Genomic DNA, 70,289 nt, shown 5'->3' with positions numbered 1-70,289 from the left:
CCACACCCTATCCCATTCTAACACAAAGTCCCCTTTCCCTCCTCTTAAAACTGACATCTGCCAAAAGCAATCTACAGATTCAATGCAATGCCCAACAAAATCCCAGCAAAATTCTTCAAAGACCTAGAAAGAACGGTACTCAACTTCATATGGAAAAGCAAAAAGCCCAGGATAGCCAAAACAATCCTGTACAATAAAAGAACTTCTGAAGGCATCACAATCCCTGACTTCAAACTCTATTACAGAGCTACAGTACTGAAAACAGCCTGGTATTGACATAAGAAAAAACAGGAGGACCAATGGAACCAAATAGAAGATCTGATATCAATCCACACATCTTCGAACACCTGATCTTTGATAAAGAAGCAAAAAATATCAAATGGAAAACAGAAAGCATATTTAACAAGTGGTGCTGGCATAACTGGATATCAACATGTAGAAGAATGAAAATAGACCCATATCTATCACCATGCACAAAACTCAAGTCCAAATGGATCAAAGACCTCAACATAAAGCCAGCCACACTGAACCTTACAGAAGAGAAAGTGGGAAGCACACTTGAATGCATTGGCACAGGGAGTCACTTCCTAAATATAACCCCATCAGCACAGAAACTGAGAGAAACAATTAATAAATGGGACCTCCTGAAACTGAAAAGCTTCTGTAAAGCAAAGGACACGGTCAACAAGACAAAATGACAGCCTACAGAATAGGAAAAGATCTTCACTAACCCCACATCAGACAGAGGTCTGATCTCCAAAATATACAAAGAATGCAAGAAATTGGTCATCAAAAGATCACATAATCCAATAAAAAAAAAGGAGTACAGACCTAAACAGAGAACTCCCAACAGAAGAATCTAAAATGGCTGAAAGACACTTAAGGAAATGTTCAACATCCTTAGTCATCAGAGAAATACAAATCAAAACAACTCTGAGATTCCATCTGACACCTGTAAGGATGGCCAAGATCAAAAACACTGATGACAAGTTATGCTGGAGAGGTTGTGGGGAAAAGGGAACACTTCTGCATTGCTGGTGGGAATGCAAGCTGGTACAACCTCTTTGGATGTCAGTGTGGCGATTTCTCAGCAAATTAGGAAACAACCTTCCTCAAGACTCAGTAATACCACTTTTGGGTATATATCCAAAGGATGCTCAATCGTGCCACAAGGACATGTGCGCAACTATGTTTGTCATAGCCAGAACCTAGAAACAACCTAAATGCCCCTCAATCAAAGCATGGATAAGAAAAATGTGGTACATTTACGCAATGGAGTACTACACAGCAGAAAAAAATAACGACAGCTTGAATTTTGCAGGAAAATGGATGGAGCTAGAAAACATTATTTTGAGTGAGGTACCCAGACACAGAAAGACAATTATCATATTACTAACTCATAAGTGGTTTTTAAACATAAAGCAAAGAAAACCAGCCTACAAACCACAATCCCAGAGAACTTAGACAACAATGTGGACACTAAGAGAAACTTACATAGATCTAATCTACATGGGAAGTAGAAAGTAGAAAAAGACAAAATCTCCGGAGTAAATTGGGAGCATGGAGATCTTGGGGGAGGGTTGAAGGGGGGAGAGGAGAGGCAGGGAGGGGAGCAGAGAAAAATGTAGAGCTCAATAAATATAAATTTAAAAATAAAATAAAAAACCAAAACAAAACAGAACAAAAAACCCTGACATCTGCACAGCCATTTGCTGCTCTTTTCTGCCTGAGTCAGAAAGCAGGCGTTTTAACTTCTCTTTCCCACTTAAGAAAAGAGCTCTCTGTGGAAACAGGTGTTTGGGTGTGGTTTGTGCCTTCTCTGGAGTCCGGAAGGAAGCCCCCATTATTTGGGGGTCTCCTTCAGTATGCACTTGTTGGATGGATGGTTGAGGAAGACGCCTGGAATGCAGCTGTGAGGCAGCCCTAGAGCCTAGAGTGTAGCGTCCACTCAGGACTGGCGGATCTGAGTACAGAGAAGTCCACAGTAGGTTTGTGCCTCCTAGGAAGGGAATGTGGGCCTTCAGGGGGATTTTTCCAGTGATGCGGTTGTGGGGTACCATGTACAATGGTGCTAGGGAAAGCCCTCCAGTGTGGTCTGATGGATTTCCCTCAGCCCCAGATCCCAGCCTTGTGACGTTGACGATGAAGTGGTTTCATCTGCCTCCAGTAGGACTCTGACTCACAGTAAACAAAACCGTCCGGAGACTGAGTCATACATCAACATGACGATTTGTTTTTCTGAAGTGGACGTCCACTTGGCTGAACTTAGCTCTGTCCGCAGCAGTGTGCTTCTCAAACAGGAACCCACTGCGTGTCTCAGCCCTTCTAGAAAGCGATGGGCAAAATTTCCTTCTGAGCCCACTTCCCATGGGGATTATCAGGGTAATGCTGCCACTGAGCCTAAAGAAAAGCTGTGTTGGCCAGGTGGTGGTGGCGCACGCCTTTAATCCCAGCACTTGGGAGGCAGAGGCAAGCGGATCTCTGTGAGTTCAAGACCAGCCTGGTCTACAAAACCACAGAGAAACCCTGTCTTGAAAAAAACCAAAAAAAAAAAAAAAAAAAAAAAAAAAAAGAAAAGAAAGAAAGAAAGAAAGAAAAAAAGGAAAGAAAAGCTGTGTTTAACGAGCGATTTAATGAGTAGCATAAAGTTCAGGCTACAGCCGCCTCACGCTTAAATTGGGCTTACGGGGTTTCCCTGCACATAGCCAGCTGCAACCTAACTTGATGTTCAGATTGTGGCCTATCCCAAATCAGGTGGCCTGCTCTCAGCCAATCGCAAGCAGTCACCTGTCACCAGAGTGTCAGTTCCTTTCCTTGGACTGTATATATAGCCTGCCAACCTGGTGAAGCAGGACATCCAGAAATCGGTGCCTTTGGACTCACTATTAAGTGGTTACAGAGTCACAAAGCCGGTTAGAATCTGTACACGTAGCTTCTTGCCTGGAGTCATCAGGAAGATAAAGTGAATTGTTATGGGGTTTGGGGATTTGGCTCAGAGGTAGAGCTCTCACCCAGTAAGTGTAAGGCCCTGGGTTCAGTCCTCAGCTCAGGGGAAAAAAAAGAATATGAAGGTGTATCTCAGATCTGCGCACACATGAGTAAGTTCATTGTTGTTTTTGTTTTTTGAGACAGGATCTCACTGTATAGCTCTAACTGCCCTGGAACTCACTATGCACACCCAGCTGGCTTCAAATTCACAGAGACCCGCCTGCCTCTGCCTCCCAAGTGCTGGGATTAAAGGCGTGCACCACCACCACCTGACCATGTATAACTTCTTAAATGTGTACAGAAAAAAAAAGATGACTGAGGAGCTTGTTACAAAATCCAGAAGACAGTAAAAGAACTAATTAGTCTCCTGCTCTGTACTCCTGCCCCAGCCCCCAGCTCCTCACCCCTGCCCCAGCCCCCAGCTCCTCACCCCTGCCCCAGCATCCAGCTCCTCACCCCTTCCCCAGCTCCCAGCTCTTCACCCTGCCCCAGCCCCCAGCTCTTCACCCTGCCCCAGCCCCCAGCTTCTCACCCTCCCCAGCCCCCAGCTCCTCACCCTGCCCCAGCCCCCAGCTCCTCACCCCTGCCCCAGCCCCCACCTCCTCACCCCTGCCCCAGATACTCTTAGAAGTACCGCAATCAATGGTCCTTTATGTATGACCCCCACAAAAAGCCACTCGCCTTTTTCTATCTTTGTTTTGCACATTTTTATCTATCCTTTGTGCCAATTTCATACATTCATATAATACATTTGATAATATTCACATGCACACACACATTATCCTCTCTCCCCTCCACAAGTTCCTCTTGACTCGCCTTTCTTCCCAATGAGTCCCCTCCTACTCCATGTTCCCCCCCCCCCAAGTGAGATTAATGGGTCAGGAGTTACTTCCTGAAACACAGAGGAATTAACCAATGGCTACACTACTGAAGAAAACTTTCTCTCTCTCTCTCTCTCTCTCTCTCTCTCTCTCTCTCTCTCTCACACACACACACACACACACACACACACACACACACCAGCAGTTATTGGGGACAGAGCGCCTCCATCATGCTGTAATGCTGATTGGCCAAATCCTGCGCAGCTATTGAGAGAAGAATCATCATGTCAAGTCCAGAAGACAGCATCCCACAGCCTTCCTCCATGCTTTGGTTCTTTCATTCTGCCCCTTATTTTTCTTTCTTGTCTCCCAAGTGCAATATTGACAGGCCCGGACCACCACACCCAGAAGGCAATTTCCCCCCGGGTCCTGGGCTTTGAACTCAGGGCCTCACATATATATGGCTAGTGTGCTACTACTGACCTACAGTCTATGCCCCAGACCTTGTATATAATAAACGAAACTCCTGGTTTAAAGAAGACTATGCGAGAACAAACATGGACCCTATAAATACTTTGGTTTCCCTAAACCCCAAAGTTGACACCCACCTCACAGTAGTCAGTGATCCTTGCTGCTCCTTTCAAATGTGACTGTCACGGCTCATTCCAGAGAGAATAGTCTGCCCAGGAGACCAAGTTACAAATGAGAACATGCTGGATTAGCCAGGCAGTGGGCAGAGGCGGTGGCAAGTTCCTAGGGGATATTTCTATCATCCCAGAATCATGGAATGAATTGCCTCTGTCCCTGCAGGGAGATTCCTCCCACCCAGCCGCCCCTCCATCCCTCCAGCCTCACTGCAGGGGCCTCCACTGGGTGCCAAACAGAATTCAAGGAGTAACAAGGCTCACTCTTTTACTGTGTCATTTACTAGAGCTATGGATCTAGGCAAGTCTAAGAGGGACAAGAGAAGTCAGCCAAGTCACCTCTTACCACCATGATTATTTCACAGATCCAGAGACAAATGTGACTTTCCCAAGGTCACACAGCAAGAGTATGGCTGAGCCGGGGTGAAAGGCAGGCTCAGAGAGAGAACCCTCTCATAATGTGGGCACCCATATACAAAAGAACAGAATAGCAAGCTGTGGCTGTGGAGTGGATCTTTCTGGGCTCAGAGCCATGAAGGGGAACCCATCTGGTAATGGGATTCAGGAAGAGTCCATGGTCTTGGGAGCACTCAAGGGTTTAGGCTCCGGTTAGAGGACTCAGAGGTATCAGGAGGGACCTTCAGATAAGGAGCCATCATCAGCCATGGCTGACCCACAGCCAGAGAGTTAGTGGGGTAAATCCCAGTCTCTCCTCTCTCCAGCCGGAGTTTCCTGTTGGCTAGACAAGCTGTGGATTTGAAAGAGGAGGCTGTCCATGGGTATGAGTTCCTCCCTCCCGCCCTGAAACAGTAAGGACGGCAAGGATAGAGGTGAAGGACAAACCAGTGATTCTCATGATCACTGGTCCTTCTCTGCCATCAGTTAGTATCTGGTCTCCCTTCCTGACCCTTAGCCCAGTCAGATTTCTGACCATGAACCTCTGCTACAATGTGACAGGTTCTTCCACCACGTGACTCCAAAGTCCCTTCTGCCCTTAGCCTGCAGATGGGACCCAATGCCTTGAGCCCTCATCACCACCTTTCCCTGACTATCTAGGGGTAGAACCCCAGGCTAGCCCCTCACACAGGAGAGACTTAGGCAGAAGTGAGGAAACACAGGCTTTTCCTCCCGAAATATGCTGCTGTGTGGCCTTTGGCTGGACCCTGTTCACTCAGGGCTTCTCTGGCTCAGGTGCATCTGGGAGGCACTGGCCCCATCCAGCTAAGCTGCTGGGGCCTGGCCACACAGCAGGCAGCAAAAGCCAAGGCTGGCTCAGTGTCACAGGCCTATCTTTAGAAACCAAGCATTGGGTAGTCAGAGGGAGAGGTAGCATGTTCTCAGCCAACTTGGAACAGAGATGGCCCAGCCCAGCCAGGTCCCCTCTAGACTTAGACCCCAGATCCTCAGTCTTGCAGCATCCACGGGTGAAGAAGCCAGTATGTCATCACACCGTATGCAGGAGGTCAAGAGCCAGAGCCTTAGCTGAGTCAGCTGTGTTCCCCATCACATCCGGTCCAGGGAAACTGCTCACCCCCTAGGCAGAACCTTTCCCAGCGTGCGATCTCCTGCTTAACGCTGCCCTGCCTCTAAAACCCAGTTTCCCCTGGTGTAGCGGTGCGTGAACGTAATCCCAGCTCTCCGGAAGCAGAAGTAAGATAAGCAGGAGTGCAAAGCCAGTCTGGACTGTTCACCAAGTTCAAAAGAGCCTGGACTAGCTTAAGTCCCTGTGCCAAAAACGTCTATCCTGTAGCTCAGTTGGTAGTGTTTGCCTACCGTGCATGAAGTCCTGGCTTCAGTCCCTAGCACCACACAGACTGGGCATGGCAGAGCATGCCTGTCATCCTGGCATTTAGGAGGTAAAAGCAGGACTACCAAAAGTTCAAGGTCATCCTCAGCTATTTTGCACGTTTAAGGCTGGTCTAGGCCACATGATGTAGGGGAAGCCCCAGCCAATCACCTTGCTTGTAGGGCGGGGTCCCCCGAGGATATTTTTTACTAATAAATATTGTTGGTGTGCTCCCCTGCCTTCCCTTCTGCTTTCCTGTTCTCCGCTGGAACCTCGGGTTCTGTAAATCTTCTCTTAATTAAAGCTGAATATTTTATTATAATTTCTGTCTGCCTTCATTTACGCCGCTACAACATGAGACCCTGTCTCAAAAACAAACAGCTGAAATAATAAAATAAACATTTTTTAAAGATACTAAATCTTAGCCGAGTGGTGGTGGTGCATGCCTTTAATCCCAGCACTCAAGAGGCAGAGGCAGGCAGATCTCTGTGAGTTCGAGGCCAGCCTGGTCTACAGATTGAGTTACCGGACAGCCAAAGAAAAACCCTGTCTTGGCAGGGAAAAAATAGTTGAAGGGAGAGGGCACCCTGGCATGGTGACAGCTCGTTCCTCTGATTCCAACACTCAAGAGGATGAGGCAGAAGGATTGGGAGTTTGAGGTCTGCCTGGATTACATAGAAAAAAGAGGAAGAGGAGGGAATTTCTCCCTCACAGTCCCTCCCTTTCCTACGCATCACTTTTGGTGGCCTCTCTCTGGGTTCTTGCAGTTCACAGGAAATAGTCTGGAAACCCTGGTCTATTAGGTCCCTAAGTATCCCGACAGTCCCTCCATGCTCTGAGTTTTGTGGCTGTTGGCTCTGTGTTGAGGATTGAAGCTGGGGTCTCCTACCTGTTAACCACATGAATATGTAAAATCGTTAAATGTTATCTTAAATATTCATGTGCCCGTCACCTAGGTTGAATCTGGTTTCATCAAGATTCTCACACTCCACTCCACGTCTTCCTGTATCACTCAGTACAAATCCAGGACATCATGACATTTCATCTGTAAATATCTGAGTTTGTATCTCCAAAATATAGGCCCTCACTTATATTTTACTTATTTATTTTGCTTTTTCAAGACAAGGTTTCTCTGTGTAACACAGCCCTAACTGTCCTGAAACTAGCTCTTGTAGACTAGGCTGGTCTCAAACTCACAGAGAACCACCTGCCTCTGCCTCCCAAGTGCTGGAATTAAAGGTGTGCACCACCACTACCTGACTCCCTTTATTTTTTAAGATTTAGTTCCTCAGTTTGTGTGTGTGTGTGTGTGTGTGTGTGTGTGTAAGAGCAAGCATACGCTCCTGCAGAGGCCAGAAGATGGCATCAGAATCCCTGGAGTTGAAATTACAGGCAGCTATGAGCTGTCCAATGTAGGTACTGGGGATGGAACTGGAGCCCCCAGTACTAGAGGTGACTGCTCAGAGACATGAATGTGACCCCTCTGCGATTTCCTTGCAGAATAGGACATCTAGGTTTGGACCCAAGTTTCTTAGCGTAGCAAGTCTGTCATGCATGGTGCCACTTCGCTGGCTGGGCCAGATGGCCTGTGTGTGTTTCCAGCCAAATAGCTCTTTGTTTTGGGGTGCACCACTTTGTACTTTGTAGGATATCCCTACAAAATCCCTAGACCCCTAGATACCAGCAACAACACCCCCAAACATGGCAATCAAAAAATGTCCTTACACATTGTTAAAGGCTCTCCTTGGACTGGACACAAAAGGATCCCTGGTCTACAGCTTCTGCCTTAGGCTTCTAGAGGAAGGTAATTTCTCTGTAGAGATAAGTGGGCATGCGTTCTTCCTTTCAAAAAATTCCCTTCTACTTCCAGAATTTTCTCAAGGTACCTTTCCATTTATACAAACCTTTTTTTGCTTTCACGTATCTTCAAAAAGTCTTCTTACAAAAGAACAAAATAAATAGAAACAAGAAAACATCACACACCAAAATTAGCCAGAACCCAGATCTATGTAACTCAATGAATGCCTATAAGATTTATTTGCACGCTTTTAATAATTAAGTTATAAAATTTTAATAATAAAAAGAACAAACCAATAAACTTCAATGGCTTTCTTGGCCCCAGCTAATAAATGCAAAAATATGGTAATTGTGCTACAGATAAGTGTACATGGTGCCCTTGATTGATGCAACCTCAGACTTGGAGAAAGACAAAGAGGAGCCACAAGAATATTCTCTTTGGCCTGTGTCATTGCTAAGTCCCATCCTACAGTCTGTCTCATCCCAAGGTGTCACTTTCCTGGAACTGAAGCCACCTCTAAATCACAGTACATCTCCCTAGAGGACCAGGCCCAAGCCATCTCTCTATGGTACATAGAAACATCCAGAGTGGGAGTCAAGGATATGAGGTTGCTTGTGTCTAGCCAGTCGTGTGGCCATGGGCAAGGTGTGGTGTGGCTTCCCATCTGTAAAAGGCTGCTAAGATCTCCATCACAGAGCCGTTGCAGAGATGAAATGAGAAGATGTTTGTGCAAGAGCTGAGCCTTGGAAGCTGCCCCACAAATCCTGCTGTTAGTGCCTGCAGTTCTAAGGGAGTGAATGAACGACGCTACCCTTTCTCCAGCCTTCCTCCTGCGGCCAGCCTCTGAGCCCATGTTTGGTCTCTAAGGAAATCTTCCCTCTCTTGCCACCGTCACCTGCCCACACTCTTCCCTCAACTGTATCCTCTGAAAAAGGCACTAAGATTAAAGCCAAATGGTCCTTCTCTACTTAGTGTGGCACCAGAACCCCACCCCAAAGCTAAGGGAAGTGCAGGATACATCCCTAGAAGGATAATGTCAGTGATTCCATTTATAATATTTTAATAATAAAAATGGAAGCTGGGCTGAAGCATGGCTTAGCTGGTAGAAGAGTTGCTGGAAGCCCTGGGGTTCATCTGAAGCATAAACCAGGCATTGGGGCATGTGCCTATAATCCTAGAATTTAGGAGGTAAAAGGAGGAGGATTAGAAGTTCAAGTCGTTCTTGGCTATTTGGTGAGTTCAAAAAGAAAAAGAGAAAGTGAAATGACTCAGCAGATAAACATGCACTTTCCATACAAATCTTGACCCGAGGTCCGTCCCTGGAATCCATGTAAAAGCCAGACACAATGGTGCAAAAATCCTACACCAAGATGGGAAATAGAGAAGGGAGAGTCACCTAGAAGCTCAAGGGTCGGTTAGCCAGGAGTAGGAAGCACAGCAGAAATTCAAGAGACCCTGCCTCAAAAACAAGGTAGAAGGCTGTTGACATGGCTCAGCAGGTAAAGACTCTTTGCTTTTCAAGCCTGAGCCTATGGCCTGAATTAAATTTCTGTAAATCCATATAAAGGCAACTAAGCTGAAACAACTCCACAAACTGTCCTCTGATCTCGACATGCGTGCCATAGCATGTGTGTTTACATTTACATCACACACAATTAATAATAATAATAATTTTAAATAATTATTTTAATGTTTAAGTGTGGAAGTTGAGAACTGACTTCTGAAAGTTGTCCTCTGATTTCCACACACATGCTGGGGCACGAGTTATGGACACACACACACACACACACAGAGTAATGATAAATAATCTTTTTAAAAGAGTTTAAATAACTGGGTGGTGGTGGCACACACCTTTAATCCCAGCACTCAGGAGGCAGAAGCAGGCGGATCTCTGAGTTTGAGGCCAGCCTGGTCTATAAAGTGAGTTCCACAAGTTGGGGCTATACAAAGAGATTTTTTTCTTGGAAAGGGGGCGAGGCTTAAATGGCACAGGCACTGCACAGGAAGCTCTTTACACACCTTATTTGTTGAGAGCAGAAGCTACTAAACCCATAACTTCTTCCCTCCAGATCCCGCAAAAGCCTTGCCTCCTTGATGGCACCTTCTCTGTTGGCACACACAGGATTAATATTCTTGCCTCTGTGGCCACAGTGCCTGGTCTATTGTTGACCTAATTTCACTAGCTTTTAATTCTTTATCAAAGTGTCTGCATCCCATTCCACGCTGTGAACACCTTGAGGGCTAGGACCCTGGCACATTAATCATTATTAGCGTTGGCATCCCACAGTGACTGGCATGCAGTTGTTGCTCGTTAAATGTTTGTTGAGTAAGTCGTGGCTCTAACACTGTCTCTCCCAGTGATCCTGGGATTCTGAAGACTGCTCTCTCTGCAAAGCCTTTCTCCTGGCTCCATCCTTTGGACTGGGGCTGTGGGCATGTATGATTGACAGACCGATGGGAGTCTGCCAATTGTGTTTCCAGTATGTGACAAGGCAAATGGAAAACAGAATAAGTGTCCAGATGCACCAAAGCCGTCCACTAGAGTCATGAAGGCCTACTGGATCTTCTAGGTTTTGAACTGTGCCTTTATTTTGTGTGCCTCCATTAAAAAAAAATATTTTTTTCATTTCCTAGTTATTTCTTACCACTGAATTTGCAATAGTGTCAACTGTGATCAATCAGAAATGTGAAAATAGCTAAGTTTGATGGAGCATGCCTATAATTCCAGCACTTGAGAGACTGAGGCAAGAAGATTGCCAGGAGTTAGAGGCCAGCCTGGGCTACTAAGACCCTGCTGCAATAAATAAATAAGCCTGGTTCTTAGTAACACTTGATCTGAGAGGTCCCATTGTCCAACACCCTCCTCCCCCTTCTCCCCCCATACGGCCACTGTCCCTACATCTCTCCGATAGCTGGAAGGTCAATGGAATGTCTTTTATTTCTGTTTGGGTGGTTTATGCTGCTCCTTTCTTTGGAAGTGGTGCTGAGTGAAAGCTGATTCCTGCTTGGACCTAGACTGGATAGAGAACAAAAGGAGCCATGGGAAGGGAGTGTGGGAAGGCTCGGCTGGGGAAAGACGGCTCCAATGGGGTGGAGTGGGTCCAGAGCAGGGTGTGGGGAGGCTGCTGAGGAGACCACCCTGAGCATTGGGCTGTGTGCATGTGTTCATGGGGGAGGGGTGGCAAAGACAGATTGAACTGGCAGGAGACACTTCAGGGAGAAGGTGTTCACAGGCTCAAAGCCAGAAGAACCAGAGTTGATTTCTGTGAACGGATGGCATTAGCATATTTAAAGATCGTGTCAAGGGGAGGAGGGTGAGCTCAGAGCAGAAATCTGCTGCTGTTTATTGAGCCCAGGGAGAAGGAATCTAGAGAACAGCAGCCCTGAAGCTGTCCTTCCCCCCAGAAACTGTGCTCCAAGGCCAGGGCTGGGATGTGGCCCTGGGGAACAAGCTAACTTCCCCTCCTTTCCTCCATCCCACAGTCCAGGGTTCTGGGGCCCTTCTCAAGAATCTATTTCCTGCCAAGAATTTCCTGGAAGAGCACCCAGCCCACTCTATCTTGATGATGACCATGAGAGGGACTATATGCCAGGCACAGTGCCAAGCCCTCTCCCCTCCACAGCCCTCGAAGATGCGCATTCCTGTGCCCATTTAATACATGCAAATATTGAGGCACCACTAAATCACTTTCTAGAGCTGTTCGCCATGAACTCTGAAGAGCCTAGACTCCAGTCCAGGCTGCCCGACTCCAGGATCAGTAGGCCACCCCATCACTCTGTATTTTCCTTTTGTTGGTAACAGTGGGGACAGTAAATTGACAATCTGCTTGGTGTCCATGCATCTCTCTGGAACTGATTGGGCTAAGTCTCTGCCCTGAACCTGAAGACTCAGGACTCTGTCTCACCTGGGCACACACACACACACACACACACACACACACACACACACACACACACAATGGTTAAATCAATGTGACCTGTGAATCTCGTCAGTAGCTCCTTCTACCTCAGCACCCACAACCCCATCAGAGTCAAGACCCCCAGGTGTCTTGAGCTGGAAATTAGGAAGGAGGGTATTGCCTACGGGGGATTTGGACAAGCCATGCTCCCCGTGCCTCAATTTCCTCACCAATAAACCATCACACGACCCACAGCGACTCCAGCTCCAAACGGCCTATCTACTGGGCCCCTAGATGTGATGGATCTGGCTCAGTGTGCTGAGAGCAGAGTGTAATGGAAGGGGGTATACAAAGTATAGGGTCCAGAGCAGTCAGGCTCAGCTGGATTTCAAAGTAAGCTGGTCCTCTTGGGTGCTTCTGCGTACTCAGGAGCGGCCACCACAGGTTCTGAGGGGTGAAGATGTCTCCACCTCTGAGAGGCTCCTTTTCTCCCTCTCCAGATCCTGCTGGTGGGTAGTGGGGCGGGGGAGGGGGCATCAAAAGGCCAGTCCACCTAAAGGGCCTAAAGCTGGCGAGACCTGCTTTTCAGGTTGGTGTGGAGTTGAAAAGCCAGCCCAGATGAAGATCCCGAGGTCTGGCGGGACAGCCCGTCCCAACCCCAAGATCTTAACCAAGAGGGGGCGCTGTGGCCCCCCCTCCACGCCCTGCCTACTGGATTCCCTGCTGTGTCCACAGCGTCACAGCGCAGTGCGCGCCCGGCTTTGCCCTCTGCGCAGTCCAGGTGCCCAGGGCTGCTGTCTCCATTTCATCTTGCGAATCCTAAGTACCTGGATCAAAGTGGCGGACTCTCAGTTTGAAAAATGAATAAACGAATGAAAGATTGAAAAAGGAAGGGCTCCTGCCGCAGAGCTTTGGTGTCTCAGTACACCCTGGGTGTGTCTAGGCCAAAGGCGCTGGGGGGGGGGGGTCGGGCCCGGGCTCCGCTCTGGGATGAAAAGTGGGGGCGGCGGTAGACTCCTGGCTGGATGCAGGGCGGGAACGACCCAAATGTAGTTCCCGGCTTCTTGTTTCCATGTAAGCTGAGCTTGGTGGAAATAGCCCTATTCTCCAGCCCCTACTAGCCTCCTAAATTCCCCAGAACCCCGCAATTCCCCCGAGACCCCCGAATTTCCTTGGTCCCGACCTCCAGTCACACAGGAGGCTAGAGGAGACACTGACTGCTCTCCCGCTGCCGCCTCCCCGATTCCTGGTTCTCCCAGAGCTGCGGCGGCCGCCACCGCTGCTTGCGCGCCCCGCGCACTGCCGCAAGCCGGAGTGCGGAAAGAGGGGGGTCAGCAACGCCAGGGTGCAGGAGCTGGCACGGGGCTGGGCAGCGAACCGAGGAGGCGGGAGCCGGCAACCAGCGGAGGGGCGAGGCGCGGAGGACGGACTGGAGGGGAGGGGAGGGGAGGAAGAAAGAGGAGGGGACGCGAGGCGAGGGGGCGGGGAGCCGAGGCGAGCGGCAGGCGGACCGTGGGGGAGGCGGCGGGGCGACGCGGGCTCCAGAAGGGAGTGAGGTGGCGGCGGGTCGGGCTGAGTAGGGAGACGGCGACCAGACTTGCTCGCAAAGGGCGAGGCAGAGCCGACTGGCGGGGCGGGGCGGGAGGGTGCGAAGCCGGGAGCCTGGGAGCAGCGCAGCGGCCCGGGAGACCGGCCGCCCACTGGAGACCGCAACCGCCCGTTCTCGGCTCAGGGATGTCGGAGGGATCCTGGCATCCAGGACGCTGACGGTGCGAGCCCGAGGATGGGACGGTGCCCGCAGCTCCGGCTTGTGAAGGTAAGAGCGGACCGACCCGCCGGGGATCAGAGGCACTCTGGGCCGGGCAAGCGCAGGACAAGCGTGAGCAGGGATGCTGGGGGAGGGGAGCAGGGAACCCGGTGGGTCCCAGGAAGCTGGGGTGCAGCCTGATATCCTCTACCTGGACCTCTGAAGCCTGGCTTCGGAGACTGAGGAAGAACTCCGGTGGAAAAAAGAAGAGATGGTGGCGAAGCCGTTGCGGTGCCAGAGGAGGAGGGGGTCCGCCCACTCTAGGAACCGGCTCAGCGCGAAGAATCGCTGCAGTCTTAGGGGCCGAAGCGACGTCCCCTCCGAGCCCTGGAGGAGGTTCCCGTCCCCTCCAGACACCCTCCGAGCCGCCCCTGTCCCGGTCCTGGGCGCGCTTTCCTGCTGGTTCCCCTCTATAGAAAGCCTCAGGTTCCGGAGGTAGATGCGGCTGGCGCCTCGCGGCCCTCTATCCACATAGCATCTCTGGGATGCCACGGTGCCGGTGCCTCGGGTCCCAGTGTCCGGCCGGTTCCCTCCACCTCCCCGGGCGCCGCAGCCCCGGAGCGCAACGCTTTCTCTCCAGCCGGCGGCCGCGCTCGCTCGTACTGCTGGGGAAGCAGTACGGCCGCCCGGAGTTTCATAAAGTCTCCAGTAGGCGTTTGCAGCGCCTGCTGGATGAAATTCGGGGGCGACCTGGGGCTGTGCGGGGGTGGACAGAGTCAGGGAAGAGCTAGGTGCTTCGCAACCCGGCCCGCAGCTTAGAGACAGGCGTCACTTCGCTGGTGCCAAGCGCGTCCTGGAGCGCACTGGCTCGCTGGGTACCAGCACCTCAGCGCTGATGCTTGGGAAGATGAATGGGCCTGGGCGCCGCCGCCCCGTCGCTCCAGTTGCCAGGCCTGGGTCTCGGGACTGCTCAGAGACTACAGGGACCTCCTGGGCCCCAAACAGAGACACCGGGTTAACTGTGGCCAGGGCGTTCAAAAGCAATTGCGTTCAAAAGATTTAAGTGGATTTGGGGGCGGAGGGTGTGTGTGTGGGAGCAGTGAGGATTGACTGACTGACTTTTCCATCAGTTATTAAGCTGACTGTACGTTTACTTGCTCAAAAAGTGTTTGAGTTAAATCACTATGCTTTTAAAATGTGACTTAAGCCCGGCTTACCAGTGACTCAGGTTACCATGTCTTCCCTCTCCAAATACTCAAAAGGTTGTCTTCAAATCTGCAATAGTTTCAGTGAAACCTAAGGGCTGGAGCCTCAGATTATTCTCTGGGCGACCAAAGTCGCCCTCAAAGAAGGTGGGGAGATTCAGGGAGGTTGCATAGCTAGGCATCAATGGGAGCATTTTTCCAAAGCTTGCCTGTGTCCTGAACCTTGATCTAAATTCCCAGAGGGGTTATTATGCAGTTGTGTTTTTTTTAAGCGAATTCAAAGATTTGGGCTGTGGATTTTTTTTTTCAAGTTTACATGGAAATCAATAAATGTTCTTTTCTCAAACCCTTATTAGAATTGTATGCAATGACCTGTTTAGAATGTTTCTTAAAATAAAAAGGCTCTTTTTTTTCTCTTGTTCCTACTGGCTAGTAGGCGTTGGGGACTTGTCTCACCTGATAAATTCAGTAATTCTCAGGAAATGCCGACTAAGGGGCAGTAAATGTGGTGTTTGTATGCTACATACACATTTCCTGACGGTAGTCTAGTTGTTTTTATAAATATTAAGTCATTTAGTCTTCATAACCGTCCAAGAAGTAGGATTATATCCTAGGCATAGAGATTCTAAGCCACTTTTTCAGAAAGGGGCACCATAAGCTTGGCGGTAAACAAGCCTGACTTTGCTCTTAGCGCCTGCACATAGAATACAAACCCAGGCACTCGCGGCTCATTTCCAGCTTTTGCCAATAAAAAATCTTAAAACCCACTCTCAATCCCTACCCACTGGAAGCCTGAGAGTTTCATCAGTTTGAATGCAGGACTCTAGGGAACTTGGAGATCATACAAAAACCAGTTCTGTTACTGACGACAACCAGACAAGCCACGCTGGGGAAGGGGCCGATCATTCAGGATCCTGTAGTGAGGGTTCCACATTGAATTTGTTATAGATAGAGCATTGTGGGAGAGTGTAAGAAAGATGAAGAATGTGTGTGTGTGTGTATGTGTGTGTGTGTGTCCGTCCATGCGTGTACCAAATGATGGGAGATGTGTGTGGGGTGTTTATGGATAAGAATACAGGTGAGACACGGTCCCTCGCCCTGTCACCCTACCAGCTACTTTTGCTGGAGACAGGTCTATGCTCTGGTGACAAGTGACTCCTGACAGTGACTCTGAGGGGTGAACCAGGCCTCAGCGGGTTCTTAAAGGACAAGTGTCCAGTGACTTCCAGGGAGGCCAGTTTCATTGCTGTTGTTAGCTTATGACTGTTCAGAAGCATTAGGTACAGTCTGCGAACCAGAAGAGGAAATAACTGTGACATCACCCCATACGTACCGCTGTGACCACTTTAACCATGATCCTTGCCGGTCCTGTTTTTAAAGAGCATGTCTGGGCACTGCTGTGACCATTGGACAGCCCTCTCTTCTGCAGTGTCCCCACCCTAGTTTTGTCCCATGTTATTTCTGAGCCTTCGGAGAGAGCTTGTCCACCGCTGGGCAATGGCCGTAAGTGGCTATGAGTGATCCTCTTCCTATTGTTCCTCTGCTTAAGTAATAATGGGGTTGGGTTTTCTAGAGGTGCTGGGAAGAATAGAAGGGGGGGGAAATGAACGAGGTGGGACTGTAAGCCGTGGAGTATGAAGTGGCCCCGGGCCACAGACCAGAAGCAGAGTAGGAAAGGGAACCCCCCCCAAACAAGGGCAAACCATGGGATTTGATAGCCAGCCTAAGGAGAAACTGGGCAGCTCAGGTTTCTCAAAGCATGCAGACACAAAAAGCAAGAGCCTAGAGCTCAAGTGGAAAATCTATTTCTTATCCTTGTTGACTTTCGACTCCTTGGGGGGCATCAGCAGCCAGCAAAGATCAACCTCACATCTTTAGGGGTCAAACGTGCCCTTTGGCGCCATGTTAAGGTCCATATTCTTGCCAAGATTCTGGCCTCTCGTCCTAGGGAGTGGGAATGATAGGGAAGTAAGGTCTCCGTAGAGGCAGCAAGGTGCAAGGCTGAGAATTTCAATAGCAGAAGGGGTAAGCAGGCCATCAGCTTGGCAGTCAGCAAGCCTGACTTTGACATTAAAGCTCTGCATCCAGTGGACTGTGTGATCTCAAGTAGGTCACCTTCCCTCTCTGAGCCGCAATTTCTCTGTGTGAACTGACTCCCTTTACCTATTTGTCTCTCTGGAACGTTCCCAAGAGCTCCTGGGGGCTGCAGCCTTACTTGGGAAGAGCAGGTCCAGCAAACCCATTCCACAGCTCTGCACCTCTTCATCTGGGACCTCAGTGTGTGGGGACCAAGTATTCTTCTTTGCTTAGTTCTCCTTCATAACACTGGTCCTGAAAACCCAGTGAACACAGATCATCTTTACCAGACACCTACGATGAGGGTTGTGTGCCACCTTCTCCTTTTATTAGATGTATTTGGGATGAAGGAATTCTTGTTGTTCCCGTGGGACATGAATGTCACCTCCGAACGGAGGAGCCAGAGAGAGATGTAGGCTTAGATGAAAAAGTGGCAAAGCAAAGCCTCCTCAGATATGGAAAACACTAGAGTCCCATCCTAAGCCGCCGTGGTTATTACAAAGGAGAACCGAAAGCAGCAGTCATCTGCACAGCTCACAGTGACCTGCAGCCTAAGGAGGCTGGAGACGCAGCCTTGCAAGGAATCTGGAAAGACTGAGTGAGCCCTGCAGGGTCCTCCCCTTCCTGCCTCCTTCTGGGTGACAGGAGAGCTGGGGGTGCTGTCTTTCATCTCAGATTCCACCCCGGCCATTTCTGGACTCTCTGGAACTGAGAGCCCATAGGGGACGGAAAGACAAGCGGAGATTTTGACTACAGTTTTCTGGTCAAATAATGAATTGTTAATTAGAAACGATGTCTGTCCTGTAAGCAGAGACGCTGGCAAGTCATACACCGATTCCTTCTTAAATGCTCTTCACCAGTCATTTGCTCTTGGCCAGGCATTTTCTTGTAGGAGTTAGGAGCATCCGTGAAGCAGATGTGGCCTTGAATCCCGACTCTGCTCTGAGACTCCGAGAAGCAGGGTTAACAAGCACTCTGATCTGTTTCTCTGTGATTTAAAGGACGAGAAAGACGAAGCTGGAGAGATTGCTCAGTTGGTACCGTGCCGGCCGTGAGTGTGTGAGGACCTGAGTTTGGATCCCTAGAACCCACATATAAAAACTTGGGCATGGCAGTTTATGTTCGTAACTTCAACGCTTGGTGAGTGGATGGCGGGTAGAGGGGACGCACAGTAAGACAAGTGGACCCCTGAAGCTTGTTCATTAGCCGGCCAGCCCAGCCTAGCCTAATCGAGGAGCTTCGGTGTCCATGAAAGACCCTGTCTGAGAAAAATAATGACCAAGAGTCCTAAAGATACCTGATACCCATCTCTATCCTCCCCGCACACATGAGCATGGTTGCCCACACTAAAAAGCGCACGTATCACATGTGCACACATGAGCATGTGTTACCCACACTAACAAGTACACGTATCACATGTGAACACATGAGCATGTGTTACCCACACTAACAAGCACACGTATCACATGTGCACACATGAGCATGCATTCTCCACACTAACAAGCACACATATCACATGCACAACACAGCACGCATACGCACTCTTCCCAAAATTAGAAAAAATGGGGTAACCATGACTTCCTGCACTGCTGCATGTGGAATGAAGCAATCCTACTGTGTCTGGCATATAGTCTACCCTTAATAAGCGTGAGCTGGAGCGGTCCTGTAAGATATCCTAGCAATGACTCCAGTCTAAGAAAGGCCATCAGAAGGGGGGAGAGGGGAAGCTGGGATGCAGCTCATTTGGTTGTGTTTGCCTAACATGCAGGAAGTCCTAGGTTTGGCCCCTCAAACTGCATAAACCAGGCATGGTGGCTCATGCATCTGTCATTCTAGTACTCGGGTAATACTAAGAATTAGAATTTCTTGGTCATACTGGGCTACATGGTGAATTTGAGGCCAGCCTGAGCTCCATGAGATCCTATCTTTAAAAAAATCAACTAAACCAAAAATAAATAAAAAATAAAAACTTGAAGAGGATGAGGAGAAGGAGGGCAGGGGAAGATGGGGGCAAAGGAGGAGTCGGGAGGAAGAAACATCCCCAGCGTTTTTCACTTCTCACTTCCTGGGGGAAAGCTAGAGCCACCAGCCTGCAGCTGACCGTGGAAGCATCTGTCACTAAGAGTGGACACCTGCAAGGAGGATGACACAATGTGATTAACTTTGGGGTGTGAGCAATTGCTTTGAAAACAACTCTTTGGAGTCTGTCAGGTAACAGAATATCAACCACTGATTTTCCAAGCAGCAGCTGCTTGGGTGGAAGTAAAAAGCAGGACGGCAGAGAGTGAGGGAGGTAGAGAGGGAGGGAGGCCCAGCCTAGCAGAATTTCATCGCAGAATTGGGACAGGTCCGTCCTCCTGTGTGAAATGGACATGTCAGTATTCTGCTCCAGGACACAGGACCCTGTGTCCAGAGCCACCTCTTGAGATGCCTGATCCAAACCTGTTCTTTGGCGTCATCCACGGGGAAACTGCTCCTGGATCACATGAAGATGCTATGGAAACAGTCAATCTGACCATTGGCCTGCTGGGCCCAGGGAAGAGCAAACTACAGGAGCCCAGAGGTGGTCTGAGTGGCACCCACCCTCCTCACTGTCACCCTGATATCTGGTCTGGTGGGGAGCCAGGGCGCTGAGGTCAGAGTTCAGAAGAGAAACTGGCTGGGCAGGTCCAACTGCTTCACTGCCTGGGAGGGGATCACTGGAACTCAGTTTGAAGTCTCCTGTGTTACACTGAATGGGGCTATCAACCTTTTGGCTTCTTTGGGCCACATTGGATACAGAATTGTCTGGGATGTACAATAAATGCTGGAATGTGGCCAAAAGGCCGTGAGTGGGACACGCCTGGTAGAGATGTAGGACTGTCATGAGGAAGGCTAGGACTCTCGGTTGAGTCCTCAGGCACTGGGAGGTCAGGACATTCAGGGGGATGAGAACAACTTACTGGTCAAGGTCCCTGGCGAGCACACAGAGTGAGAGCTGAAAGGCAGCCTGCCCGGGTACAGGGCTAGGACAGGAGCTGGCTGCATCAAGGACAAGAGTGTCATCTGGCAGAGGGAAGGGTGTAATCTTCCCCTTTGACGTCCTTTGCTTCCCCAGCCCTCTTGGGAAGGGCTCAGTGGTTTCCAGAAGGCCTTTGCTGGTTCAGCGGTCGCCTTCCACTCCAAGGATATTGCTGGTGGGCAGCCTGTGGGTAAAGATAGGAGAAAGGCCCAGGCAGCAGCAGAGTCAGCAAAGTCTTAGCTGATGAGAAAGGATTGGGAAAGAATACAAGTAGGGCATGGTCCTTCTGGGACCAGGCTCTCCTGTACTGAAGGACCAGCCTTACCTGCAGCCTGCCCAGTTTGGACAGTTGTGTTATGATAAAGGAGGCAGTCTTCAAGACAGTCTGGTAGAGAGAGACTTCACTGGCTAACGTAGAGGAGAAAGAGGTATTGAACAGGAACATGAGATCCGAGCAGGCTTGAGGAGGGTGACTTGCATCCTGCCTTGGTCATTCTGGCCTTTCTTTTTTCTCTAGGCCCAAGATGGCATGTACCCCTGCTTCTGAGTGGTCAGTAACATCTGTATCCCCTGACATGTGCTGGGGGGTGATCCCCACACTGGCAAGGCATCTGCATCTTGAGGGCTTCTAGGGAGACATCACTAAGGGTCCAGGCTGGGGACACAAGAGAGCAAGAAAGACTCTTAGAAGCTGGGATACTTCTGTTCCCCAAGGTGGAATTAGAGGTTCTCTGATCCTCCCAGGATCGAGGCAGGAGTAGTCAGAACAGTGGCATTCCTGCCTCCTCTAAATGGTCTTGTCCTGAGTGCATGTCACAACCCCCAGCACCCTATGGGTGGCAGTGGGATAGCTTGGGGTCCTTTCTCTGCGCATAACTGGACCCCATGGTCCAGGGTGAATGCTGCTGCCAGCTGTGCAACATAGGCCAGGAGTGGCAGGCTCATGTGTGCCCTGAGAAACAGTGTCCCGGGGAAGGGGCACATCCCTAATACTAAAACTATAGGAAGGAGTCCTGAGGTGAGAGTCAATTCTGTCGCTTCCTGGTCGAGTGACCTTCGGGAAGTCACCCCATCTCTCTGGGATCCTGTACCCTCTTTACCTGGACAATGATGAGGATTAAAGCAGGAAATGTTTGTGCAGTGAGCAGGCTGCACCCACTAAAGCTCAGAGCGGGGAACCTGCGGGTGCCAGCCGTCTTCCCCGTTCCTCCCCTCAGGCTGAACTCCGCAGTTCCTCCTTCTCCTCTGTGAGGCCTTCTGTAATGAGCTCTGTCCTCCAGCTAGCCAGCTGGGAGAAAGACCACGGGGATTTTCCAGTTCTCTGCAGACTAGCATGTGGTCCCGGCTGCACCCCGTGATTCACCTTGCCAGTCTGACAACACTGGAATTGGTCTACACCCAGTTTATCGACAGCTTGCTTGGGTGTCACAGCAAGGTCAGATTCCCATCCAAGTTTCTAAGGAGTTGCTCTCAGTCTTTGGACTTAGCACACTGGGCATTGAATTGCTTGTCTCTGGCAAACCTGCCCAAACAGGTCATGAGCACTCTGAGCAGCACACCTCTGGGATGCACCTGGGGGTGACAGTCCCCACCCCTGGTACCCGGATCACTGCATAGGCCCTGTATGGCATGATCAGCTCTGCTGTAGAGACTTATGTTAAGAACATCTCTAGGAACGGAGGCAGTGGTGTGGAGCCTAGGAGGAAACCTTGAGAATTATCCTGGCAGGACTCAGTGCTGGCTTCTCTCTCATCCTTATCCCACAGCAGTAGAAACCCTAAGATGCTCGTCAACCTGTTTCTTGTCACGGATGTAAGAGAAAGTCTAAGCATAGTCAGTGTGTCCTAGTGCCCCAGAGAAGATAAAGATGCTTTTCCTTGAATAGTGTGCTATCTACAGCTACGAAGGCCAGTCCTGCACTGTCTGTCATTGGGCTGCGACTCAGTCTAGATAAAAAGACCAGTTCCCATATCTAAGACCCTGTTCTGCCAGGGAGCTGGTCCTGTTCTGGCTGCCCTTAAACTTCAGCAATGCCAACAGTCAGTCCTTCCTCATCTTCTTGGCCTTCTGCCACATCCCACCCTGGAGGAACTGGGAGGAACTGGCTGGGTGGGGTCCGCTGGCCAGGTGGGATCCTTGCCGCCAGTCTCCTGGTCTCAACTTGAGGCCAGAAATAGGGAAACAGAGCCATGGACAGGGAGCACCCAGAACTTCTCCCTGGATGTGGATGGCTCTTTCCCTGTGTTTTCCTTTTTGCCAGGAACCTCCTACGTCTCCCCACTTCTCTTCCTAATGGGCAGACAGGTGAGTGCCGTCAGAATAGGGGTGGCCAAGGCCACTGCTGTTGGCATTTGGTAACGGTAGTTTTGTTTGTTTGTTTTGTGTGTGCCAGTGTGTGCAAATCTGTGTACATGTGTGTATGGTGACCAGAAGATAACTTTAGATGTTATCTTTGGGAACACCCTCCCTCTCCTTAGAGACAGGGCTGGAGCTCACCAATGAGGCTAAGCTGGCTGGCTGTTCACCCTTGGGGAATCTGCGTGTCTCCACCTCCCAACCCCGGGACTGAAAGTGTGCACCACATCCAGCATTCATACATGGGTTCTGCAGACCAGACTCAGGACGTCATTCAGCAGGACAAGCACTTTGCCAGTCAAGTAAGCCCCCAGGCTGCGACAGCAGCTCTTTGCTGTGGGGGCTGCCTTGAACACTGGGATGTCCAAGCACCCCTGGCCTTTACCCATGCCAGTCACTCTTCCCTCTCAGTTTCTGCCAGGCATTGCCTGGAAACTTCTGGGGGTACCTACCTCACATATACAGGTGGAGAAGCACAGGACAGGGCTACTGCCTGCCCCATGATTATTCCTAACTTCTGCTCAGTGGGCCCTGGCCCAGCAGCAGCTTACGCTCCCAAGTGTCCTTGGTAGGCAGCTGCTCGCAAAACATCCAGGCGTTACAGAAGCTTTAGACTTTCTATACTAGACACACTTGCCAGCTGCCAAGCTCATTCTTCCTTCCCAGCCTCCTCAGATCCCTTCTGAAATGCTTCTCCTCCAAGGACATGCTTCTGCTGCTGTGTGGACACCTCCCACATCACACCCGTCTCTGTGTCGCTGATCAAGAGCCCCCTGGCATGTCACTTGCAGGGTCGATGCCCTCACAGCTGCTCCCACACCTGAGATCTGGCTTCTGCCTCCTCAGAGACATTTCTCAGCATTCAGGGATCACACACAGCGCATAACTCCCTGTCCTCTGACTGGGAGCAGAGTTAGAACCCAGTCCCGGTTCCCTGCATCTCTGAGTTCTAACTAAGTTCTACCCAAATCATGCCGCCCATCCTGGCACTGTAAGGAACTCCACTTCCCCATTCTTACTACAGCATAGGGCAGCTCCTGTTAAGACCTGGAGATGTAGAAGCAAAAGAAACTGCACCCACTTGCTTGCATCAGGCTTATAGAAGGGGTTGGGGAACAGGCTGTCCTGCCTCAAGTTGTAGGGTAAGAGCCATGAGCAAGATTCTCTGTTCACACCAGTTTGTCATCTGTACAGGAGCAATGGTAAGAGCTCCAACTTGGGATGGGTTAAGCTTGTTAGTCAATGTTCTGTTGCTGTGAAGGGACACCATGACCAAGGCAACTCTTATAAGGAAAACATTTCATTGAGGTGACTCTGCTACAATTTCAGAGGTTCAGTCCATTATCATGATGGCAGGGAGCATGATAGTAGCAGGCTGACATGGTGCTGGCTACATCTTGCCGGAAGTCACCAGGAAAATGGACCCAGACACTGAGTGAAGCTTAAGCATAGGAAACCTCACAGCCCACCCCCACTGTGACACACTTCCTCCAACAAGGCCACACCTACTCCAACAAGACCATACCTCCTAAAAGGGCCACTCCCTAAGAGCTTCTGGGGCCAGTTACATTCAAACTACCGCAATGGCCCTAGCCAAGAAGCAGAGCAAGGTTTTGCCCGCAACTGGTCCACTTACTTTCTCCTGTCCCCCTTTCACTCACTGGCAGACTCCAGGCCAGGGGAAGATGCCACCCATATTCAGAGAGGGGTTCCCCACCTCAGTCACTGAGATTTAGCATCTCTCTGGAACCCCCCCCCCCAGAGACACCCAAAGGTGTGTCTCATTGTATTTCTTTCTTTTCGGGGGTGCGGGGTTTGGTTCCTTTTAGACAGGGTTTCTCTGTGCAACAGCCTTACAGAACTCACTCTGTAGACCAGGCTTCATTGTGTGTCTTAATCCAATTAGGCACACAGTGCAAGTTAGCCATCATGATGAGGATTGGAGATAGGTTCCACTCTATGTCCCCCCTTTCCCAAGCCCAGCTAATCCACATCGAGGGTGACACCCCCCACACACACACTTTTATAGGTGGCCACAGCTCCTGGGAACAGACTGCAGATGTGATGGGCAGGAGACCAGGCGGGAACAGTCCTGGTAGGGAAGACTGAGTCAGGAAAAAAAAAAAAGCATCCTGCAAAGAGGAGGCCCCTTGCTGTGGAACTGGCCAGGACCTTGGCTCCTTGTTATTATGTATGCACCAAATCACCAAATCTTTCCAAGAGCTCCTGGCTATAAACGTTTCATTCTGACTTGTCCCATTTACAGAACAAGGCCAGGAGAAGGTCCAGTAGTTTTCCCTGGCAGTAAGCGATTCCACTGTGGGGCTCTCTGACCCCAGAGTTAGAGGTCTGGATTTGGGCTTTCCTGGGGGTCTGGGAGCCAGAAAATGTTCATACCTATAGAGGAATTCTGGGAACAAATATCCTTCGCATTTCCCACTTGCGGAAACAGACTGGAAGAGGAACTTGTCCACTGTCCCAGAACCAGCCTGTCAGGGCCACATTTCCTGCCAGAGTGTCCATCCTTGAGCTCGGCTCTCTGAAGTCCAAGGCAGGGATGAGAAGCATGAAGGCAGGACAAGAGGAGGAAGGGCGCTCCATCAGGAGGAGGAAAGGAAAGGAGAAGGAAGTAGGTGTCCAAATGTCTTGGTGGAGCTGGGTACAGTGGCGCATGCCTGCAATTCCAGCAGGAGGAGGCTGATGCAGGAGGATAGCCATGAGTTCAAGGCCAGTGTAGGGCACTTAGTGAGTTCCTAGATTAGAATGAACGCTTGTTCCAGAAAAAATCAAAGGTAGAAAAAGAAGAAAATAAATGAAAGGAGGGAGAGATAAAGGAGCAGATGGAGGGAGAGCGGAAGGAAGGGAGGGGAAGTGCTGAAAGTTGTGGAAATTGGCACAGGACCCTTTGGACCAATAAGTCAGAATGGGAAAGTTGGTCTGTTTGTTCGTTCGTTCATTCATTCATTCATCCATTCATTCATTCATCCATCCACAGGTCTTGCAGTTCATTGAGGTTATCAAAATAGCCACGGACCCTCCCCCAGAAGCTTATAGCCCAAGCAGAGGCCTGTTTCCTCAAAGGCCAAGTATAAACTCCATTGCCCCGTGGGAGAAGCTGGGATGGGACAGGTCCCGCCCTTCCATGAACGAGGGGAGGTTAGAGCAGGAGCAAGGATAAGGAAACACACATTGGAGCTCAAGACCCAGGGAGACAGTCTGGAGGTGGGGAATGCCCAGCCATGCACCCCGCCCCTTGAGTGTAGGCAGATTTTCCCTTCCATTTTTCTTCTCTGCACAACAGCAATTTAAGCTAATTAAATACAACAATACATTATTTCTTGTCTACCTGGAATAATCATTCGCTGCTCACCCACTTTGGGGGGAAACGGGCTCTTTCCCTTGAGATGGGGACAGGTTGTGGCTCTCAACAGAAAGAGGTGGTTGGGAAGGAACTGGCCTGGGGCAGGGTAAGGGGAGACAGGGCTGCATGGGCACATCAGGAAGACAGAGGAAGGACTTGTGACATTGCTGCCCTCTGCCCTTAGTCCGATGTTGCCCTGACTCAACTTTTGAGCATCTCTGTGGATCAGAAGCAAAGGCGTCCCCTTCACATTTCAGCTGGGCTATGAACTGCTTGCAGTCGGAACCACACTGACCCCTGACACTTGGGAGTCCGTGGAGTCCAGGGAGTTGCCTGCGGGGTCCTTCGCTATCCCCAGGAGCCCCATCCAGGTTCAGTCTGCCCATAACTGCACATGTATCTGTAGCAGCAGAGATGGGGGTTGAAGAGCTGATGGCACTTGTCTTGTTCTGCAGCCAGATCTTAGCATTCAGTGCAGTGGGGAAGTCAGCTTGGGGAGAGAAATTATGGTCTATGAGTTCTGTGTGCTTTCACATCTTGGCTTGTTCCCCTTGGCCTTGTCAGGCCCCTCCAGAGTATGGATCGAAACAGACAGAATAGTCAGAGGAGGGCAGGAGGGATGGCTCAGTGGCCAAAGTATTTGCTGCGTAAATGTGAGGCCCTGAGTTCATATCTCCAGCAAAAAAGCCTGGGTTGTCTCGGGGCTCACTAGTCAGCCAGCTGAGCTAATCAGTGAGCTCCAGATTCAGTGGGAGACCCTGTCTCCAAAACAAGTGTGCAAGTGATAGAGGAAGACACTATTGACCTCTGACCTCCACATGTGCACAGACACATGTATCCACATGCACATGAGCACACTCTCCTATGATGAGCACACTCTCCTATGATGAGCATACTCTCCTATGATACACACATGCACAAACACACACACACACACGGTGCGGATGAGAAATGTCAAAAGCAAGGAGCAGAGGTGTGATTTGACTTCACTGGGGAATTGGGGGGGCACCTCTCTGGTCCATAAGCCACGGTCAAGGACCTACGATACTGCCTCTGCCTCATGTAATAGGAGGCTCTGGCTTTCAGTTTCTCCCCAGGCTTCAGCTTCCACACCTGCAAACAGTGGCACTAATAAGACCCAGTTGTCTGCCATCCAGAAGTCTGTGTTGGCTCTCCTGGCCTCCTGGATCCCTCTCAGTTTAGTGCCTGAGTCCCCCAATTCTGGCAGCTTGCATCTCCGTGGGCCAAGAATGCATCTCCTCCAGATTGTACCCACTCTCAACAGACTCACCTCCCTCCAGAAGCCGGCTCATGGTCATGCTATGTAGCTCCCTTAACCCTGTACTCAGTTACACTTTCTTTGTCTTTGTGGTGTTTGTGGTGTGTGTGTGTGTGTGTGTGTGTGTGTGTGAGAGAGAGAGAGAGAGAGAGAGAGAGAGAGAGAGAGAGAGAGAGAGAGAGAGAGAGAGGTTGTCCTGATCTTCTCTGCCTCTGAATTCTTTTACTCTTCTACAAATCAAGTTCTTGGTTTTGGGCTCTATGAAGGTAGACTCTCAGAATAGCAAGGGCTTGCAAAACAAACATGGTAGATGACAAAAAGCCATTTGTTTAGGCTGAAAACCCCTTCCCAAGAGCAAACTTACAGAGAGAGCAGGATGTGACTGAGGTAGACAAGGAGTGGGACAGGTGGCAGCGGGAGCACCCTCACGGCACTTACACCAAGAGCTAAGGAAGATTCTGGGGCCCAGAGGGACCAAGTGGTGAGGACAGCTCTGCTGGCCCCATCTTCCAGGAGCATCCCGTTCCTTGCTCCCAGGAATGTCCCTACTTCCTAGAAAAGGAAGTGGAGTGTCAGGGGGCAGATGACTCACTCAGTCAGAGCTGCACTCTGAGTTCAACAGAAGGGAGAAGAAATGGCTGGGGATACTTGAAGAGGACCCAGTGCTAAGAGGAGGCCATGCCTGCCCCGTGGCTCACCTCCCAGGATGAACTTGGGAAGGAAGGCAGGTCCTGCTTCTGATTCTTTGGGAACTCTGAGGAGGTGGGGGTGGCCCTAGCTGCCTCTGGGCCACATCCCCCTCCCTCCTGTGTCTCCTCGGGTCCCTCCCCAAAAGGTTAATCGTAGAATGGTCCCATCAAAGAAAATTGTACTTGGTGCCTCAAAGACCAAATGGAGCTTCAGTAAAGTGGTTATTTACGGCCTCTAATGAGCGTTTTCTGGGTGTGATTAACCTTTATGCCAAAGTCACACTGGGAACTCGGATGGCAGCTCAGATTGTGCTGGCCTGGGTGTGTGTGGGGGTGCTGGAGCTGGAGCAGGCAGCTGTCAGGCTCAGCCCTCCCACCAGCACTCCAGAGACTTCCGTGCTGCTTTTCTTGCTTCTCCATGACTGTTCCCGCTCCCACTGGGAGTGCCCTGTGCTCACCAGGGCCTTGGTGCAGCTACTTGAAGGCAGACGCCCTCTTTGAGTGGCAGGATGCCCTTGTCTTTCTCGGACTTGATCTCCAAGGCCCCTAAAGATTAGCAGTGAGACAGAGGTTTAATTTGGGGCCTGGCAAGTGGGGTCCAGAATCAGGCACTTGCCTGGGAGGGAACTAGCATACTGCTGGCTTCACCTCCCTGACAGTTTTAGTTTCTCTGCTGACTAGAAATGGCAACTTGCATGAGATACTGTGTTGCGGAATATTTAACTGTCTTCATTTGCTGGGGAATATTACTTCAACTGTGTAAAGGTGTGTTATGTAAAGATGTGTTGCTCTGCCTGCCTAAGGCACCTGATAGGTCTAATAAAAAGCTAAATGGCCAATAGCAAAGCAGGAGAGGGATAGGCAGGGCTGGTGGGCAGAAAGAATAAGTAGGAGGAGACATCTAGGCTCAAGAGAAAGAAGAAGAGAGGACAGAACAAAGGCAAAAGACAGGGAGATGACCAGGGACCAGTCAGTCACCAGTCAACTAGACAGAGTAGGGCATACAGAAAGAAAAGGTAAAAAAGTTCCAAGGCAAAACGTAGATGAAAAGAAACAGGTTAATTTAAGTTAAAGGGGGGAAAAAGCTAGCCAGAAACAAGCGTGAGCTATTGGTAAGCATTCAAAACTAATAGTAAGTCTCCATGTCATGGTTTGGGAGCTGGTTGATTGCCCCAAAGAAAAAATCTGGTATAATACTGAAAACTCCCCCCCCCCAAACTAGTTCTAGAGGCCTATGAGATGGTTCAGTGGGGAAGGGAGCTTGTAGCACAAGCATGAGGACCTGAGTTCAAATCCCAAGTACCTTCATAAAATGTTGCACATCACTGTGTATGCCTCTAAACCCAGCATCAAGAGATAGATCCCGGAAGCTCATTGGGCAGCCATTCTATCTAAAGGACTGAGCTTGCAATCACTGAAAGACCCTGTCTCAAAGAAATAAGGCAGAGAGGAACAGAGGACAACATCTGGTATCTTCCTCTAAACTCCACATTCGTGTGCTGCACACTCTTGGGCATGTAACACATACACACACACACACACACACACACACACACACCACAAAAGTTTAAAATGGTTCTGAAGAGACAGCCACCGGTGTTCAGTGCTAAGGTTGGCAGGATGGATCAATGGAGAAGAGGCCAAGGATGTGGTGGTTTTCGGGATAAAACTACGTTGTCCTGATTTAAGAAGATCCCGATCTGATTTCCTAGAGGTCTGGACCTTGTTAAGAAGTAGAGGAAGTGATGAGAAAAATAGCTTTTTTTAAAATTACAGGTACCATTCCACACTTAATTACAGGGTACACACTGCTCACTACCCCCAATGTGTTTGTGGACTCCAGATTAAGAATTCTCAGTTTTTGACTGGCAGTGGTGGTGCACGCCTTTAATCCCGGCAATTGGGAGGCAGAGGCAGGCGGATCTCTGTAAATTTGAGGCCAGTCTGGTCTACAAAGCGAGCTCCAGGACTGTTACATAAAGAAACCCTGTCCTGCGGGGGGGGGGGTGTTAAAAAAAAAAGAATTCCCAGTTTTAGCTGGGTGTGGTGGCTCACGCCTTTAATCCTTGTGTTTGGGAAACTGAGGCAGGAGGATTTTGAGTTTGAGGTGAGCCTGGACTACGTTGAGAGCCTGTCTTCAAACAAACAAGTCTCCATTAAGAGGAACTCAGCATTAGCCTGGGCCGCTTGAGAGCCTTTTGCTGCAGGCAGAGAAGTAGCTTGCTGACGTGGCTGTGGAAGAGAGTCCCAGCGGGTCCGAGGAGATTCCTAGGAAAAACGCTGGATCTTTTGTGGAAGTGTAATTTCTGAATTAGCTGGAAGCTTTTATAAACCTCCGCAGAGCAGGAGGGGGCACAGGCAAAGATTCTGCCACAGAGCTGACCTTTTGGGGGAGGAAAGACCAGCTTAGGAATTTTAAGAAGCATTTGCCTTTGCATAACGAAGCCCAAGACCTCCGTGGGCGGAAAACGGGTGCCATGACCTGGAACATCCAAGACAGCCAGACTAGCACCAGGGTTCAAGGGCAGCTGAACCTTTGCCCTGTGGCATTTGATTCTTTTTTTCAACAAATCTGGGTTTCTGCTCTAATGAACCCCAGGACATTAAGATGTGTGAATAAGAGCTTCCGGCCCTTGAATTTGCCGTCACCTAATTGGAGCTGGGTCGAGTGTGTGTGGTAATGAGCTGGCTTTCACACGCTCTGAACTACCCCAAGGCCTCCCCTGCGAGCATCCGTGACATGCGCAGGGTACGGGGGGGCATACTCGGGCACACTGAAAGGGTATACTGAGTCACTTTGCTTTGCAGGGCTAAGGAGAAGCTCTGACCGTAAGGACAGCTGAGTCACCAGGTGCTGGGCAGGGTTAGAAGAGACATAGACTGTGTGGGCAAAGGTGTACCTGAGCAGAAGGGACTGCATGGTGAGAGGTGACAGGGTTAAATAAATGGGAATGGGGAGTGATGTTCCTTAAGGGCGAGCTGGAAGACGGAAGCATGTTTTAAGTATTAGATTGATAAGGGTAGTTGTCGGGCGGTGGACTGATATTTTCCAACAGGGTATGCCATTTCTTTAGTTTGCCTGTTACTGAAATGAGATTGATTGATTGATTGGTTGATTGGTTGATTTGTGTGTATGTTAGGAGGTGAAGGGGAGCACGATTTTCTAGAAGGGACCTCTAGCCCCAGCAGCCATCACCCATCTCTGCGGACAGCACAGGGTCCCTGCTGACTCTAAGTGAGCTGTGTAGCTTTGTCATGAAGACACTGCTCTCTGCTTAGCAGACAAGAGCCACCCGCTAGCTTGTGACTTCTCTCCACTTCTGCCTTTGCATTTGGAAAATGGGGCTAATGACATTTCTCCACCTTCTGGAGATTGTGTAGCTTCATTACTGATTAGTAGAGTATGGGAAATTGCTCAAGGCCAGAGCAATGAAAGGGTTTATCCTGATCATTGCCAAGGCCCAGGAGTAGTTCACTGTCCCCAGGACTGATGGCAGAGTGGCTTCTGTACCTGCCCAGGATAGTGGGACTGAGGTCTGCTGAGGAGTCTGAAGCTTGTGTCAGAAAGAGCAAAGAGAGCCCTGGGGTAAGATGAAGGGAGGGTGCTTGAGGCGGGGGAATGAATTAAAGCCCACTAAGGACTTGGACAGACATCAAGGGTATAATGTGGCTGTGCAAGTCACCAGAATTAGAGGTGGTGCTTATGAGGGTGGGTTCAGGCCCTGGTCAGGAATTCAAGTGCATGGTGGGAAAGAAGGCAGTAGCCTGCCTTTGTTATCAACAGATGACAGAATGGGGAAGGAGTGAGTACTGGTGAGGCTGGGGGATTGCTGGGATGGGAGTAGACAGGGGACATTCCTAACAGGTGAACATAGAAATCTGGCCTCTGAAGGGAGACGGACAGATGGATGGGGACATACACACACACACACACACACACACACACACACTTAGCCCAGTCACAGTCAAATAAACTAGGGTTCCATTTTTCTCTGCTATGTGAGGCTCTTATCCTAGGGTCCCCAAAGAGGGAACAGGAGAGCAGAGTGGGGTGGCTGTGTGGAGAACACCCCCAGGGTTGCCATCCTACCTGGGGATTCTTTGCTCACCGTGGTTAGGGCCCCAGCAGAGGAAGAATCACATGCTGTAGTGCCCCTCCCCCACCCCCATGCTTCTGAACTCCCTTGCAGAAGGAATTCCAACAGACACAGCTCTAGCCCATTTCTGCCTCACCCAGTTGAAGCACTGAGTTCGAGTCAGTCTGTCCGTCCTCATTGACCACCCGTCGTGGACCCAAAACACAGAGAGCATCATTCATTTACCTGGCTGCCAAGTGAGAGACTAGTATATATATGTTCTTAGACACGGGGGGCCTGCACTTGCTTTACAGCAAGGACACTGAGGCCCAGAGAGGTCACAGGGCCCACTCGTTCAGATTCTAACATGTAGAGAGGGTGGTAACCCAAGAAAGGGAGCATCGTTGTTGGGGGTGTCCACTTAAGAAGAGACAGCCTTCCAGTCACAGGGCCACGCCACTCCTATCCCAGCAGGGCTGAAATCCTGGAGTCAGAGTAACACAGGGCCCTCAGTAGTGTTAAAGGACAAAGGCCTTCCCTGGAACAAGGACCCATCCTCCCAGACACAATCCTTTCTTCAGTGCCTCAGTTTCCCCACCTTTAGTAGCTGTATCCATGCAGGACCCAGGGAGGATTAAGTCATCATAGACATCACAGCACGTCAGAAGGGCTTGAAGACCTTGATGCATGAAACACAATTTGCAATGACTGACAGGAAGTCAGGCGGGGAAGAGGACTCAGGAGGAGCTAATTAAAACCACAGGCCTGAAATGCCACAGAGGAAGGGAAGGCGGAAGGTTGTGTGCAAATGTGTGTGCGTGCATTTGTAGGGGCCTAGGCAGACATGTTCGAGGTCTGAGCAGTGTAGGAGGCCTTCTCCAGGAGCCAGAGACAAACATCCTCTTTGCCTAAGTAGCTCGGGCTTCCCAACTGACCAGCCTCCATCCCCCAACGCGATTTCAAACATTCAGGGAGGGACCAGGAGACTGGGCAAGGGTAGAATGCTTGGCAAATGAGGAGGGGGCAAGAATCATTAGGTCGGACTGAGGAGCACCCCTAACAGTGTCCTATACCCCCTTATGCCCGCAGGCTCTTCTCCTCCTGGGGCTGAACCCCGTGTCCACCTCCCTACAAGATCAGCGCTGTGAGAGCTTGTCCCTGGCCAGCAATGTCTCTGGTGAGTCATCCTGCCCCTTACCTCCCAGGCTGCCAGGTTCCCCCACGATCTCCTTCCCTGGGGCTCTGAGCAGTGGTCTGTATGGAAAAAGATCTGGAACTGGAGTTAGTGTGGGGGAAGGGCCTGTGGTTAGCCTGTGACCTCGACTGTGGACACAGGAGACACACTCAGCAAATGTGCCACATGGTCACCCTCTCATAGGCAACAGGGGAAGGCCCTCCAGGCCTCACTGCTGGGAATAGTGGCAGAAGGACACAGGTTGCTGCTGTTGGTAAACAGGCTGAAGTGTACAGCTACGTGCTGCTAGCGTGAGAGGTTTGAGATGCTGTCCCCTTCGGACACCCAAGGTGACCAAGACACAGAGAAACACTAAGTGCTGGATGCTGGGTTGTAAAGGCAATCTGGCTCCTTCGTGATACTCAATACTTCCCCAACAGAAAATGCTAAATGAATGCAAATTTGCCAAGACCTGTAGCTTACCCATTGACTAACGGCTTCTGCGTAGTTATTTTTTCCTCCGTGAACTGAAAACCTGGTCTCTGTCCATATGAGGAAACTGAGTTTCATAGGTTTCCCAGGGTGTCACAGTCAGTACTAGCAGGGTCTGGGCCCAAATCTAGGTCTGCTGGATCCCAAGGCCAAGCCTCCTCTCACTCTGGACATAGCCCCAGGGATAGCAGTTGCCAGGTGAGATGCGGTAAAGATGCATCTTTGCCTTCTTGAATCAGCTGTCAACACCTCCCGTGCCGCAGATCCCGTGTGTGTCACCGGAGGAGCTGGGGGTCTCCTAGTCTCACCCAGGTCCCCAGCGCTGAGAACAGCCAGTGGAGAGATGGATCAGGAAGGTTAGGGAGGCAAGAGGAGTTCATTCCTACAGCTGAGCCTGGCGAGAGAGACTTGTGCAACCGAGAGCCGTGGCCACGTGGCCTGCTGTCCCCACACAGAAGTGGTGGAAGAAGGGAGCGCTGGGCCCGCAGCGACCAACTGGGTCCTGTACTGACTCCAAGCTGGATTGGCTCGCACCCCAACTGTGGGTCCCCACAGGAAGAATATGCCCTGGACTTTGCCCAGTGGAGTGTGGGGAGTGGAATCATGAAGTTAAACGCACTGAGTTTTGTGGCTCTGTTTCACAAAGTGGAGAATGAAGACACCTACTGGGCATAACCATGGGTGGCTTTTTAAAATGACTTACTGTATACCTAGGAGGAAGAGAAAGTACACCCTACCAAATGCTTGCTTACCACAATGGAGGTGTCAGGGAGGCTGGGATGATGGGTAGGGCAAATCCAAGAAGCCTTCCTGAAGGTGGGGTTTTTAAATGAGCCTTGAGATAGAACAGTCAATGATGAATGCCAGTGGGGAAGTTGGCAGAAGAACTCACCAGGGTGAAGAAGGCACTGGCCAGCTCAGCACTGACTACCCACCGGCTGACCTGAGCAGGGAGTGTATTGTTCTCAGCCTGAGCAGTTGCAGCCAAGCACAGGGAGGGAGGATGCCTGGAGTAAAGGCCCCCCCACCTTTCCTCTCCACCCCAGGCCACGTCAGGCCCCATTAACTTGCTTGTGTTCAAGAGAAGTGACACCCTGGGGCCACACAGGTGTCACCTGTCCTTGGAAGCAGCCAGGCAGTAGTCTTGTGATTTGTACTGGATACCCCACCCCCTTCCCAGCCTGCTTGGTTTCATAGGTTGTGATCCATCACCCTCCACAATGGCCTCCACTATGGCCATTTGTCATCTGATGGGCATTGGCAGAGACAGATGGTGAGGGTGGGGTGAGGGCCTGGGACAGATGGATGGGCGTCTGGCCGGAGTGGCTGGCACAGTGCTGGAACCTTTGGGGGCCTTGCACATGCCTCATGCCAGGAGTAAGAAGGGGCTGGGTTCCCATGGCCAAGGCCCCCATCATGTGACAGATTACAGACTTGGCAATTTATAAAATCATGGCATGAGTCTGACTGTGCCAGAAAGTAATAGAATTACTGACTCTAGGCAAGTGGAGTCTGAGCGCAGTAGGACCTGGGGTCGCCCGCTCCCGTCGCTGTCCTTAAGGTGGTAAAGATGAGCAACAAACAGCAATAGTAAGCCAATATGTGTGAATATCCGCTTTGTGTTGGACATGCTAACTGTCTCATTTTGCCATCACGACGGAGTCAGCAAGGATCTCTGTTCCTGCTCTTAAGAAAAGGAACCTTAAACCGGGCGGTGGTGGCACATGCCTTTAATCCCAGCACTCGGGAGGCAGAGGCAGGCGGATCTCTGGGAGTTCGAGGCCAGCCTGGTCTACAAGAGCTAGTTCCGGGAGAGGCACCAAAGCTACAGAGAAACCCTGTCTCGAAAAACCAAAAAAAAAAGAAAGAAAGAAAAGAAAAGGAACCTTAGGCTCAGAGAGTTTGAGTTACTTGACTGAACACACACAGTTGTCAAGCACTGGCCACGGGAGTTGAGCCAACTGGGCCTGACTTCAGATTTAGTACATTATGTGGTCACTTAAGAGATCTGTCATACCCAGGGCTCAGTGTCCTCAGTTACTCGGAGACAAAGTGTCACGTGGAGGTACAGTGCCACCCCTGAAGTTTCCCCTGTATATACTGAGCTTGTATATGGCCCTGCAGTTTCTTCAGCACCTACATGTGCCTGGACTTCTAATAGGTATTGAGCGCAAAACTCAAGAGTGTTCAGAGCCACAGACAGAAAGGGTCACAGCCTCCTACCTACTATTCTGGTGTGGCCCACGCTCTACAGAGACACCCTTCTTCGCCCTGCTAAAGAGGCAGCTTAGCCCGGATTTGAAGCCTGTCTGCCCGCCCCTGTGCTTCTCTCCATACCCTGTCACCCAAACAGAGCAACTACCCTTTCATTCCAGGACACTCGCCTCCCGCTGGCAGGAGTGCCCATCTCTGAGGTTGCCCCAGGGCACCTGGCTGCTCCCTAGGTAACCTCCGAGGAGTCACGGCCCCAGCCTCAAACCACACGGGTAGATGACCTTCCTACCTGAAAAGGGGGCTGCCCGGTGCTCACACCCCTTATGGTTCACCCAGAAGCATGTGATGGGAGACCCCTTCTAACCGGGACAAGAACATGGTTCTGGTTTCCTTCTGGCATTGCCTACAGTGAAAGGGTCCTCTGAGCACATTTGAGCACTAAGCTTGTGGCCAACTTGACAGAAGAAACCAGTGCCCAACTGTGCCCAAGCAGAAACTGGGCCACCCTTCAAAGAGACCTTATCTGTTATCTGAGAGACACAGTGGCAGGAATGTCAACCCCAGAGACCTCAGCAAACACCTGCCTCAGGTGTTGCGTGGGCGGCTTCCTCTTGGCCATGAATGTCCACGACTCCCTCTCTCCTTTCAAGTCTGTAATTAAACTTAGTGTTTTAGAGAAATACCAGGTTAAAAGAGCACCCAGTCCATCTTTATCTCCATACATTGTTTGTAGTATCTCTTACTGTGTAGCACCTGCTTGCTCCATCACCCTGTCTAGGACGCGGTCACCCTTGGGGCAGGACATCTGTTTTATTCTGTTTCATTTATTTTTTTGTTTGTTTGTTGGATTGTTTTGTTTTCAGAGATAGGGTTTCTCTATGTAACAGCTCTGGCTGTCCTGGAACTCACTCTGCAGACCAGGCTGGCCTCGAACTCACAGAGACCCTCCTGCCTCTGCCTCCCGAGTGCTGGGACTAAAGGTGTGCGCCACTACCGCATCTTATTGGTTGTCTTCAGAAACCCTGTCTGTATGCCGGATCCCCAGAGACCCTGCTCTCTTTCCCAGACGTGGGGTCACAGGGTGAGCTGCAAACATTAGTCAAGATGTTACTGGACAGCACAGGGCCCCAGAGAGACAGTCTCAGGACCGGAGTGCGCTGGGCAGCGCCGTCAAGAGGCTCTGACAAGCTCCCTGATCCCAGCCCTCCATACCTGGGTCCCGTGTTTCTTTCCTTCATCTCTTCAGCACCAACCCTACCCTGGAGCTCTTCGAGGTGAACAGAAACCCTACTGCTAGTTCAGCAGTTAAGTGAATGGATGGAGTCCGGTCACTGCTCCTGATTGGCCCCCTAGACCCCGCCCTCTCCCACACTGCCCCGCCCATAGGACCGGGTGCTACTCTGTAAAAGAGGCTGGTGCCTTTCTTTGCTGCCTACCCCAGTTCATTCCACCTCTCTTCTCCAGTCTCGCAACCTCTCACAGACTTTTCATCCTCCAGGATTTTCTGGGCTTTTAGTTTAAAGGTCACTATATCCCCGAGGTCACTTCAGCAGCTTACTGTGAGTGTCAGGGACAAGCGTGAGCTACGAAGAACATGGCGCAGAAGCTGCCAAAGGCCTCTGTGGGGCCTTAAAAGCGCCTGGGCTGGCCTCAGAAGCCCAGGGCTCAAAATCCACTCCGGCCCTTGGTAGCCTCTTGATGTTGACCCCTGTGCGTTCTCCAGCCTTCAGTGTCCCTTATCTTTGTTTGTTGGTTGTTTTGTTTGTTTTTTTCGAGACAGAGTTTCTCTGTGTAACAGCCCTATCTGCCCTGAAACTAGCTCTTGTAGATCAGCTCAGCCTGGCCTTGAACTCCCACATAACCAGAGTAGATTTTAGGTCATCTAAAGGAAAACCCCAGAGACATTTGCCGTTCTGCATCGCCCACCATCATGTGGGTCCCCAAATCACTGGACGGGCTGTGGGCAGAGTTAGAGCTCCAATTAGGATCTTTAAAATGGGGACCTTAGAAGGTGGTGTTCCCAGCTGGAGCCTCCTCTGGGTGGAACCTCACTGATTGAATGGGCCTTGTTATCAGTGGGTGCTAGCTGCATCTTGGGCCTTTAGGTCTTTCCCTGCCTCTGGTCTTAGCAGAAGCGGATCTGGGAACTGTTAAAGGAGGGAACGAGGCATTTCGGCAGAAGGTGTGCTGGGCGCTTCCTTCCCTGGACCCCTGACAGTGCATATAACTGCCCCAGAGCTGGGTGAATGTGTGAGACCCTGTGAAGGAAGCATCCTCACCAAGGAGCCCAGCTGAAACCAGCCAGGGCTTTAACTCTTTATTCTGCTCCAGAACCCACAGTCTCCCTAGTGCTGTGGCAACAAATCCACCTTATTCTATAGGCTGAACTCATGTCTGCCCTGGGGCATTGCTTTTCTTGTCTGTAGTGGGGCTGAGGGTGGGCAGAACTCTACAGGGACTTCTGTCTGCCTGGGGCCTTGGCAGGGCCTCACTCTCTCACCTGTTGTCTCTGTGCCCAGGCCTGCATTGCAATGCCTCCGTGGACCTCATTGGCACCTGCTGGCCCAGGAGCCCTGCAGGGCAGCTGGTGGTTCGGCCATGCCCTGCCTTTTTCTACGGTGTCCGCTACAACACGACAAGTAAGGAAGGAAAGGAAGAGGGCGGGCTGCTGGGGGTTGCGGCAGCAGTTTGCACGTGGGAGAAATAATCCGACAGGGGCAACATCCCTAGGACCAGCTCTGCTCTCTGCGGGCTCCTGCAGATTCTTGCAGAGTTAACATCCAGTATCTGACCGCTGAGGACTCAGGACTGGAGAAGTTAGGGAACTTGCCCAAGTCACCAGCTGGCAGGGGGTGAAGCTACAATGTGTTGGTCTACCTGACACTTTCTTCTTGTAGTTGACAAGACTTCTGGTTAGTCCCACTGGGCCTCAGCCACTCCCAAGATAGGTCTTAACGGTCCTGATAGTCCTGACTTTGCTAATAAGGACCCTAGGGCAGGGAAGTTCTGGGAAGACAGGACACCTAGAATACCACATCCATGATAGAGAGTCATTTGTACCCCAGCATCCCAGGTGTAATGGGGGTGGGGAAGGACTGACCCACACACAGACTAAGCACTGAATACTGGATCCCCATGTAAACACCTTGCTCCCCAGAGGCCCAGCCTTCATGCTGGGCTTTGCAGCTCCTTGCTAGAGCATCTGCCACCCTCAGAATTAATTTGTTTTCTCCTGCCAATGACTCAGGTCCCTGCTATCAAGAGAAAAACAGATGGAGGCCTGGGGCCCTGGGCTACACAAAGAAGGGTTCTGGGTCCCTGGGCTAGAAGCCCCTGTGGGAGTTCTGGAGATGTGCTGGGTGATCCCCAACCTCCAAAAAGTGCCCGGATACCAGGTGACCCATGTCAAGACTCTGTGGGTGACATCAGTGCTTTTTCCCTTCTTTGTGACCCTTTGGCTTTCTTGTGTAGGGGTTAGAGGGTTTAGAACCTCTTCCTGCTCAGAAGTCCCAAACCTCTCCTGCCCCTCCCTCCTTTACTAAGTGGGTAAAGGGGTTAGGATTAAAACTACTGCAAGAAGGGTTTGCCAAGATGACTGTGGGAAGGTCAAGAGAAAAAGTACTAGAATGGGCTAGGAGGAGAGATTAGGTAAGAAGTAAAAATGTAAAGGAGACTTAGTGGTGCACTGTTGGCTAGCTTCCGATGTAGTGGAGTGCGTTTTTTTATAAAGAGGAAACTGAGGAATAGTTTGGTTGATAACCTAATGAGGGTCACAGAACCTGAAGGTGGAGGCTGAACTCAGGAGTCCAGAGCCTGTATGCTGCTCTGCATACACGCCACACCTTGTCCCAGGACAGTGGCAGCGTGGGCTGGCACACCGAAGCTCACTAGAGGGTCTGTCTCTTTGCAGCAGCACCAGAGCCTGTCTGGTCACCTCCAAAACACTCAGCTCCCTACCTGCCTGCTGCGCAGTCTCAGACATTCTGGTCACACCCACCTCGTAGCCTTTCCTTGCTGTGCCTCACCCACTGCCTGTATTCCTGAGTGGAGGCTTCCAGGCTATCTGTGGTTACAACCCTGCCCACTTTTGAAGCCAGCCCCAGCCATTCTCCATGGGTACCCTCAACTTGGATTACCAAAGTTTCCTGGACACATCCCAGGAAGCACTGTTGGGCTTTAGTGCTATGGTATACATGGGCCCTGCCTTGAGTAGAAGCCAGGCACCCTGCGCTCTGTATCCATCTGTTTGTCCATAGTTCAAGAGCCCTTGGCTTCGGGCCCTCTCTAGACTTTGTTCTCTACCTACAGGATGGATGGGGGTGGGGTGAGATATCCTCTGGGTTCCCCTGCTCACCCAATAGTTCCAAAGAGAAAGCTGGGATGTTAGTTTCTTGGCATGGGCTGCCAGACTCCCCGTGCAGGGGCCGCTTGTGCCAGACTTTGGGAATGCAACCACGGTGGCATCAGGAGGGGGCAGAGTTGCTCCCAATCATTAGTTTTTAATTAACTCATTTACTGATGAGGTGTTGCTAGGACTTCCAGGCTGCTCCTTACTGTCCTCCCTCCTGCGGCATCAGATCTTCAAAGGGATGGGAAACATTTCCAAAAATATCCATCTTCCCATGATCCTCCAGGAGGACTGCTCGGCTCAGCAATTAGACAAGGAAGTGGGCTCCTCCCTGGCAACAAGCCCCTGTGTGTGAGACTTGTTTTCCTTCAGGGTCAGTTGGTCCCTCTGGGTCAAAGCCTGCTGCTTCCAATGGTCCAGCCTGGGAACAGGCTCCAGGTACCCTATGCTAGACGGGGGGTGGGCAAGGGAAGCTGTTGAACAAAGATGATTCTTATAAAATCTCCACCTGCACCTCCTTGGATAGAGACAAGTGATATGTTCTATTATGTAAGGTTATATAAATACAACTCAGAGACAACAATAATAAACACAGGACGGACACCATATGTCCAGTATGCTTCCAACTGCTAACTAAAAATACTAACCCAAAGAGGCCAGAGTGACTTCAAGATGGCTCTGTCTCAAGATAGGGAAGCTGAGCCGTCAAGCGACTCAGCCAAGGTCACACAGCTTGTGTAAGGGTGGTGACAACCTTTGAACCCAGACTCTGTAACTCTAGGACCCTGTTCTGAACCCTCCTTTGGGCCACCTCTCTCTGCTTTATGCTCTCCCCAGCCGTCTCTGCCCTAAGCCCCTTTCTCTGCTGACATTCCAAGCAGCCTCTGGTTGATGCTGTAATCAGCCCCATTGTTCTTGGCTTTCTGTCCCCACAGATATCCCAGAGCATCCTCACCATGAGCTCCTTGGGGATCAGCTCTTATTTAACACCAGTAAAGAGCCTGTGACCTCATTTCCAACTCAGCGCAGATCATGGCTTTGCCTAGGATTCAGATCTGTGCATGGTGAGGCCAAACAGAGCTGGAAAAATCCATAAAGATAATTTCCCCATCAGGTCGCTGCAGCTAGAGCAGCTTCTGAGGTTAGAGAGGAGGCCACAGCCTTTCATATTGGAAGGTCAAACCATCTCCCTCTGTTGAGGCAGCATCAATTCCCCTGATCCCTCATTCTGCATCTCTGGTCCTGATGCTGCCAATAGAGGCAGCTCCTAGGCTGATGGTCCTCAGAGGTCAACTGAAGCATCTCTACCTTTGGAGATGAATGGAGGGACCAAGAGGCACTCCAGCTGCTCAGCCACAGCTGAGTTATGCCTTTGGCCCCCTGTCAGGGCTTCAAGCCCAGGTACTGGGGCTCTGGCAGCTTCCCCAGCCCTCCTCCAGCCTGTGGGTCAGTTGGAGCCACAGAGTGGACTCTAGCCAAGAGAGACACCAGTGGAAATGACTCAGGGCTCAGTTTCTTCTATGACCAGTGCTGCCTATAGTGAGAGCAAGAAATACAAGGGAGCGTGGGTGGCCATACTGATGCCAGAGAGGATGCAGGTGAGGTAGGAGACATCCCAGGAGGAGGGGAGAGTGTGGACTCATTGATCTCCATCCCTACTGGATTTCCCAGCTCTGCTACCCAAGGCACTATGCAGGAAATGGATAAAAGGGGTTCTTCGGGCAATAGTGTCTTCCAAGGCTCTAAAGCTAAGTAGAGAAGCCCTAACCCCCCAAGCCTCCTTAGGAGGTGGACTTCTAGCTACAGCCCAGTCTGACAGTGACACAGGAGCCCCCACCTTATGCCATCTGCCCTTTTCTACCAAAAAGGCCTCCCTGTAGAGTCTCCAGCATAAGGCATGCTGTGGAGAAATGGTACTATTGGGACCTTCTGTAAGTCTGACCCGTGTGAAACACCCTAATATGTGAACTCCACACAGAGAGATCAACCCAAGGAACCCCAACATTTAAACCGCCCATGTGAACAGTCACTAGGTATCATCCACCAGATCTGCCCAGCCACGAATCTTTTTTAAAGTCAGTCTCACTGTGTATCCCTGGCTGGCCCGGAACTCACTATGTAGACCAGGCTAACCTCTAACTTGCAGAGATCTGCCTGCTGCTGTCTCCTGAGTGCCAAGATTTAAGGCATACGTACACCACCACGTCCGTGTATCTCAGGTCGCAGGATCTGCATGCTTTGTTGTCGTGCACGACCCCAAACGAGAACATCTTGGAAGAATAGCAACCAGGAAATTTATCACTGGAGAGCGTTTGTGAGGACATAGGCCTCAGGGGTGAGGGAAGCTCATGATAATGCCAGTCTGGGCTAACAGAGCCAACGCCCTGTGGGCAGCTTATAGGGAACAGTACCTTTGTGGTATAGGAGGTGGAAAGAGGTGGGACATGGGATGATCAGGAAGCCCCTCCCCCAGTTTTATTCTACCTTCCCAGGCAGCAGGCCCTGTGCTAGCTCAGATATGTGGACAGACAGATGTCTCTTCTGTCATGGTTTTCTTCTTTTCCCAGACAATGGCTACCGGGAATGCCTGGCCAACGGCAGCTGGGCGGCCCGTGTGAATTACTCCGAGTGCCAGGAGATTCTCAACGAAGAGGTGAGAATAGGCTGCCATACTGAGGGAGCAGGCCAGGGCCACCAGCACAAGCTGGGTGCCTGCCACATGGCCAGTTGGGGCCTGGGAACTTTTGAGAAGCTGGTACTGAGACTCTGCCATAGGGAAGCTTGTGGGGAGCCGTTGGATGTGCCAAGGACAGTGAATTCAGTCCTGGCCTCCCTCCCTCCCTCCCTCCCTCCCTCCCCCCTTCCCTCCCTCCCTCCCTCCCTCCCTCCTTTCTTCTTCCCTTCTCTTCCCTACCTCTCCCTCCTTCCTTTCTTCCCTCCCTTCTTGCCTCCCTCCTTCTTCCCCCACATCCCCTCCCTTCTTCCCTCTCCCACTCATCTTTGGTTGCTTTCACTGGGTGTGGGACAAGGCTGGGGTGTAGTCAAGCTGGATCCACACTGACACTAAACAGTGACATCAAGGTCCAGCCGTGGGGCCTATGTTAGAACCAAGGCTGGAAGTGGGGCGATGATGCACTTTGAAAAAGCCCCAGAGATGCTTTGCAAAGCTTCAATGGTTTTGAACAGCTGTTGCTTACATAGAATGCAAAATTTAAAAGGTACAGATGGGAATACAGCAAGAAGAGCCCCCCTCCCATCACTATCCCTAGCCAGTTTCTCACGTGTTCTGTGTGTACGAGTCAGTGTGTCTCTGCATAATGTTTTTGGCTTTAACCAAACTTCACCTGTTAAACAAACTACTTGATGCTTGCTTCCTCCTGTAGCCATCTATCCCAGAGATTGTTCCAAGTCAGTTTAGAGCAAGCATCTTCGTTCTCTTTATATTTGCATGAAATCCGCTCTCCAGATGTGCCGTAACTTAGTGGGCCAGTCTTTAGTCTCAGTCTTTGGTTTTTACAGACTTGGAAGGTGCATGAATGTGTGGGTTCCTCTGTCACTGCCTCTACCTACAGTCACCCTTACCCCATCTGTGGAGTCAGGCTGCCAGGTCCCTGTGCTGCAGGAGTGGGGAAGACAGACTGGTTCAGAGGATCCTGGGAATTCCATCATCTGAAAGTCTGAGTTAGAAAGGAACTTAGAGACCCTCCATCTCTTCTTGAGATTTCCAGACCTGCTTAATCTCACCTAGAGCACTAGTTCACACACAGGTTCCAAAAGCCCAGTCAGAATCTAGAAGGTCATACTGCCCAGGGACATCCTGGGAATGGGCATTTTCACATGTGTCTGCGGTATGCATGTATGTGCATATTCCTGATCACATGTATGTGAGTACATGCGAACATATGTGTGCTGTGTGGACGCTAGAGGGCATCTTCCCAGATCACTCTCCACTTTACTTACTGAAGCACAGTCTCTCACTGAACCCAAAGCTCAGTGGTTTATCTAGTCTAGGTAGGCAGCTTCCCTCAGAGATCCATTGTCTCACCTACCTGTCTTTTTCTAGAAACCATGAAGGCAGGTCAGTTTTGGCAAAAAGAAAAGAAAAAAGAAAAAAAAAGAAAGAAAGAAAGAAAGAAAGAAAGAAAGAAAGAAAGAAAGAAAGAAAGAAAGAAGAAAAGATGTCAAGCTACTGTCCTGTTAGGTGGGAAGTTCCTCAGCATGCAGCATGAGGGTTATCTGGTGGTATCCTGGATCCAACGAGGCCTAGCCCCCCCGCCCCCCCCCCCCCCCCCCCCGCTATGAGCCAACTTGAGCAGGCCTAGACTGGGAGAGGGTCAGAGCCCAACTAGGAAGCAGGTGGGGCAAATGGTGGGGCAGGGGACTCCTTCTCCAGCCTACAGTAGAGGAGGTAGCAGGAAAGAGATGAGGCCTTTGCTATTAAAGCTGCAGTGCCTGCCTAGGGAGGGATGGAGCGAAGGTGGTGCCCATGGGAACATGTTGGCAAAGCAGAAGTCTTCTGGCCCTTTCTACTGCTGCTACCTAACTGCAAGGCTAATAGTGGTATCTGATGCCTCTCCAGCTGTCCCACAATGAAACTGACACCCCAATACCAATGCAACCATACACCCTTGGATTTGGGCAAAGCTGGAGTCTGCATAGTTGCTCCTATTCCAACCTCCCAACCTCTGAGTCTCCCGCCTCAGGATTCCTCCCTCCCCTGCTCTAACTTAATCCCCTTTCTTCTGGTTGGCTGATGGGGGGGGCTCCCAGAAGCTTCCCTTCTCCCTGCCCTGTCAAGATAAGAGTCTCCCCTCCTCCACCAGCAAGGCTAAGTAAAGAGACTTGGAGTACCCTTCTTTGGCAGTGTGCTTGGGGCAGCATTGGCCTGGGGATGGCCAGTTTGAGGTCTGGAGATGTTTGATGGTGTGCCTATGGTCTGTGATCTTGAGCAGGGAACTTCCTCACAAGGCTAGGAATAACTCAGCCCTTGGATCCTGGTGGAGGGGAGAGGGTATCAGCTTAAACCTTGGCAAATAAAGAAGATTCATCCTCCCACCATGCCTGAGTCCTTCACCAGGAAGTCAGAATAGATGTCAGTGTAACTGAGAGAAGGTGACATCAGTGGGGAAACCCCAGGTACCATGGGTCCTGATTTGTCAGGACTGAGACCCACATATACCATGCAGTGACCCACCCCTGCCTGATTCTCTTCTATCTGGCTCTGTTGCTCTTTCCCAGCCACCCCTGCTGGCCTGGTTGCATGTCTGTCCTTAGTTACCAGTTCCTTTAGTGGAAACGCCATCTCTACTGCCAGCCCCTAGCCTCCAAGGCTCTCTGCCCTCTCAGATTTATGAAGAGGCAAGTGTCTGGCTGGATGAGCAGCAGGTTGCTCAGCTCTGAGCCTAGGATTAGCCCAGATCAAGTACAAGGGTGGGGTGCAAATAAAGGGTCTGTCTTAGTTACTTTTCTCTTGTAACAAAAGTGAGGCAGTTTACAAAAGTATCAGTGAATCTTTTAATCTGGGCTCACAGTTCCAGAGGGTTCATGACCATCACAGCTGGGAGAATGACGGCAAAGAGCCAGGCATAGCAGGAGCAATAACTTATGTCTTGAAGCACAACCATGAAGCACACAGAACTAAGAACCATATGGGCTTTTGAAACCTTAAAGCCCACCCCCAGTGACACACTTCCTCTAACAAGGCCACACCTTCTAATCCTTCCCAAACAGTTTCACTAGCTGGAGACCAAATATTCAAACATTAGAGCTTTTAGGAGTTATTCTCCTCCAAATCACCATCGTGACCTCAGAAGGCTGCCTGAGAAGTGGCACCTGTGAGGGCATGGAGACACCAGGTGCAGAGATCTGTCCACAGTGGGCACCTCCTGGGGACAGATCCTCAGCTGGGAAGCTTTACTCATCTGGCACCAAGCCCCCCAGGACCACCCTGCCGGCACTAACTTGTTTCCTGGAGGTCCACCCACAAAGTGACCCGTTACAATGTCCTCAACTCATCCTGAGAGGATGCAGTGGAGACTTGAAAGGGACTCTGTGAGCTTATGAGCCAGGGGTCAGGGCTGGAGGTGGAACAGTGATTGGAATGGGCTGCTAAAATGTTCAGATGCGCAGCAATTTCCTGGGCTTCTTGCTAAAGGAAAGGTTCTGTTTCTGTGCCGCTGGGGTGGGGCTTGACTGGCTCCCTCAAGATGTCTGTCAACTCCTGGCCTCTGAGGCTGTTGGCTTAAGGGCCACACTTTAAGAACTAGAGATACAGACCACCCACAGAGGAGTAAGAGAGGCAGCTCAGGAAGCCAGATGGACAGGAAATGCCACACGTATGATGAGCAGGGATGGGAAGTGAGAGGAGTGGGCCACGGGGAAGGAGCTGTGGAGATCTCATTGCTTTCATCCTGGCAGGGCATCCAAGCAGGTCTAATGGTGCTGGCCTTTGGGGTAAGATGATTTCCTCCGGTCTGGTCAGAATCAGTTCAGCCAGCTCTAACTGCTTGTAAGAGTCCGGTCTTGAGAGCGCAACACTGGTCCCTCTCCAACACCCTGCTGTGCCACCCTCCTCAGGGAGCCTGTGGACCTCATCCTTAGATTGGACAGGGAATAAGAGCTGTTTAAGCTTCCCGGGGTTGGTTCTGTCCACTTGTGCTGTGGGAATCCAGTTTCTTCTGCAGTTCTTGGTAGCTTGTCCCCAGGAACTCAGGGTATCACTGACGTTTTTTGCCGGGAATCCGCGGAGATCATTGGCTGTTGCTTGACATTGGTTGGTCTGTCCAGGTGTCCTTGACAACCTTTGGGGGGTTTTACTAGCTTTTCCTTGGGGTGCTGCTGGCTGCCTCTCAGGGTTTTGCTGGTGTCCTTCTAGACAGTGCCGACCAGAGCGCTGGTTTGTTAATGGAACTTTCTCATAGTCACTTTACTGTTCTGCCTGGGTGTCACTGGCTGCGTCCATCTCTCAGAGAATTGGCAACTGTTTTGATCTGGTTTTGCAACTGTAACAGAATATCTAAGATTGAATCTTTTAGTTTTTGAGACAAGGCCACATGTCCAAGCTGACCTCAGACATCGTATCTCAATGAGGGGCTGGAGACATGGCTCAGCAGTCAAAAGCACTTGCTCTTTGCACACACCCAGGTTCTGTTCCAAGCATTCACAGGGATTCACAACCTTGTAACCTCAGATCCAGCAGAGCCAGTGCCCTCTTCTGACCTCTGCAGGCACCAGACACATACTTGGTGCACACATATACATGCAAACAAAACACTCATAGACATAAAGATAAAATAAATAAATCTAAATGATTTTTTAAACTTGAACTCCTAAGCCCTGAGTTCCGGGCTTCTAGGCATATGCCCCCACTGCTGGTGCTATAGATTGCTAAGAATCGAACCCAAGGCTTCATGCGTGCTAGGCAAGCAGTCTATCAGCTGGGCTATATCCCCAGCTCATGGGTCATTTATAATGAGTAGAAAAGTATTGGCTTTTGGTTCTAGAAGCTGGGACATCCAAGGTGGAGGGCTAGCATCTTGCAAAGGGCTTCCTACTCTCTCATCTCTTGACAGGAAGCAAAGGAAGGGAAAGCAGATGGGCCTCACATCCTTTTAGAAGGAACCAGATCCTGCAGTGAGGTCCGCACTCTGCTGGGAGACCCCACATCCAGCAGTACTGGGTACCGTGTTTCCAGCACTTAAACTTTCAGGGACACATTCATATCACAGCGGTTGCCATGGCTGGCGGTGTCTCTGTCACTCTCTGTGACCTTTGCCCTCCCCACAGCTGTCTTGGTGTTCTGGTGCTCGGATTGCACCAGGCCTGTGGGGCATGAGGTGAGTAGGTCCCAGAGCTTGACCCAGCTGGACCTCTGTTCCCCGCAACACTGGACTTGGTTTTTCACTGACCTTAGTGAGGAGAAACACTAGTGAGCCACACTCTCACTGCAGAAGCCCTCCTCTAGATCCTGGACACAGGATGAGATACCCCACCCCACCCCCCATCGTCGAGAGAGTGCGTTTCCCCTAGTTCCTGCTTGTCACCCTCATAACCCTATGAGTGGAAGGAGAAAAGGATCCCAAAAGCCAGGCTGGTCCAGATTCTGATTGCTAAAACTCTACATCTTGGATCAGTTGTGTGGCCTTTCCATCCAGAAAACGAGAGTGCAGGGGCCATTTCAGTGACGTCACGAGGATTATGGTCTGGGACCCAGCATACGGTGTGTGCTTAGTAATGACTTCTCTCGCCACCGGGCGATGGTGGCACACGCCTTTAATCCCAGCACTTGGGAGGCAGAGGCAGGCGGATCTCTGTGAGTTCGAAACCAGCCTGGTCTACAAGAGCTAGTTCTAGGACAGGCTCCAAAACCACAGAGAAACCCTGTCTCGAAAAACAAACAAACAAACAAACAAAAAAAATGACTTCTCTTAAAGTTACCAAGCCGCACCCTAAAGAGCAAGTGGAGTGACCAGGGTAGGGGCTCTGACAGAAGAGGCCAGCAAGTCCCTCCTCCCTTTCTCCTCCTAGGCCCTGAGAGAAAGCTGGGGTGTGGCAGCAGCTCAGCGCCACAGATGCTGTTATTAACCAGGGGCGTCTCAGCATGGATGTGAAAAATTTAATAAAAGGAAATCAAGTGATGGTTCTAGAAAGGCTTTGCATTCTGCATGTCTGTCTGGAGCCTCTGGTAGGATCCTGGCAGCTGCCAAAGGCCCGTAGAGACCCTTGGAGCTGGAAGGGCAGAATGGAAGCCTCCCCTTGCCTTCCTGCCCTGTCTCCACTCACCACCCTGGGGTCCTAGGGCTCCAAAGGTGTGAGCTGCTCATGTGATGTCCTATCTTCCTGGGGCCTAGGACAGGGTAGATGGGTTTTGCACTGGGACTCTGTAGAGAACTGAGCACTGGGTACTGGCTGATTCCCCCATGAAGTAAGGACCTATCTGTAACAAAAGATGGATTATAAAATGAAGTTGGTAATCTAGAACAAGTCAGCATAATCTGAGTTTCTTCCTCTGCAAAGGAAGTTATGGGTGCGTTTCCAGCTTTTCTCACAGAGTTACTTTGAAGCTTCAAGATGAGGAAAGCTCTTAAGTGGGAAGGCTTTCGTATGTGTGCCAGTAGCGAGTGGTGAATATTCACGATTGAATAATTAAGAAAGTTAGGGGCCAAAGAGCTGGCCCAGTGGGTAAAGGTGATTACCACCAAGTGTGACAAACTGAGTTTAATCTCAAGGACCACCTGGAGGGAGGAGAGGCCTGGCTTGTGCAAGTTGTCCCTAACTTCTGCACACACGCCATGACACACATGATCACACTCATGCTCCTACACACATACACACATTGAATAAATAAGTGTAACTAAAAATTTTTTTTAAAAAAAATTAGGAATGGCTAAGGATGTAGTTCACAGAAGACAGAGCATTTGCCTAACCTTCTCAAGGCCCTGGGTTCAGTTTCTGCTATCCAGAAAGAGGAGAAGAAGTCTCAGAGGGAGGAAATAGAGAGCTATTGTTCACTTGGGGCAGCCCATGGGCCAGGCAAGGGTAGGGAAAGGCCCTAGGAATGAGGGATTTGTGTTCTTTCTTTCAGGGTATGTGCACGGTACACGCATGTGTTCATATACATGCACATACGGGAGAAACACATCCGTGTGTACCTGTGGAGGTGGATTCGGGGTGTTTTCTTCAATCGTTTTCAAGCTGATTTTTTTTTTTGAGACAGGGATCTCTTCACTAAGCCTGAACTGACAGTGTCACTGGGGTGGCAGGCCAGGACCCCAGGAAGCCACCTGTCTCTGATCCCCTGTTGGAATTACTGCTTCCCACAGTCACACTTGGCTTTCATGTGGGTACCAGGTCCTTGTGCAGCCAGACTCAGGTGTGACCAAGATGGGGGCTTAATTCAGAAGTGGATGAGGGATGAGACCCTGGGGGGGGGGGAGATAGAGGCTCTGCACCCACCGCAGCCATGGCGTCAGGACAGAATGCGGCATGAACATCTGTGAGCACGGGAGGACATGTGTGGGTGGGAACAGCATTTGTTAATGTGATACGGGAACTCTGCGTGACATGGGTGCAGCTTCAATTCATATCAGTCTAACCACACAGCACGGCAGACAGACTGGATTCATAGACAGACTGACCCAAGTGGTAGCTCATGGCTCACAGGGTCACTCTGGAGCAGGGCAAACGCTGTATTTCCCACTCTCTCCCCCAGCACCTCTCCCTGGTGCTGTCCTCACGGAGCCCGTCCCTTCAAAGGGCACAGAGGTGTGGGTGTGCAGGAGCCTCAACTCTGCCTCTCTCTCTCTCCTGCCTCAGAAGAAGAGCAAAGTGCACTACCACATTGCCGTCATCATCAACTACCTGGGCCACTGCATCTCCCTGGTAGCCCTGCTAGTGGCCTTTGTCCTCTTTCTGCGTCTCAGGTGAGAGGGCCCAGGAGCTGCCTCTTGCTATCCCGTGGGCTCTTGGGCATAAGCGGGGGAGGCAGAGAAGATGCAAGCATAGTTCTGAGATAGGGGTGCTGAGAAAGGGGTAACCTGCCTCTCACTTGAGTAGTACGGAGCAGCGTCCACTGGAATTTGTGGTCTCTTAGGACCTCTGGCAGACTCACATCTGTCCTTTCCCCCAGAAGCTGCTGGGGTAGGGAGAGTGAGGTAGGACAAAGCCCAGGCTCACTTGTGTTACCTCTAAAGCTGGTCCTCATCCCTCTTGGGGCTCTCAGGCAGGTAGACCCCAAGAAGTGAGAGTTCCACACAGTGGCACTCCTGACTCAAGGTTAGGTTGCCATGGCCCAAGTGATAAGAAAAGGCTGGGAACGGGTAGGACCAGGACCAGAAAGTTGAGAGGGGCTTACAGTTGAAGGTCTTTTTTTGCCAGCCCTCTGCCTCTCAGTCCTGGAGTGCGGAGAACAAAAGGGGATCCCTGACCACATCAGCTCTGACAAGAGCAGGTGTCTTGGTGCCCCAGATAGGCCCCGTGGAGCTCAGGCCAACCTGTCAGCCCCACTCACTCCAAGCTTTAGTTCCTCCATCTTATGTCTGGGCTGAGGTGATGTGGGCACCCGCTTTCATCCCTCTCTCTCTCCTCCTGTTGCTGTTGCCGCCGGCCCTCCCCTGCTGCCCCAGGAGCATCCGGTGCCTGAGAAACATCATCCACTGGAACCTCATCTCGGCTTTCATCCTGCGCAACGCCACATGGTTTGTGGTCCAGCTCACCATGAACCCCGAGGTCCACCAGAGCAATGTGGTGCGTCGCAGCTAGGGAGACAGAAAAGGCCGAGCCTGGGTCAGAGGAGCTAGAGTGGGGTTACCCTGCAGAAGGGCTAGGCCTGGGGCTGGGGTTCTTCCAGAGGACCCGGGTGGAACCGAGTTCAATTCCCAGCAGCCAGATGGGGCAGCTCACAACTGTCTGTAGCCCCAGTTCCGGGGCATCTGACATCTTCATACCAATGCACATAAAATAAAGTTTTGTAAAAGGTGGGGGTGTGGGCAGGGGTACCCACAGAACAAGAGCAGGACCCCGAAGAGCCTGGGAGTGGGACACCGTTACTGATGCCCTCTCAAGCTCTTTGTCCTTTCTGGTTGGGGCAGGGATGGTGCAGGCTGGTGACAGCTGCCTACAACTACTTCCACGTCACCAACTTCTTCTGGATGTTTGGTGAGGGCTGCTACCTACACACCGCCATTGTGCTCACCTACTCCACTGACCGGCTGCGCAAATGGATGTTCGTCTGCATCGGCTGGGGTGAGCTGGGTCAGCCCCACCCCAGCATCTCCTTGCATGGAGTGGCTGGGTCAGGAGGGTAGGGTTTGCACCCCGAGAGTCGTGGGATCCCATGAAGGAAGCATCAGAGTTCAACTCCCAGAAATCCCTGCTCTTCTGCAGGCCCTGGACTGCCCTGGGGTCTTCCATCAAAGGGCTCAATGACAGTCCCCTCTCTCCCTCAGGTGTACCTTTCCCCATCATTGTGGCATGGGCCATCGGGAAGCTGTACTATGACAACGAAAAGTAAGTCACTTTGTGAGGTCAGAGTCTCGCTCTTCAGCGCACTCCCAGGGGATTTTGGTCATTGTCCTGTAAGAGCAGTGACTTCTGCATCAACAAAGGCAGAGAACACTGGCCTCAATTCAAGGATCCTTTCCAGTGCTCTGTCAAAGGTGAAGCCAGACAGCCAGGGTCCCACCAGGCCTGTCACCTGTCCAAAGGTGGAGCAAGACAGCCAGGATCCCTCCAGGCCTGTCACCTGTCAGGCAGCCCAGGTTCTGAATTGTGCCATCACTAAGTAGCTATGTGGCCTTGGGGCTGTCACAGCAGGCCTCGGTTTCCTCATCTGTGAAATGGGCATCTTCACTCTAGCTACAACTTCAGAGCTATAGTGAGGATGAAGTGCACCTGTGCATACTAAGCACATAGACCTGGCACCCAGTAAACGCTGCACAAATGCTTACTACCATCAAAGTGTGTTTTACAATAAGATTTTATGGCTTTAATGGAAACTGGTCCAGATGGTTTCAAAGACTCTTCCAGCTCCTCTCTGAAGCCTCGTGTGTTTGTAAAGGAGACTCAGGCATTCCCAGTCAGTCCTGAAGTCGTGGCTTGGCATGTGTGGGGGAATCTTATGGGCAGACCTAGAAAGAACTCTGTGCTGTGGGACTGAGGTGTGGCCTGGGTAACAGGGTGGTTCCAGTGCGAAGCTGAGATTGGGAACTTCACAGAAAGACAGAGAAGCGGGGAGGAGCCAGGCAAGGCTGAAGCCATAAGCATCCCCCAATCCCCGCTGGCTGACTGGTTGACTGGGGGTTCACGGTGGCAGGCTCTCCCCTCCCTTCACTGGGCTGCACCAGAAGTCTGGAAGAGCATCACCCACGTTTGTGAAAGCGGGTTCCTTCTGCCTCAGGCTGGAGTGTTTGCGCAGCAGCAGGGTAGGCGGCAGGCTGCAGGGTTCACTGAAGTGGGTGTGGGGTGTCCCTGGGATCCTCCTGGGAATTCCTGGATGGGGGTGCCTGTGCTTTGTAGGATGTGAAAATGTGAACTCAGGAGATGACGGTGGGGGAGGGGGAATCAGAAGGAAGAGAGAGGCGAGGTAAGCCCTGTTACAAGCCTTCCCACCCTGGAGCAGAAAGGGTGCTGCTTAAAAGAAAGTTAGGTCTGAGCAGCCCCAAAGCCCCATCTGGTGGACAGATGCGGCAGTGCAGCGGGAGAATTCTGGGTGTACGAACATAGGAGTAGGGGAAGGTGAACAGAGAGGCCCTGGGCCCCAGTTTGGAGCCCAAAACAGTGGTATATGACCCGAGTAGTGTTAAACAAGCTTGTTACAGCCAGAAGGTCACCTATACAAACTTCACGTTCTGGTTTGCAGACGCATCCATGGCAAGCCCATATGCCCCTAAGTACACAGGACTTCTGATTTGCCCTGTCTCCACCTACTCCCTCGAGCTTGCTGCAGGGCAGCTCAGGAGCCCACAAGGCAGCCCACCTCTTGCCATAGCTGTATAATCTTCCCTGCACAGACTGCTCTCGAGAAACTGTGGCAGGGCAGAGTCCCTGAGTGGGCACCGGACACAGCAGTGCTAGGTCAGGCTCCAAGCTGTTTCTGGCTTGCTGTTTTGAGAATTCTTTCCCTGAGAAATACAAACAAGCATATACCCCTTCCTTATAGGGATCTAACGACAAACTGAAAGCAGTTCACAGAAGTTCAGCTGGGGAAACCAGGGGGTTCACTGGGATTACTTATGGGGCATAGGTTAGTTTATTTATAAGAGCATCAGTGACCTCAAAGTAGCCACGCCACTAGGTCTCCCCACAGCATGGGTAATGACTTCCCTATGGCCACATAAATGGAGTCTCACCTCCAATCAACGCTATAAACGTTAGCACCTCCTACGACGTGAGGCTATGTGCAGTCAGGGCAGAATTATAAACAAGACGTATGGGAGGAAATGGCTGGACTCTCAGGCAAGGGTCCACTCCCTCCCTCCCTACTCACCTTTCTGTGAGGGAAAGTCAACAGTCAGACCCATCTTGAGGGTCTCTCTCAAATAGTCACAGCTGCTTGGATGAGGGTTATGACTGTTCAGGGGCCTTTTTCTCAGATCCTCCCTCCACAGAGATTGCTCCAAACTTTACATCCCACGGCAGAGGGTACCGTCCACTTTGCAGGTAGACAGGACCACGTCCCACAGAAGAGGTTACCATCCACTCTGTAGATAGGATCACTGAGGCACTAAAGCAGAGTCCACTGGCTTGGATTTCTTAGAAATTGGGGCCCTTTCCTGGCCACTGGCACTGATCCTGCTCTGGTCAAGCACTGCCCTATGGTCAAGCACTCTGCCACCGAAAGGACCGTGATGACTGCTCTCCCCCCCCCCCCTTCCTTTTCCTTCTGTGACCTTCTAGGTGCTGGTTTGGCAAACGTCCTGGAGTGTACACTGACTACATCTACCAGGGCCCCATGATCCTGGTCCTGCTGGTAAGAGCCTGGGAGAGGTAGCAGGAGACAAGCCAACATGGGGAAGGACAATCTGCCTACCAGGGATAGAGAGGACCCTCTGCCTAGGTGGCCCCAGAGAGGGAGCCTGGGCCAGGAATTTGCTTAAGTGTTGGTGAGAGGAGGAGGGGAAAAAGGGAGAGAGAAGGGGGGTGAGAGACTGCGTCAGGAACACCAAGAACAGAGCTGAGAGGACTGAGGACCTGGCCTGTCCACCACACCCACCTCCATTTCCTGCATATATCCCTGCCATATGTCCCCATCCCTGCTGCTCATCACCACCTTGGCCGCCCATCCTCACTCCTGCTCCTGTGCTCCAATTGCAGATCAACTTTATCTTTCTCTTCAACATTGTCCGCATCCTCATGACCAAACTCCGGGCATCCACCACGTCTGAGACTATTCAGTACAGGTACCTGGCTCCCCAGGGATGCTTCAGAGGGCCCAGCCTCCTCTGAAGCTGATCACTTCCAAGCCAGTCAGTCAACCCAGAAACAGTAGCTCCACCTTGCTAGACATCCCTGAGACCATCTCCCAAACCATCACTCTCCCCAGAGCTAACAGCCCCACCCCTTCTGGGTAGCCTGTGACTCTGGCCTCTGTTCCACCCTAGGAAGGCTGTGAAGGCTACTCTGGTGCTGCTGCCCTTGCTGGGAATCACCTACATGCTATTCTTTGTCAACCCTGGAGAAGACGAGGTCTCCAGGATTGTCTTCATCTACTTCAACTCTTTTCTGGAGTCCTTTCAGGTACAACCATCCTCCCTGAGCCCTGCCACTCCGGCTCCAGGAGGACCATATTTGCACCTGTGTGGGTGAGGATTCTTCTGGCAGAGGCCTGGAAGATTAGGGGTGGGGGACTGGAGCAACCTGGGCTGGTAGGGACCCCACTTACCTCTGACTCCCCTTCCCTTTAGGGCTTCTTCGTGTCTGTGTTCTACTGTTTTCTGAACAGTGAGGTAAGGACCTACAGCCAGGACTGAGAGTACCAAGACTGGGAACTCCCCTCATGTTTCTTCTGCCCTGGGTTCACTTCCCTCCCTCTTCCCGGCTCCCCATGGGTTGCTGCAGGGAATTTTGAGAAGTCCCAGTCGATCTGCATCTGTGAGGACGGCATGGGTGGTGGCTAGAAGATAGGGTCTCTGTCTTAGGAGTTGGGCAAGGCAGGGGTTCTGTATGGCAAAAGTCAGATGCACCCTTGTTAGACTGGAAAAAAGTGTCCTCTTCCTCACTTGAAGAAACTGACTCAACAAATAGCAAACCAATAGCAGTAATTATATGCATGTGGCCCCCTACTGTAGAGTCTGTCACTACACCTGAGCAGCTGCTCAGCTGGGCTAAGGGAGGGGTGTGTCCTGAGCCTGAGCTCTGATGTACCCACAGGTCCGCTCTGCTATCCGGAAGAGATGGCATCGGTGGCAGGACAAGCACTCCATCAGAGCCCGCGTGGCCCGTGCCATGTCCATCCCCACCTCCCCCACCAGAGTCAGCTTCCACAGCATCAAGCAATCCTCAGCAGTGTGAGCTACAGACCACCGAGCAGCCCCCAAGACATGAGGCTGGGGCAATGATGCAAGCTCGCAGGCAAGCCTGTCTGCAGAGGCGATTGGCCTTCCCGTTCCTACCCCTGGGCTGCAGACCTGAGAGCCAGCCCAGTCTTGGTAATAGCTCACAGCACTGGGCTGGGCCCACAGCATCCAGCTGCCTGCTGCCCATTCTTCTTGGAGAGTGGAAATGGAGACTGGGGGCTGGAAATCCTGAAGCAGTTTCATGGACACTGTGAGAGCTGTCTTCTCCCAGAGTAGTTCACTGAAGATTGGCAGTCTTCAGCAGCTGTAGGGAGGCTACTTGCTACCTCTGGGGCATCATGGGAAACTCTCTTCTGTGACTGTGATGCCTCCGAGTCTTTGCTCGCTACTGAGAACCAATGCCACACGGTTTAGTCAGGAGAGCTGGAGACAGCATTAGAAGTCTAGTGACTTCAGACAGCATTCCACAGCCGTAGGAGCCACTCCTGAGCCAACAGAATGTCATTAGCACGGTGGCACTGCCACGGGAAAGTCCTGCCTTGCTGCCTTGCACCCTTGGACGTTCACTGTCCTGCAGGCCAATCCAGCTTTCTGTCACTTACCCTCCACAGCAACGGTCCCCTAGCCCCAAACTCCCACCTCCTGCCTCTGGATGGCTTCTGATTTGTGAGAAGATGGCGGTTGGGAAGGGGACTGAGTTGTCCATGCCAAGGAATCAGAGTGGCCCAGCCTCTGAGGAAGTAGTGGCCCCTGGGTGCCCAGGCCACTGGCTTCATTGGCTGGCCTCCGCAATGTGCTCACGGGCTGAGTGAGGCGAGAAGGGCCCTCTGCTCAAGTTCCCTGAACTGGGACAGGTGGCTCCTGGGACAGCTAACTGACAGACCCCTTACTCCCGGGTATGGAATGGCTCAGCCCTAACTGTGTCAGAGGGCTGAGGAGCTGTAGCGGGACAGAGGTGAGGGGGGGCGATATAAATAATATTTATCTTTTCAACTCCCTTTGTGAAGGCTTGCACTCTGCTGGGGCTGGGAGTAAACCAGAGGGGGCCCTCTGGAAGTAGACGTCAGGGACTATTGCATGACCGGAAGCCTGGTCACACTCATGCCATCCAGGATGAGCCCTGGGGGCTGGTGGCAGGGTGTGAACTCCAGACATGAAGATACAGGTGTGATCAAGGATGCTTAGTAAGAAACAGCTCCTGGTAAGGAGGTGGTACCTGAAGAGAAGGGCCATAGACAGTTACCGTGGCCGGGACAGCCAGGCAACTGTAGCAATGAGCGGCAGAAGTGGGCCTCGGTTCGATGGAAGAGAATCAGGCAGCAGCTAGGGAGCTGAGCAGCCTACGGGGCTGGAGACTCCCCAGAAGCACACACGGGGATGTGGTTGCCAGGGCAATCTCAAGACAGGACCAGAGGTGGGCAAGGCCAGGAAGGGAGAGAAAGGGAAAGGTCAGATGGCATACACGCACCATGGCAGACGGCTGGAACTTTGACTTACTGAGGAGCCTGGAGCACGAGGCACGGGAACTGAGTTGGGAGAGTTATCCACCCACTCCTGCTACCCATCGTTCATTGATTTGAGCATCTCCCAAGGGACATCAGTTGCCCTGCACTGGCCACATCCGTGTGGCCACAGAGTTGTCAGGTGAAGCACACTGCAGGCCTCTGGAAGCCTGTAGGTGCCTTGTAGGCACAGAGGAGACTGGTGGAATTCTCATGAGGGTCTTGGTGCCCCTAGGACATGCCCTGAGTCTCTGACCAGGGAGGAAGGTCACCTATGCGTGCACACACACACACACGCACATAATTGCATACATGGGTACGTGGCATGAGATGCCAGCAGCGGACTGAAATGGCTGTCACTGGAGAGCACTGTAGCTCCTGCTGAGCCGAAGGGGCTGATGGAGGAGGAAGAGTGGATTCTTGAAGGACACATGGGATGCCCTTCCCTGCCTATTACCCAAGCAAAAGTGTGCCCTTAAGTAGGGGTGGGCATGGGAGGCACAGAGAACACCCAGACAGCAATGAACTTCCAACTTAGGAGTTTGGGGTGGCCTAGGGAGAGCGAGGGACAGCCCTCCCAGATGGCTGCAGGGACCTACAGTGGCTAAGTGTCAAACAGTCACACTGAGATGCTTCTCCACTCTTTTGTCTTTCAACCCGAGCAGAAGAGAGAGCAAGGTGTCACACAGTGTCGCAGCGTGGGGTGTGTCCTAAGGAAAAGGAAGGCTGAGGTCTCAGAAAAGCGGGGTGTGCCTGAGTGAGCGGGGATAGGTTGAGATGAAGGGTGGGGTCTGCCGTCCAGAGGCCGCTTGAGGTAAGTAGGAACGTGAAGCAGGAGTAGCTGCAGGAGAGTGTGTGGCAGGCAGTGTCTGGGCAGGCACCTCAGTGGACATCAGGGGCTGTTCTTCTGCAAGGTTTGGGTGGGGAAAGCTTCCTCGGACTGTGAGTTGATGCACATCACTACATGGAAGGACCTGACAGTTGCCATCTGGAGTCACGGGCCCTCTTCAGCCCCAGGGCGGGCCTGTCCCTCACAGTCAAAAGAATGCTATTCCATGTCACGCCTAGGGAACACAGTCTCCTGAGAGCTACCTCCTTGCACAGGATCTCACTTCTCCTGAGGCTCTCTTGGTGAACACAGAACAGTAGTGGGAGGAGCCCCCCTCTTCCTGGGGGCAATACAGCCCCCACCCTGGGATTCTGGTTCCCCACCAAGCCTCTGTGCTGGTGAGACATTTGCCTTAGGGCTGAGATAGGACTAGCCAGATCAGGGTAAACTGCCTCCTGAGGAGCGAGGGACAAGGTCTAGAATCCAGATAGTCATACACACCTTAACTGGGGCCCCTGTAGGTTGCTTTATAGCCTACAGCTAGTCTAATGTGCTGTCTAAAGCTAAACTCAATGGGGAATCAGCCCGTTTTGCAACAGAGGGAGCCAAGGCTGAGGATAGAAGACCTGGCTGCACATCTGGGGGTCTTCCCTTCCCAGAGTCTTCCACCCTTGGTTGGGAAGGCCACGGCCCACAGAGTAGCCCTGGAGCAAGGGGACAGTGGAACCAGTATAGGGTCTCAAACTGATCGCAACTGTGCTGTAAAATTGGCATCTTCAGTGGCTCACCCAATCAATGTCTAACTGCCAGGCCAGCTGGGGAGGAGGAATTGAGGCTGTGTGCTCAGGGTCTTCCTTTTTCTACTCCACTCCTCCCCCTCCTTCAAATGATGCTTCATTTCAAACTGTACAGCCCAGGTCACCAGAAGCTACTGTCAGCCTTGTGTTCCCCATCCGGGATCCCCGCAGCCCCTGCAGAGGACACCACTGACCTCATCTCCTCCAGGTCCACTAATGATTCAAACTCACCTGTTCAACAGCACTGAGCCCAGCAGGGGGAGGGAGCCTCTGCAGCAACCGTGCTCCCAGTCCTTACTGTCAGTGGACACCAGGCCGCAATCAGGCCGCTGCTCTTCAGTCAACCCTGGGAGGCAGGTGCTGTTCTCCAGTTTAACAGATGAGAGAGTGGAGCCCAGAGAGGATAAGAGGTCTTCCTGAGAGTGGTCAGCCGTGGCATGGCCATATGAGAACTCAGGCAACCCCAGATGTTCCAGTGTGCCACCTTGTACCCCCAAGAGCCCATTGCAAGGTGACCCCTTATCTCCTTCCTTTGGGGACATTCTTCAGCCTCCCAGCCAGCTGAGAAGTAGTACTCGGAGATGAACTAGAGAAAGAGCCCGCAGCCTCCCAGTGTCCCAGCCATGTCCACATTCGAGCATGGCCTCCCAGTCCGCTGCTAACACACCAACCCTGTAGATTCTGTAGCTCAGGGGGAAGAAAGACCTGGACCAGGTGAATTTTGCAAAGCTCTCCGCATTCAGGAAACAGTCATGAGATGGGTTCCAGACCTCGAGCCATCTTCCTGTCCCTCTGTGGGGTCCTAGACAGACCCCTGATGCCCAGCCTCATTACCCCTGGACAAAGGCACCGTACTGGGGCAGGGAAGCTGAATAATATCCCAAATGGCGAGCTAGGATGGACAACAAGGGGGTGTCCCTTCCTTGGCCTTCATTTCTAGGGTGATAGGGAGAATACGAAGTGTACAGGTCCAGATCCACTCCAGCTGGGAAAGTATGGGCTGTGAGCCAGGACAAGAGACAGTCTAGGGCACCCAGTCCCTTCCCCACCTTCTAGAGTCCCTGCCATAGGCTAAGACCCACTGCCCCCATCTGCAGTCCTTGATTTGGATGAAGATAAATATTCCAGCTGCCACCTAGTATGTAGGTCCCAATGGAAGGCAGACACTTTGTCTCAAACTACCTGGGGAGCCCCTGAGATCCCAGATCCTAGCAAAGGGTAGCAGCAATGGGGTCAGGCAACACTACCAACCTAAGAGCACACCCGGAAGGGTGTAACTGGAGGTCACAGAGAGGTCTCTGCAGAAATACAACCTGGGAAGTAGCAGAAGGCCCAAGAGTCCCAGCTGCTCCGGCCACATACTCAAGGGGACAGTTCCAGGACTCATGGACTGGGGATCCTGGGGCATTGAAAAATGAATAGGTCTCCACAAACCCCCAGTGAAGCAGACAGAAGGCACATGGAGTGAATGGTTCAGAGAATTCTGGGAACCCAGGGCACCCCTCGCCTGAGGATCAGGCATGGGGATGGTGGAACACAGGTTCTCATATATTCTCAATCTCACTGGAGCACCCACTGGCCAACAGAGTCCTGATGACCAGAATTAAGCCCACTCTGAGGCCAGTGCTACTGCAGCAAACTGAAGTCCTGGTTTCTTGGTTTTTGTTTTTATTATGGTAAAATACACATGCACGTAAAAACTCACATCCCAACGTGAAAGCATACAATTCTGAGGTGTTGATATCATCTTAGCCTACAAGTGTGTTTAATTATTGTATGTAAATAAAAACACACCCACTACACTATTTCCAGAAAGTTTCATCATCCTGAGTGGAAACCCCATCCCTCCTCCTCCAGCCCTGGCCACAGTGAGTCTGATCTCAGTCCTTGTGGGTGGATCTCCAGAAGAACGCCAACTCCTACGAGTCTCACGATAGCTGAAGAGGAATCTACCAGCCTGCTTCCCATGTGGCCGTGCCACTCCGCATCCTCAGCAGCTGTGCAGAAGGCTCTAGCTTGTCAATGTCACCTGTGGCCAAGCTGGTTGGTTGGTCTGTTGGTGTTGAGACAGGTTGCATGTAGCCCAGCCGCCCTCAAGCGTGGTATGAAGTCAAGGATAACTTTAAGCTTCTGATCCTCGTGTCTCCGCCTCCTGAGTGCTGGGATTACAGGCATGCAGCACCACACTTGGGTATTTGCAGTGCTGGGGTTTGAACCCAGGGCTTCTTGCATGCTAGGCAGGCACTCTATCAACTGAGAAAGCATTGGTCTTGGTTTCTAAGACTCCCATTGGGGAGCAGGACCTTAGTAAGGATCATAACCTTTGGTGAGGGCCGCCTGTCTGTCTGGTCAACATCTGAGTGCTTGGATCAAGAGCAGTGGTTCTCAACCTGTGGGTTGTGACCTTTGGAGGTCAAATAACCCTTTCACAGGGGTTTCCTAAAATGATCGGAAAACACAGATATTTCCATTACAATTTGTAACAATAGCAAAATTACATTTGTGAAGTAGCATGAAAGTAAGTTTATGGTTAGGGTCACCACAACATGAGGAACTGTATTAAAGGGTTGCAGAATTAGGAAGGTTGAGGACCACTGCTGTAGAGGGATGCACTGAGAAGTGACACTGGCTCTGGGTGGTGGCGGTGCATGCTTTTAATCCCAGGACTCAGGAGGCAGAAGTAGGTGGATATCTGTGAGTTTGAGGCCAACCTAGTCTACAGAGCAAATTCTAAAACAGCCAAGGCTATACAATGAAATTCTGTCTCGAAAAATCAAAATCAAACAAACAAAAAGGAAGTGACATCGTTACATACTCTGACAACAGTTGTGCTTGCTGAGCCTCCTCCCTAGGCCCCGTTCCCTTTAGCGATGCATTTGCACCTCTCTGAAATAAAGGTCCCTCAGAAGGGACCAGACCTCGCTGGGCTCTGCACACTTCCCCAGCTGGTGGCAAGTCGCCAGTCAGTTGTGCTGGCTCCCAAATGTGTTTCTGACAGCTCATTTGTCATTGTAATTACTGTTTGTAATGTAATTAAATGTTATGTTAATGGACAAATCAGAAGTGCACAAACACAGGGAAACGGTTTTGATGATAATTCAGTTGGATGCTTTGAAAGGCAGTTATAAATGAGTCACCGAAAACCAAGCTGTCAAATTTGGTGTCAGCGAGACAAATGTAAATAATTCGGGACAAGAAAAAGTCAGAATCTAAATGTGACCTGCTGGCCACTTTACAGTGTTCTTTAAAAATGGCCTCCACTTCAGAGAATCCAAGCTGGTTCTGGAAAACACCTTTCATTCCCTCCCACTGGTGTGGAGCAAACTAGGCCTTCGCTGGATAATCAAATTAAGAAAGAGTGGGTTGTAAGTCGTGGCGGCACGGACACAGACAGGGAGAGGGCCGTGCGACAACAGTTGCGGCAGAGTGGAGTGATTCGCTCTAAGCCAGTGTGGCCCCACCTAGGAAGATGTAAGCAAAAATGCTACCCAGACTCTCTACTGCGCAGTAAGTACAACAGGCAAGATGCTAACGCAACAGGCATTGATGCCTCATGGTTCTACAGCATCCAAGACTAAGGTACCCACTGATTCAGGTCCTAGAGACGGAAAGGGCCCCTCTCTCGTTGTGTCTTTGCAAGGCCAACAGAGATTATCTCTCCCGAGTCTCTTTAATAAGTCTTAGAACCTGATGAGAAGTCTCCTGTCCTCTGGTCCCTTGTGGGCTGGGCTTCAGTGCACAGATTAAGTGAGGGACATAAGGCTTCCATCTATAGCCCACTTACACCTTCCAGAATTAGGAGGGAATGCATTTCTGACTGTGGTGGTGGTAGTAGCACGCATGTGCACATGCGTGGGGGGGCAGGAAGAGAGATATGGGGAGGTGGGTGAGGTTATAATTGAGGTGAGGTCTGGCTTTGTAGCCCAAACTGGCCTTAAACTCACCCTCTTCCTGCTGCAGCCTCCCTAGTTCCACAACTAGGTGTGCACCACCACACCTGGCTCCATTTCCGGTGGTTTCTTTTTAAGATTACACTTAATTTAGTTACTAAGCGGGTGGGTGTTCATGTGCCAAGGTCAGAGGACAGCTTTCAAGCGCTGGTTCTTTTCCTTCTGCTATGTGGATCCTGGATTGAATTCAGGCAGTCAGGCCTGGCAGCAAGCTCTCTCACCTGCTGAGCCAACTCGCTGGTCCCATTTCTGTTGTTTTTAGCCATGTGGTTCATATCATTATTTAGGGAAGTCCAAGCAATTAATGCAATGAATAAAATAGGTAGGAAACACTCCCCCCCACCATGTGTGTGTGTGTTGCATGTATGTAACTGTCTTACTTTTCTATCACTGTGATCAAGCACCGTGACTGAAGGTATTTGTAAAAGGAAGGATTTAATTTGGTTTGTGGTTTCAGAGAGAGTCCCTGAGGGCAGAGAGAAGGAACAGCTGAGAGCTCACATCCTGGCCCATGCCCACTGGGCAGTGGGCACTAGTCTTTTGACATCTCAAAGCCTGCCCCTAGGAACACACCTCTTCCAACAAGTTCACACCTCCCAATCCTTCCCAAACAGTTCCACCAACAGGGAACCAAATATTCAAATGTATGAGCCTAAGAGGGGTCATTCTCATCCAAAATACCACCTTAGTGATGGTGGAGATGTGTGGCCATGGGGACACACGTGAAGACAAGAATGGGACAAATCAGGTACCTCCCTCTACGGCACCCTAGCCAGTTCTCTTCAGAAAGAATCTGTCCTTGGACCTGAATCTGCCTAGGGAGTCCTAGCTTATCCCTTCCCTCTAATGCTGCAGTTACAGGCTCATACAGCCATGCCTGGCTCTGTATGTGGGTGCTAGGATCCAAACTCAGGCCCTCAGACTTGTAGAGCAAGCAATCTTATTCACTCAGCCATCTCCCCAGTTCTAAGGCACAGATTTTTTTTTTAAGGATTTCCCATTTCAATTGATTTTATCAATGAATCCACCTCCCACCCATTCCCCAGCATCACCACCTCCACAGTCCCTGAGTGAATGCTATACACAGTAGTGACAGATGTTATCTGCAGTGATAACGGATGCTATGTGCTGTGCTAACAGATGTTACAAGTATTGATAACAGATGCTACGTGCATTGATAACAGATGTTACATGCCACATGCCGTGATAAAGGATGCTACGTGCAGTGATAACAAATGCTATGTGCATTGATAACAGATATTACATGCAGTGATAACGGATGCTACATGCAGTGATAACAGATGTTACGTGCATTGATAACAGATGTTACAAGCAGTGATAACGGATGCTACGTGCAGTGATGATGGGTCAACCAGAGACTCTGCCACTTAGCAACCTGACTGTGAGCCTGGTTCCTAAACTTAAATAGGACCTTGGAAAAGTTCCCTAACTTCCCTGAACATCAATCCTGTGACTGTGAATCCAGTCACTCACTTGCCCATCCCACACATATTTCCTGAGCATTGCTTTCTACTTAAGAATCTTAGCACACTAAGCAGAGCAAATGACCCCTGCCTTCACACACATGTACACATACAATATGCACACTGTCCTGGTTTACTTTCTATTGCTGTGATAAAAACCATGACCGAGAACAACTTAAGGGAGAAAGGGTTTATTTGGCTTACAGGTTACAATCCATCACCAAGGCAAACCCAGGCAGGAACTCAAAGACAGAAGTTCAAGCAGAGGCCATGGAGGGGTGCTGCTTGCTGGCTTGTTCCCCACAGTGTGCTCAGCCTGCTTTCTTATATCACTCAGAACCACTACCCTAAGGGTAGCGTCACCCACAGTGGTCTGGGCCCTCTTGCATTAGTCATTAATCAAGAAAAATCCAGCAATGTCAGGCAGATCTCTGTGAGTTTGAGGTCAGCCTGGTCTGCATAGTGAGTTCCAGGACAGCCAGAGCTACATAGTGAGACCCTGTCTCAAAACAAAATAAGAAGAAAACGAAAGAAAATGCCCCCCCCCACACACACTTACCTACAGGACGACCTGTTGGAGGTCTTTTCTCAATGTAGGTTCCTCTTCCCAGATAACTCTAGCTTGTGTCAAGCTGACAAAAATAACTAGCCAGCACACACACACGAGCACATGTGCACACACACACACGCACATACACACACACGTGCACATACACACACATACAGAAACCAGGCCAAAGAGGAGAGGTGACCTGAACTGCCTAGGCTATCCAGGAGGAAAGTTGAAACACTGTTTCTAGAATCTTGCCTGGGATCTCTGGACCCCCAATCCCACACTTAACATCTTGCCTGGTGTAGTCCTACTGGGGCTTGGACAAAGATAAGAGCCTACTGGCTCCAGGCTGGGGAGCATAATCCTAAAAGGGGCCCGTGTCCCATAGCAATGCCTTTCGTCACTTTATGACAAGTTAGGTGTGGCTCTGGTTTCCAAGACAAGTGGCCAAGCTACTCTGTGACAAAGAGCCACACCCTCCCCCCTGGGAGAGGAATAGAGCTGTGGGCAGCTGTCCCCTTGGGAGGACACAGTAGATGGCTGAGGAGGATGGCGTGCCTGGGTTCCCTCCTCCCCATGGGCTCGCTCCTCCTCCTCCTCCTCAGCCCTGAGACCCGGGGAGAATACGGTGTGGTCCGCGTCGTGTCAAATAACTGGAGCAAGGACTACTGTGTCCTGTATAGCTCCGACTACATCACCCTGCCCCGGGACCTGCACCACGCCCCATTCCTGCCTCTGTACGACGGCACCAAGACACCATGGTGTCCAGATGAGGACTCCTTCCACCAGGCCCAGGACATCTCCCCCAGGCAGCGACCCCTCCACCAGACTGCTACCATGGTGATGCGTGGCAACTGCAGCTTCTATGCCAAGGGCTGGCTGGCTCAGAGCCAAGGAGCCCACGGGCTGCTCATTGTGAGCCGGGCCGGCGATCAACAGTGTTCAGACCCCATCTCAAAGCCCCAGGACCCCAGCAAACCCCGGCCTGCTCTCACCACCCCAGTGGCTGTGCTCCGCTACACTGACATGCTGGACATCCTCAGTCACACTTACGGCGACACCAACGTCCGTGTGGCCATGTATGCTCCCTTGGAGCCCATCATTGACTATAACATGGCAGTTATCTTCATGCTGGCTGTGGGCACTGTTGCGGCAGGTGGCTACTGGGCTGGCCTGATGGAGGCAGACCGGCTGCAGAGGCGCCGGGCCCGAGGAGGAGGGGGCCTTGGTGGTCACAATCAGCCACGAGCAGTAAGAGCCCAGAGGTTCCAGAGGACCTGGGAAGAGGAAGACGACGACGACGTGCCTGTGGATTTCACACCAGCCATGACAGGCGCTGTGGTCACCATGTCCTGTTCCATCATGATTCTGCTCTACTTCTTCTACGACCGCTTCGTCTACATCATGATCGGAATCTTTGGGCTGGGTGCCAGTACTGGCCTCTACAGCTGCCTGGCACCCATAGTCCGCCACTTGCCCCTATGGCAAAACCAGCGGGCACTGCCTGGCCATCGGACTTATCTGAAGTTGCCATTACTACTGCTGGCAGGCCTGTGTGCCATGGTGACTCTTCTCTGGGTCGTCTACCGCAATGAGGACCGTTGGGCATGGCTCCTGCAGGACACCTTGGGTGTTGCCTACTGCCTTTTTGTCCTGAGGCGGGTGCGGCTGCCCACGCTCAAGAACTGCACCTCATTCCTGCTGGCCCTGCTGGCCTTCGATGTCTTCTTCGTCTTTGTCACGCCCCTCTTCACCAAGACCGGGGAGAGCATCATGGTGGAAGTTGCGTCAGGCCCGGCAGATTCTTCAAGCCATGAGAGGCTCCCCATGGTGCTCAAAGTGCCCCGATTGAGATTTTCAGCCTTGACCTTGTGTGACCAGCCTTTCTCCATCCTTGGCTTTGGTGACATTGTTGTCCCTGGCTTCCTGGTGGCCTACTGTCATCGCTTTGATGTGCAAATCCACTCTCGTCAGGTCTACTATGTGGCCTGTACAGTGGCCTATGCCGTAGGCCTGCTGGTCACCTTTGTCGCCATGGTCCTCATGGAGATGGGCCAGCCTGCGCTGCTGTACTTAGTGTCCAGCACCCTGCTCACCAGCCTTGCTGTGGCTGCCTGCCGCCAAGAGCTTACCCTTTTCTGGACTGGCCAGGGCAGAGCCAAGGTACCTGCTGGGCCTGAGGCAGAGTCCTGCATTGCTTCTGGGGTAGGCTCCAAGCTCAAGCTGGAGGGCGTGGCAGATTCCCACAGAGCCAACAGGTTCAAGGAGGCCGCTGACCAAGATAACAACCCTGATGATGACATGTCAGAGATGGCCATCCTATCGGAGGACGAAGCCACAAGTCCAGAGGGCCACAGTGAGAGCTCTGAGGGCTGGAGCGATGCCAACTTGGATCCTGATGAGCTGTCCCCTGGCTCCCCCATGGCCCTGGAGGAGCTGATGCCTCTGGCCATGTTGATACCACTGATCCCACCAATGCCACCCCCGTCAGAGTTGGGTCACATCCACAGCCAGGCTCAGGCCCATGATGCCAGTCTGCCCTGGGTGGGGCTGCACAAGAGAAAGGGCTTGAAGGTGAAGAAGAGCATGTCAACGCAAGCTCCCCTATGAACAGAGCTCCCTGGGACCTGGACCTCTCAGAGGGCTTCCCGAACACTGCACGGCAAAGCTAGACAGGATAAGAGATCGGGCATTAGAGAAACTCCTATCTTCCTCTGGGGTCTCTTTGTTTGTTAAGACTGTAAGACAATAGTGGCACAGAATAAGCTATGCAAAGGGGGAAGGTCCCTGTGGGCTTGTGCCCACAAATTGTGCAAAGGAAAAACTGGGGCTCAGGGAAGTCATGTGACTCACAGGTCCACTCAAGATTTGTCCCTCCAGAGTTCCCTGGGTAGCAACCTGCCCTTGCCCTGCCTGTCCGGCTCCTCGAGCCAAAACCCCCACCCCTTACTCTGACACACAGCCACCCATCCACCTTCTTCCGTCTCCAACATCAGCACCCCATTTGGCTTCTTGCTCCCTTCACATCCTCGTCCTCCCTATTCGCATATGCTATTCCCTCTCCTGGATGCCTTTCCTGTCACAGAAACACCCCAGCCCCAGGAAATCATGAGGCTTCCTTCCAACCTTAGCTCACATGGGTTTGCTGAACCCATCAGTTCAAGGCCCAGACATCAGCACTCAGCCCCATCCCTGAGACTTTGAACATGCCCCTGCTGCACGTCTCCTGAGGTAGCAGGCACAGGGGGGAGTACCCTGTCATCCGGAAGAGCAGGGGTAGAGAGTATAGGGCAGGCAACAACCTAAAGCCAGGAGCACACACGGCCAGCTCCCACTGACTGCCTAAGGACAGGGTTCTGTAGGACTCTGAGGTGCCATCTGCATATAATGTGGCTTGTAGTACTGTATCCTCTGAAGCAGGGGCATGGACAGGATGACCTCCTTAGGACTCCACTCGGTTTTAGACCATGTGGAATGTCTAAAAGCTGTTTGATCGGAGCAACTAGGCCATAGAGTGAGGGAGGGTCTTCTGTAAGAGGCCCTGTTGGGTGATGGGGGTGGTGGTAATATCCCAAGAGACAGTGCTGCAAAGTCGTTAGAGTCATAGAGCTGGAGACCTCAGCCCCACACTGACTTAGAGTCTGTCACTTAGTGGAGAGTGCCCCACTCCGTGCTCAACTTGCTTATCTATAGTACGGGATGAGCAGTACACTCTTGGTGGGATTATCAATAGGTCCGAAAAGGTGTCTGTCTGGTGACCAGTACCCGGAGGGAGGGCGAGCTACAGGCTTTCCTCCTTCCTTCATGAAGTGCTCTGGCCTTGTTCATATCAGTGTACCCGTTACTCTTTGGTTTTCTTGTCCTTTATAGTAGAGCTCAGCTTGTGTGGGTGAGGACTTTGTCCTCCTTGTTCATAGGTGTATTTCTGAGCCAAGGACAGAGACTGGAGTGTCATAGGTATTTGGCTTCTGTTTGCTGGATGAAGGAAGGAAAGAAGGGAGGAAGATAGGAGGGAGGGAGGGAGGGAGGGAGGGAGGGAGGGAGGGAGGGAGGGGGAAAGAAGGAAGGAGTTAGGCACTGATCCCATTTGAACTGTGGAGGACAGCATGTCTCCATAAAGAATGACCCCACTGTCCAGGCCTTTTTCTTGGGGTTTGGTCAGAGTTGACAAGCATATCAGAGCCCCACTTTCAGGGAAGAAACACATCACAGTGAACAGTGGCTTCAGACACAGTGGACAGGATAGGGTGAAACGCTTGAGCCCTGACCTGAGGTATTGGCAGATCCTCCCGCTGCAGCCAGTGGCCATCTGGCCTGGACAGAGGGGCCGCCATAGGTCCTGGCTCGTTCCCAGACCAGGCAGCCTCCCCACGGCTGGCCTGCGTCACTGGACCCATGGGGCAGGCTGTACCCCTGCCAGGCCTGAAAGGAAGGGCTGGAAAGAGTCCAGGCCTCAGCCCCCTCAGCCCTGAGTGGGAGGCAGGCAGGACGCTTCCTCTCCTGGGCATGTGTGGCAGGAAGTTCTGAAGATGCCAGCCACCACAAGTGCAAGAGCCATGAGGCTGACACAGGCCTTCAAGGAGCAGAACCGTGAGGAGGGTCTGGTCAGGGCAACTAACCTTGCTTGTTTACCAGAGTCCGGGTGGGCAGAAGCCGTTCATAGATCTTCTTAGTGTGTGCTGTTGGAACGGAGACGTACTCACAGGGATTTGGAGAACAGGCCCACACTGGAGTTAACCCAGCATGCAGTGGTCACCAGTGTTCCAGACACCCCAGTGCAGCCAAATCTCAGCTCCTCGGTGGGAAATCATTCCTCCCTGTGAAAACCCAACTCCCCTGGGGGTAACCCTCTATCCCCTCTCTCCCCAGGATGCCTTGGGGAAGTTTTTGTGTGAACAACCTAAGCTCCAGAACTCACTATGGACTGACTCTTTCTCCACACTCTGCTTCCTGCCCTCACCTACAGCCTGAGTGTGCAACTCATCTAGAGTCCCTGCCTGCACCTGCTGAGCTGCTGGGCCCAGAAGGGCTGGGAAGGGGCAGGAGAGGCCCAGGGACTGTTTTCTTTTCCTTTCTTTTCTATTTTTCCGTCAAAGAACTACCACAGCAACTCTGCCTACTGCAAGCAGGTCTAGGCAATGACTCCAAGTCGCTGTCACAGCCTGGGATGTTTAAACAGAGACACAGAAACTCAGCTTCCTATCAGGT

General features: G+C 51.4%; 2 protein-coding genes across 4 annotated transcripts; both read left to right on the top strand.

The window, feature by feature from the left end:
* Window positions 1-13,521: 13,521 nt before the first annotated feature.
* On the top strand, window positions 13,522-60,861 carry Crhr1 (corticotropin releasing hormone receptor 1). 3 transcript variants are annotated; one of them, XM_057773914.1, is made up of 13 exons: window positions 13,522-13,752; window positions 32,815-32,902; window positions 38,125-38,244; window positions 42,521-42,606; window positions 50,268-50,374; window positions 51,077-51,197; window positions 51,542-51,695; window positions 51,899-51,959; window positions 54,348-54,420; window positions 54,765-54,850; window positions 55,052-55,187; window positions 55,355-55,396; window positions 55,821-60,861. In XM_057773914.1, exons 1-13 carry the CDS (start codon window positions 13,720-13,722, stop codon window positions 55,959-55,961), a joined length of 1,248 nt encoding a protein of 415 aa, XP_057629897.1. In that variant the 5' UTR covers window positions 13,522-13,719; the 3' UTR covers window positions 55,962-60,861. The 3 variants fall into 3 exon arrangements, with proteins under 3 accessions (XP_057629897.1, XP_057629898.1, XP_057629899.1); XM_057773915.1 differs by lacking the exon at window positions 13,522-13,752 and adding an exon at window positions 17,982-18,104 and having other exon boundaries at window positions 50,164-50,374; XM_057773916.1 differs by lacking the exons at window positions 13,522-13,752; window positions 32,815-32,902; window positions 38,125-38,244; window positions 50,268-50,374.
* A 4,769-nt stretch (window positions 60,862-65,630) lies between these two features.
* Window positions 65,631-67,691, top strand: Sppl2c (signal peptide peptidase like 2C). Its single transcript, XM_057776758.1, has one exon. The coding sequence runs from the start codon at window positions 65,631-65,633 to the stop codon at window positions 67,689-67,691; it is 2,061 nt and encodes a 686-aa protein (XP_057632741.1).
* The last annotated feature ends 2,598 nt before the right edge of the window (window positions 67,692-70,289 follow it).

This window comes from Chionomys nivalis, chromosome 7, assembly GCF_950005125.1.
Source record: "Chionomys nivalis chromosome 7, mChiNiv1.1, whole genome shotgun sequence".
Taxonomy (NCBI): Eukaryota; Metazoa; Chordata; class Mammalia; order Rodentia; family Cricetidae; genus Chionomys; species Chionomys nivalis.
The sequence above is the reverse complement of the archived record's forward strand: the minus strand, read 5'-3'. Positions and strand labels throughout refer to the sequence as shown.

Coding starts and splice junctions, on each gene's coding strand:
- Crhr1 (XM_057773914.1), top strand. CDS start 13,720: ATGGGACGGTGCCCGCAGCTCCGGCTTGTGAAG. Junction 38,245..42,520: donor TGTCCGCTACAACACGACAA/GTAAGGAAGGAA, acceptor TTCTTTTCCCAG/ACAATGGCTACCGGGAATGC. Junction 42,607..50,267: donor AGGAGATTCTCAACGAAGAG/GTGAGAATAGGC, acceptor CTCCTGCCTCAG/AAGAAGAGCAAAGTGCACTA.
- Sppl2c (XM_057776758.1), top strand. CDS start 65,631: ATGGCGTGCCTGGGTTCCCTCCTCCCCATGGGCTCGCTCCTCCTCCTC.